Source organism: Aegilops tauschii, chromosome 2 (genome assembly GCF_002575655.3).
Source record: "Aegilops tauschii subsp. strangulata cultivar AL8/78 chromosome 2, Aet v6.0, whole genome shotgun sequence".
Lineage (NCBI taxonomy): Eukaryota > Viridiplantae > Streptophyta > Magnoliopsida > Poales > Poaceae > Aegilops > Aegilops tauschii.
The window spans coordinates 362,050,922-362,123,010 of record NC_053036.3 but is presented as its reverse complement, the minus strand read 5'-3'; the positions used below and the strand labels follow the sequence as shown (position 1 = coordinate 362,123,010).

The following is a 72,089-nucleotide window of genomic DNA, read 5'->3' as shown; positions in this document are numbered from 1 at the left end:
ACCCTAATGACATCGGCCCCATTGAGTTGACATGTCGATCCCACCGAAATGCCTAACAGTCACATTATGAACTAAATCGGTCTGACCGAGTTTCGCGATTCGGTCCCACCGAGTTTGGTAAATTGTGTGTAATGGTTAGATTTTGTGTGGAGGCTATATATACCCCTCCACCCATTCTTCATTCGTGGAGAGAGCCATGAGAACATGCCTACAGTTCCAACATATATTTTCTGAGAGAGAACCACCTACACTTGTGTTAAGGTCAAGATATTCCATTCCAACCACATAAATCTTGATCTCTAGCCTTCCCCAAGTTGCTTTCCACTCAAATCATCTTTCCACCAAATCCAATCCTATGAGAGAGAGTTGAGTGTTGGGGAGACTATCATCTGAAGCACAAGAGCAAGGAGTTCATCATCAACACACCATTTGTTACCTCTTGGAGAGTGGTGTCTCCTAGATTGGTTAGGTGTCACTTGGGAGCCTCCGTCAAGATTGTGTAGTTGAACCAAGGAGTTTGTAAGGGCAAGGAGATCGCCTACTTCGTGAAGATCTACCCTAGTGAGGCAAGTCCTTCGTGGGCGACGGCCATGGTGGGATAGACAAGGTTGCTTCTTCATGGACCCTTCGTGGGTGGAGCCCTCCGTGGACTCGCGCAACCGTTACCCTTCATGGGTTGAAGTCTCCATCAACGTGGATGTATGATAGCACCACCTATCGGAACCACGGATAAAAAATCTCTGTGTCAACTTTCCGTTTTCTCCCTCAAACTCCTCCCTGTACCTTCATATGCAATTGTTTTACATTTCGCTGCTATACTCTTAGAATTGCATGTGTAGGTTGATTGCTTGACTTGTGCTAAGTTACTAAAATCCGCCAAGAACTAAAATTGGGAAAAGGCTAGATTTTTATTTGGTAAAGTAGTCTAATCACCCCCCTCTAGACATACTTTCGATCCTACAAGTGGTATCAGAGCTTTGGTCTCCATTTGCTTTGATTTCCATAGCTTTTGGTGGTCATGGCCTTGGTTTCACAACTAGGAGTGTATGGTGTCTAGCAAGGGAAATTACCACCGTAGAGGTCCTTACTTTGATGGTACAAATTTTGCTAGTTGGAAGCATAAGATGAAAATGCATATTCTTGGACATAACCCGGCCGTTTGGGCTATTGTGTCTATTGGCTTGCAAGGTGAATTCTTTGATGGGAGAGAACCAAACCGTGAAGCTACCGCGGAAGAGTTGAAGATGCTGCAATACAATGCTCAAGCTTGTGATATTCTCTTCAACGGATTGTGCCCCGAAGAATTCAACAAAATCAGCCGTCTTGAGAATGCAAAGGAAATTTGGGATACTTTGATTGATATGCACGAAGGTACCGATTTTGTCAAGGAATCCAAATTGGTTGTGCTTCAAAGTCAACTTGACAAGTTCAAAATGAAGGATGGTGAAGGCGTCGCTGAAATGTACTCTAGGCTTGCTCTCATCACAAATGAGATTGACAACTTAGGAAGTGAAGAGATGACTGATAAATTCATCATCAAGAAGATCCTAAGAGCCTTGGATAGAAAATATGATACCGTGTGCACATTGATCCAAGTGATGCCCAATTACAAAGATCTCAAGCCAACGGAAGTCATTGGAAGAATTGTTGCTCATGAGATGTCACTCAAGGATAAGGAAGAGCTCCACAACAAGTCAAGCGGTGCTTACAAAGCCTCATGTGAAGCTCCAACATCATCAAGTGAGAAACAAACCTTCAATGAAGAATTGAGCCTAATGGCGAAGAACTTCAACAAGTTCTACAAAAGTAGAAGCAAGGAAAGAAGTTCCAAGTCAAGGTCCTACAATGACAAAAGATCTTCTAGTCGTGAGCGTAATTGCTACAATTGTGGAAGACCTGGACACTATTCCAATGAGTGTACGGCTCCCTACAAAAGAAGAGAAGATTATCCCAAAAGAAGGAGTAGAAGAGAAGAATCACCACCAAGAGAAAGAAGGAGTAGAGATGATCATTATGAACGAAGACCCTCTCGGAGAAGTAAGGATTCGGAAAGGAAGGATAAGTCGTCAAGGAGCTACACAAAAAGAAGACATCAAGCTCATGTTGGTGAATGGGTATCCGGCTTCAACTCCGACAATCACTCCAAAAGAAGTTATCACTCCGACTCCGAATATACTCAAGATGAAGGTATTGCTGGACTAGCACTTGTGACAACCAACTCCTACGATATATTTGACTCACCAAATGAAGGAATTGGGAGATGCTTCATGGCTAAAGGTCCAATGGTAACACACCCCGAGTATGTTGATTTCAATAGTGATGAAGATGATTTGCTAGGAGATGATGATTTACTTGTTGACAACTCTAGTTATGAAAACTATGATGAATTTGCTATTAATCATGCTAATCAAGATAAAACGAATGATGATGATAAGAAGAAGATTGAGCGTCTAACTAAAGAACTAAACACTCTTAAGTTAGCTCATGAAACTACCTTGGAAGATCATCGAGAACTTTTAAAGATTCATGAGAAGCTACGCTTTGAAAAGCTCAATCTTGAACAAGAGCATGAGTTTTTAAAGGCAATCAATGATGATCTTCGCAAGAAAAGTTCTTCTTACATTGCCAAGCTTTTACTCTTGTATACTTACATGCCACAAGTTAAATCTAACAACAAGAACAAGAAAGATTCTTCATCTAGTAGTAACAACAATCATGCTAAATCCAATGTTGTTGCTTCTAGTAGTTCTCTTGATTCCACTAATGACTCTCTTAGCCAAGTTACACTTGAGCAAGAAAATAGCTTATTGAAGGGAATTATAGAGAAAGGTGTTTACAAGAGCCTTGCCGGAAGTAAGCAATTTGAGGAAATTGTACGCAAGCAAGGAAGGCACCGGAAGAATCAAGGTGTTGGTTTTGAACGAAAGTTCAATGCCAATGGAGTTGAGTGGGAAGAAGATCAATACCCCAGGACGAAGTTTGTTCCTCAACAAGAGAAGTATGATCCTACTTCTTTCCAAGGAACACAAACTCAAGATGATCTTCCACCACAAGACCACAAGCAAAAAGGCAAGGACAAGCTTCAAGAGGAGATTGATGCATTTGAAGAAGCACCTAAGGCCTTGGTCAAGTGGGTTCCCAAGACTACATCAAGTTCTACTTCATCAAGTACAACTACAACTCCAAGGATTCCCATCAAGATGGTGTGGATCCTGAAGAAGAAGAACTAGAGAGTTCTTGAGGGTGACTCCGCCAACATACTTCACTCTTATCATTTTGGCGAGGACGAGTGCAAACAACTTCCAAATCCCGCACTAGTCCAAGGAGTCACAAACCCTCTTGTTGGTAAGACAAGGGACAAGGTAACTTAATGCTTTCATGGACAACATCTTGTGTATACATCACTCTATGTCTATGGATATCCTTGCTTGTTCCTTGTGGGACTAACCCGTGTAGGTATTGAAAGTGCAACTCACTCCAATGGATTGCTCTGAATGATCTACATCAACATTGAGGATCCACATCTTCAACACCTACATGAAGTCAACATCGACAAAACCCAAGGTTAGTTCATCCCTCTTATGGGGGATATCACATCTAGGGGGAGCTTTACTCTAAGAATTGAGCTAAAGCAACTCTAATGGTGTGAGCACAACAATGCTTTATGTAAAAGTGGTAACCCCACTTGTGCTTAAACGATGAGTATGACCTATGATCAAATGTTCTCATTTGACTCCTAAGTCAATATACTCATACATAGATGACCTAGTCATCTCCAATTGCTTGATAGATGCTAGAGTGTTTGTGCATGCTTTGTCACATATTTCATTTGCCATTTTAATTGTGTGAGCATGTTGAATGCATATTTTTCTCATTCGAGGACATCCATTTGTTGATTTGATTGTTTGGCTTTTTCTCTTTTGCCAAATGGATGGACAAGAATGCCTAATAACTCCCTCTAGCTATCTATGCTTTCCTCGTCTCAAACTCTATTCATGCTACATCACAAAGTTTGATAAAGTCAGATTCGCACCACTCTGTGTGAGGAGCACTCGGAGTCCCCGATTCGTCATAGACTTAAACTTCCAAAACCTCTTTGTGCATTTCGGTATGACCGATTCATCCTTTTCGGTCCTACCGATATCACTTAGTTGATCTAGGTTTTTCAATCTCGGTGCAACCGATTAGAACCTTTCGGTCACACCGAGTTGCAGTAACTGCCTGCAGTTTTGCATCTCGGTGCCACCGAGTTGTTCCACTCGGTCACACCGACAGGGTCAGGTTATATATACTGACGGGTCAAATTTTGGAAAAAAATTCGAAACCCTTCACCCGTGCGTAACCTCCTCTGCCTTTTCGGGTCTCCGGATCGTCTTCTTGCCGCCAGCGACCTCTTGCCGCTGGTCTCCGCCGCCGTCAATGGCAATCTGCTCCGCCGTTGCCGCTGTAGCGAACACTCGCCGCTCTAGGGTAAGTGTTCGACCCCTTGTGCTGTCTCTTTCACTCTGATTCCTAGCACAAGGACAATGCAATGTTTCTTGCCACGATTGAGATTGATCCATCCAGCTAAAGCTTCCTTAGGTCTAGATTGATTCGAAAATTTTAGGGTTAGCCCTCCGCAGAACTCATCTCGGACCGACCGAACTGTAGAAATCGATCTCACCGATTCGGCTTTGGCCATTGCACATGCGCTTTTCGGTCTGACCGAAACATGCAAATCGGTGTGACCGAGTTCAAGATTCTGTGAAACCCTAGCAATCTCGGTGCCACCGAACGGTGACTCGGCCCTACCGAGTTCACTAGTTTAGGTTCCAAGTGTTGCTTTGGTATCACCGAGTTTGTCAATTCGGTAGCTCCGAGACCACTTCTGTAGAGAACTAAAACTAAGCTTTTTGACTCAATTATTTTGCAAAACCTCTGTACTTTGTGATTCTCACCTACTCTACCTCATCTACAACCTATTCACAGGGTCTGCTGACAGTTTGCCTGAAAATGTCTGATCAAAGTGACAGTCAGAACAAGTCAGAGGAATAGGTTCAGTTGAGTGAGGGCACTAGTCCCTCCAGCAGCTATGATGAGGGCAGCAGGAGCACACCCAGTAACTTGCCAAAGGCAGCTACCAGGACAAGGAAGAAGAAAACCTCAGATTCTGAAGATGAAGATTATGTGGTTGTTGAGGATGAGGCCACTTCAAGAAAGAAGGTACTGAAGGAGTACAACACTGCTGCTGCAACAAAGCCTGGAATGAAAACAAAGGCTCCAGCAAGAAGAGCTCCAATGTCAAAAGCCAGAGCCTCATCTGCTGAAGCTTCCAAGCCTGAGAGTCGTTTAGCACTATGCATTTTTGAACTTTTTGGTAACTTGTTGCCAAAGGGGGAGAAAAATGTATAGATCATAGGCTTCGAGAGAGAGTGTTGCTTTTTATCTCTCTTGTTTTTGGTTGAACTTCTTGATTGTGTGCTTGTGTGAGATACTTTATGTGCTTGTGAGAGACTTGTTTGATCATGTGTTTGATCATATGCTACTCTTAATGCTTGTTGGATGACATTATCTCTTATATCCTTATATGATCATTCACTTGCTTGGTGATGAGTGCATGCTTTTAACTTCTATCATTTTGAGCGCTCCACCAAGATGTATGTGGCATGGAAGAGTAACCCATGATCCTAATCGATTGTGCATTTGCATTCAAAAGCAAATTTTAAATAATGCACAAATTTAGGGGCATCTCTTGCTTATCACATACTTCTCAAAGCGACGATGTTTTTCAATCTTATTATCATTTGTCGAAGCTTTGATCTATATGTTGTCATCAATTACCAAAAAGGGGGAGATTGAAAGTGCAACTATCCCTGGGTGGTTTTGGTAATTCCTAACAACATATAGCTCATTGAGCTAATGCTATTTCAAGATAAACATTTTAGGAAAGCTCAATGATTGGCATGGCATGGATGAGAAAAGTGGACCCCTCAAAATGCTAAGGACAAAGGATTGGCTCAAGCTCAAAGCTCAGGACTCTATATTTTTCATTTTAAGTGATCAAAGATCACATTGAGTCCATAGGAAAAGCCAATACTATCAAGAGGGGGTGAGGTGTTGCTTAATGATTTTTTTGCTCAAAGTGCTTAGTGATATGCTCCAAAAACCCTCAACTACTTTCTCACATCCACATATGTCCCAAACCAAAAGTCAAACTCGGCCCCACCAAATCTTTCTATCCGGCGCCACCGAGTTCTGTTGACATAGCCACTGCCAGAAACCCTAGTCTTTTCGGTCTCACTGATAGGGATCTCGGTCTCACCGAGATGGGATTGTAATCTCTCTATTTCCCTTCGTAACGTTTCGGTCAAACCGAGATGAGCGATCGATCCCACTGAGATTGCAATGCAAACTCTCTGTTTCCCTTTCGTAACATTTCGATCCAACCGAGATGAGCGAATCGGTCCCACCGAGTTTGCCTGACAAACTCTCTGTTTGTCTATTACCAAAATCGATCTCACCGAGTTTGTGTAATCGTTCTCACGGAGATTACGTTATGCCCTAACCCTAATGACATCGGTCCCATCGAGTTGACATGTCGGTCCCACCAAAATGCCTAACGGTCACATTATGAACTAAATCGGTCTGATCGAGTTTCGCGATTCGGTCCCACCGAGTTTGGTAAATTGTGTGTAACGGTTAGATTTTGTGTGGAGTCTATATATACCCCTCCACCCACTCTTCATTCGTGGAGAGAGCCATCAGAACATGCCTACACTTCCAACATATATTTTCTGAGAGAGAACCACCTACACTTGTGTTGAGGTCAAGATATTCCATTCCAACCACATAAATCTTGATCTCTAGCCTTCCCCAAGTTGCTTTCCACTCAAATCATCTTTCCACCAAATCCAATCCTATGAGAGAGAGTTGAGTGTTGGGGAGACTATCATTTGAAGCACAAGAGCAAGGAGTTCATCATCAACACACCATTTGTTACCTCTTGGAGAGTGGTGTCTCCTAGATTGGTTAGGTGTCACTTGGGAGCCTCCGTCAAGATTGTGGAGTTGAACCAAGGAGTTTGTAAGGGCAAGGAGATTGCCTACTTCGTGAAGATCTACCCTAGTGAGGCAAGTCCTTCGTGGGTGACGGCCATGGTGGGATAGACAAGGTTGCTTCTTCGTGGACCCTTCGTGGGTGGAGCCCTCCGTGGACTCGCGCAACCATTACCCTTAATGGGTTGAAGTCTCCATCAACGTGGATGTACGATAGCACCACCTATCGGAACCACGGATAAAAAATCTCTGTGTCAACTTTGCGTTTTCTCCCTCAAACACCTCCCTTTACCTTCATATGCAATTGTTTTACATTCTGCTGCTATACTCTTAGAATTGCATGTGTAGGTTGATTGCTTGACTTGTGCTAAGTTGCTAAAATCTGCCAAGAACTAAAATTGGGAAAAGGCTAGATTTTTATTTGGTCAAGTAGTCTAATCACTTCCCCCCCCCCCCTCTAGACATACTTTCGATCCTACACTTGCCAAAGGCAGCCACCAGATCTAGGAAGAAGAAAACCTCAGATTCTGAGGATGAGGACTATGTGGCTATTGAGGAGGAAGTGAGCTCCAAGAAGAAAGTGCTGAAGAAGGAATATGGAGTTGCTGCTGCAACAAAACATTGGTTGAACAAGAAAGCACTTGCAAGAAGGATTCCAATGTCCAAGCCTAGGAAAGTTCCTACAAAGGAAACTATGACGTTCACCATTGAACAACATAGTGATGATGAGGCAGCTAGAGAAGGGCAGAAGAAGAGGAAGAAAGCAAGGACAACAACTGCAAAGGTGTTTGGGTATCCCTCTATGAGAAAATCTGATGATGAAGAAGATGAAGAGGAAGAGGATGCACCAGCACCCAAGTCCCAGAAGCTCATGGGAGATGCAATCAAGTCAGGGGCTGCTCCATCAAAGCCCAAAACGGTTCCCAAAGAAACTACTCAAGCGCAGAAGCCTTCTAAGCCCAAGAGAAGCACTAGGAACATACCAGCTGAAGAGAAGAACAAGGCCCAAGTGCCTGAAGTTGAAGAAGAAGATGATGAAGCCCAAGTGCTGAGAAATCTGAAACCAAAGATTCCAGACCATAATGACACTCATCCAGTGGCTGAGGACATGCACATCAGGAAGGATGCAGGACTGAGATTGTGGAGACAGTCTGATCCCTATGCTGTGAGGAGGAGGACTACTGTGGACTACAAGTTCTGTTGGGTAACGTAGCAGAAATTCAAAATTTTCTACGCATCACCAAGATCAATCTATGGAATAACTAGCAACGAGAGAGAGGGGAGTGCATCTTCATACCCTTGAAGATCGCGATGCGGAAGCGTTGCAAGAACGCAGTCGGTGGAGTCGTACACGAAGCGATTCAGATCGCGGCCGAATCCGATCTAAGCACCGAACAACGGTGCCTCCGCGTTCAACACACATGCAGCCCGGTGACGTCTTCCGTGCCTTGATCCAGCAAGGGAGAGGGAGAGGTTGGGGAAGACTCCGTCCAGCAGCAGCACGACAGCGTGGTGGTGGTGGAGGAGCGTGGCACTCCAGCAGGGCTTCGCCCAGCACTGCGAGAGACGAGGAGGGAGAGGGGTAGGGCTGCGCCAAGAGAGAGGGAGACTCATGTCTTATGCAGCCCCAAAACCCCCACTATTTATAGGAGGAGGGGAGGAGGGTGCGCCCCCTCTAGGGTTCCCACCCCTAGGGGGCGGCAGCCCTAGATTGGATGGAGGGGGCGGCCAAGAGGGGAAGAGAGGGGGCGCGCCCTAGGGTGGGCCTTAGGCCCATCTGCGCCTAGGGTTTTCCCCTTTCCCCCTTCCCTGCGCCTTGGGCCTCTTGTGGGAGGCGCACCAGCCCACCTAGGGGTTGGTCCCTTCCCACACTTCGCCCACGCAGGCCTCCGGGGTTGGTGGCCCCTCCCGATGGACCCCCGGAACCCTCCGGTGGTCCCGGTACATTACCGGTGACGCCCGAAACTCTTCCGGTGGCCAAAACCTCACTTCCTATATATTATTCTTTACCTCCGGACCATTCCGGAACTCCTCGTGACGTCCGGGATCTCATCCGGGACTCCGAACAACATTCGGTAACCACGTATATCTATTCCCTATAACCCTAGCATCATCGAACCTTAAGTGTGTAGACCCTACGGGTTCGGGAACCATGCAGACATGACCGAGACGTTCTCCGGCCAATAACCAACAGCGGGATCTGGATACCCATGTTGGCTCCCACATGTTCCACGATGATCTCATCGGATGAACCACGATGTCGGGGATTCAATCAATCCCGTATACAATTCCCTTTGTCAATCGGTATGTTACTTGCCCGAGATTCGATCGTCGGTATCCCAATACCTCGTTCAATCTCGTTACCGGCAAGTCACTTTACTCGTTCCGTAATGCATGATCCCGTGGCTAACTCCTTAGTCACATTGAGCTCATTATGATGATGCATTACCGAGTGGGCCCAGAGATACCTCTCCGTCATACGGAGTGACAAATCCCAGTCTCGATTCGTGCCAACCCAACAGACACTTTCGGAGATACCTGTAGTGCACCTTTATAGCCAGCCAGTTACGTTGTGACGTTTGGTACACCCAAAGCATTCCTACAGTATCCGGGAGTTGTACAATCTCATGGTCTAAGGAAATGATACTTGACATTAGAAAAGCTCTTACCAAACGAACTACACGATCTTGTGCTATGCTTAGGATTGGGTCTTGTCCATCACATCATTCTCCTAATGATGTGATCCCGTTATCAATGACATCCAATGTCCATGGTCAGGAAACCATAACCATCTATTGATCAACGAGCTAGTCAACTAGAGGCTTACTAGGGACATGTTGTGGTCTATGTATTCACACGTGTATTACGGTTTTCAGTTAATACAATTATAGCATGAACAATACACAATTATCATGAACAAGGAAATACAATAATAACCATTTTATTATTGCCTCTAGGGCATATTTCCAACAGTCTCCCACTTGCACTAGAGTCAATAATCTAGTTCCCATCACTATGTGATTGCAATGAATCCAACACCCATGGTGTTTTATCATATCTCGCTTGTGAGAGAGGTTATTAGTCAACGGGTCTGAACCTTTCAGATCCGTGTGTGTTTTACAAATCTCTATGTCATCTCCTAGATGCAGCTACCACGCTCTATTTGGAACTATTCCAAATAACTGCTCTACTATACGAATCCGGTCTACTACTCAGAATCATCCAGATTAGTGTCAAAGTTTGCATCGGCGTAACCCTTTACGACGAACTCTTTTACCACCTCCATAATCAAGAAAATTTCCTTAGTCCACTAGTTACTAAGGATAAGTTCGACCGCTGTCATGTGATCCATTCCTGGATCACTATTGTACCCCTTGACTAACTCATGGCAAGGCACACTTCAGGTGCGGTACACAGCATAGCATACTGTAGAGCCTACGTCTAAAGCATAGGGGACGACCTTCGTCCTTTCTCTCTCTTCTGCCGTGGTCAGGTCTTGAGTCTTACTCAATACTCACACCTTGTAACATAGCCAAGAACTCCTTCTTTGCTGATCTATTTTGAACTCCTTCAAAATCTTGTCACGGTATGTATTCATTTGAAAGTACTATTAAGCGTTTTTTATCTATCCTTATAGATCTTGATACTCAATGTTCAAGTAGCTTAATACAGGTTTTCCATTGAAAAACACTTTTCAAACAACCCTATATGCTTTCCAGAAATTCTACATCATTTCCGATCAACAATATGTCAACAACATATACTCATCAGAAATTCTATATTGCTCCCACTCACTTCTTTGGAAATACAAGTTTCTCATAAACTTTGTATAAACCAAAAATCTTTGATCATCTCATCAAAGCGCATATTCCAACTCCGAGATGCTTACTCCAGTCCTTAGAGGGATCGCTGGAGCTTTGCATACTTGTTAGCATCTTTCAGGATTGACAAAACCTTCTGGTTGTATCACATACAACCTTTCCTCATGAAAATCGTCGAGGAAACAATGTTCTGACATCCTATCTGCAAGATTTCATAAATAATGCAGTAACTGCTAATATAATTCCAACAGACTCTTAGCATCGCTACGAGTGAGAAAGTCTCATCGTAGTCAACTCCTTGAAGTTGTCGGAAAACATCTTAACGACAAGTCGAGCTTTCTTAATGGTGACACTTACCATCATTGTCCGTCTTCCTTTTAAAATCCATCTGTACCCAATAGCCTTACGACCATCAAGTAGTTCTTCCAAAGTCTATACTTTGTTTCATACATGGATCCTCTCGGATTTTATGGCCTCGAGCCATTCGTCGGAATCCGGGCCCACCATCGCTTCTCCATAGTTCGTAGGTTCATTGTTGTCTAGCAACATGACTTCCAAGACATGATTACCGTACCACTATGACGTAGTACGCATCCTTGTCAACCTACGAGGTTTGGTAGTGACTTGATCTGAAGTTTCATGATCACTATCATCAACTTCCACTTCAATTGGTGTAGGCTCCACATGAACAACTTCCTGTGCCCTGCTGCACACTAGTTGAAGTGGCGGTTCAATAACCCCATCAAGTCTCCACCATCCTCCCACTCAATTCTTTCGAGAGAAACCTTTCCTCGAGAAAGGACCCGATTCTAGAAACAATCCCTTTTGCTTCCAGATCTGAGACAAGAGGCATACCCAACTATTTTTGGGTGTCCTATGAAGATGCATTTATCCGCTTTGGGTTCGAGCTTATCAGCCTGAAACTTTTTCACATAAGCATCGCAGCCCCAAACTCTTAAGAAACGACAGCTTAGGTTTCTCTAAACCATTACGGTGTCGTCTCAACGGAATTGCGTGGTGCCCTATTTAAAGTGAATGTGGTTGTCTCTAATCCATAACCCATAAACGATAGTGGTAATTCGATAAGAGACATCATGGTACGCACTATATCCAATAGGGTGCAGTTATGATGTTCGGACACACCATCACACTATGGTGTTCCAGGCGGTATTAGTCGTGAAACAATTTCCACAATGTCTTAATTGTGTGCCAAACTCGTAACTCAGATATTCATCTCTATGATCATATCATAGACATTTTATCCTCTTGTCACGACGATCTTCAACTTCACTCTGAAATTACTTGAACCTTTCAATAATTCAGACTTGTGTTTCATCAAGTAAATATACTTAGGATCTACTCAAATCATCTGAGAAGTAAGAACACAATGATATTCACTGCGTGCCTCAGCACTCATTGGATTGCACACATCAAATGTATTACTTCCAACAAGTTGCTCTTTGTTCCATCTCACTGAAAACGAGGCCTTTCAGTCATCTTGCCCATGTGGTATGATTTGCATGTCTCAAGTGATTCAAAATCAAGTGAGTCCAAGCGATCCATCTGCATGGAGTTTCTTCATGCATATATACCAATAGACATGGTTCGCATGTCTCAATCTTTTCAAAAACGAGTGAGTCCAAAGATCCATCTACATGGAGCTTCTTCGTGCGTTTTATACCAATATGACTCAAATGGCAGTGCACAAGTATGTGGTACTATCATTACTATCTTATATCTTTTGGCATGATCATGTGTATCACTACGATCGAGATTCAATAAACCATTCATTTTAGGTGCAAGACCATTGAAGGTATTATTCAAATAAGCAGAGTAACTATTATTCTCCTTAAATGAATAACAATATTGCGATAAACATAATCCAATCATGTCTATGCTCAATGCAAACACCAAATAACAATTATTTAGGTTTAACACCAATCTCGATGGTAGAGGGAGCATGCGATGCTTGATCACATCAACCTTGGAAACACTTCCAACACATATCGTCATCTCACCTTTAGTTAGTCTCCATTTATTTCGTAGCTTTTTATTTTGAGTTACCAACACTTAGCAACCGAACCGGTATCTAATACCCTGGTGCTACTAGGAGTACTAGTAAAGTACACATTAATATAATGTATATCCAATATACTTCTGTCGACCTTACCAGCCTTCTCATCTACCAAGTATCTAGGGTAGTTCTGCTTCAGTGACCGTTCCCCTCATTACAGAAGCACTTAGTCTCGGGTTTGGGTTCTACCTTGGGTTTCTTCACTAGAGCAGCAACTGATTTGCCGTTTCATGAAGTATCCCTTCTTGCCCTTGCCCTTCTTGAAACTAGTGGTTTTACTAACCATCAACAATTGATGCTCCTACTTGATTTCTACTTTCGCGGTGTCAAACATCGCGAATAGCTCAAGGATCATCATATCTATCCATGATATGTTATAGTTCATCACGAAGCTCTAGTAGCTTGGTGGCAGTGACTTTGGAGAACCATCACTATCTCATCTGGAAGACAACTCTCACTCGATTCAAGCGATTGTAGTACTCAGACAATCCAAGCACATGCTCAACGATTGAGCTTTTCTCCGTAAGTTTGCAGGCTAAAGAAACTTGTCGGAGGTCTCACACCTCTTGACGTGGGCACGAGCCTAAAATCCCAATTTCAGCTCTTGGAACATCTCATATGTTCCGCAACGTTTCAAAATGTCTTCGGTGCCTCAATTCTAAACCGTTTAACATTACGCACTGAACTATCACGTAGTCGTCAAAACGTATGTCAGATGTTCGCAACATCCACAAACGACGCTCGAGGTTCAGCACACTGAGCGGTGCATTAAGGACATAAGCCTTATGTGCAGCAATGAGGACAATCCTTAGTTTACGGACCCAGTCCTCATAATTGCTACTATCAACTTTCAACTAAATTTTCTCTAGGAACATATCTTAGTAGAACTAAAGCGTAAGCTACGACATAATTTGCAAAGACCTTTTGACTATGTTCATCATAATTAAGTTCATCTAATCAAATTATTTAATGAACTACCACTCAGATAGACATCCCTCTAGTCATCTAAGTGATACATGATCCGAGTCAACTAGGCCATGTCCGATCATCACGTGAGACGGACTAGTCATCATCGGTGAACATCTCCATGTTGATCGTATCTACTATACGACTCATGTTCGACCTTTCGGTCTCTTGTGTTCCGAGGCCATGTCTGTACATGCTAGGCTCGTCAAGTCAACCTAAGTGTTTCGCATGTGTAAATCTGGCTTACACCCGTTGTATGCGAACGTTAGAATCTATCACACCCAATCATCACGTGGTGCTTCGAAACAACGAACCTTCACAACGGTGCACAGTTAGGGGGAACACATCTCTTGAAATTTTAGTGAGGGATCATCTTATTTATGCTACCGTCGTTCTAAGCAAATAAGATGTAAACATGACAAACATCACATGCAAATCATAAAGTGACATGATATGACCAATATCATCTTGCGCCTTTTGATCTCCATCTTCGAGGCGCGGCATGATCACCTTCGTCACCGGCATGACACCATGATCTCCATCATCATGATCTCCATCATCGTGTCTTCATGAAGTTGTCTCGCCAACTATTACTTCTACTACTATGGCTAATGATTAGCAATAAAGTAAAGTAATTACATGGCATTTTTCATTGACACGCAGGTCATACAATAAATTAAGACAACTCCTATGGCTCCTGCCGGTTGTCATACTCATCGACATGCAAGTCGTGATTCCTATTACAAGAACATGATCAATCTCATACATCACATATATCATTCATCACATCCTTTTGGCCATATCACATCACATAGCATACCCTGCAAAAACAAGTTAGACGTCCTCTAATTATTGTTGCATGTTTTACGTGGCTGCTACGGGTTTCTAGCAAGAACGTTTCTTACCTATGCAAAAGCCACAACGGTTATATGCCAATTGCTATTTACCCTTCATAAGGACCCTTTTCATCGAATCCAATCCAACTAAAGTGGGAGAACAGACACCCGCTAGCCACCTTATGCATCAAGTGCATGTCAGTCGGTGGAACCTGTCTCACGTAAGAGTACGTGTAAGGTCGGTCCGAGCCGCTTCATCCCACAATGCCGCCGAATCAAAATAAGACTAGTAACAGTAACCAAATTGAACAAAATCAACGCCCACAACAACTTGTGTTCTACTCGTGCATAGAAACTACGCATAGACCTAGCTCATGATGCCACTGTTGGGTAACGTAGCAGAAATTCAAAATTTTCTACGCATCACCAAGATCAATCTATGGAATAACTAGCAACGAGAGAGAGGGGAGTGCATCTTCATACCCTTGAAGATCGCGATGCGGAAGCGTTGCAAGAACGCGGTCGGTGGAGTCGTACACGAAGCGATTCAGATCGCGGCCGAATCCGATCTAAGCACCGAACAACGGTGCCTCCGCATTCAACACACATGCAGCCTGGTGACGTCTCCCGTGCCTTGATCCAGCAAGGGAGAGGGAGAGGTTGGGGAAGACTCCGTCCAGCAGCAGCACAACGACGTGGTGGTGGTGGAGGAGCGTGGCACTCCAGCAGGGCTTCGCCAAGCACTGCGAGAGACGAGGAGGGAGAGGGGTAGGGCTGCGCCAAGAGAGAGGGAGACTCATGTCTTCTGCAGCCCCAAAAGCCCCACTATTTATAGGAGGAGGGGAGGAGGGTGCGCCCACTCTAGGGTTCCCGCCCCTAGGGGGCGGCAGCCCTAGATTGGATGGAGGGGGGCGGCCAAGAGGGGGAGAGAGCGGCTCGCCCTAGGGTGAGCCTTAGGCCCATCTGCGCCTAGGGTTTTCCCCTTTCCCCCTTCCCTGCGCCTTGGGCCTCTTGTGGGAGGCGCACCAGCCCACCTAGGGGTTGGTCCCTTCCCACACTTCGCCCACGCAGGCCTCCGGGGTTGGTGGCCCCTCCCGATGGACCCCCGGAATCCTCCGGTGGTCCCGGTACATTACCGGTGACGCCCGAAACTCTTCCGGTGGCCAAAACCTCACTTCCTATATATTATTCTTTACCTCCGGACCATTCCGGAACTCCTCGTGACGTCCGGGATCTCATCCGGGACTCCGAACAACATTCGGTAACCACGTATATCTATTCCCTATAACCCTAGCGTCATCGAACCTTAAGTGTGTAGACCCTACGGGTTCGGGAACCATGCAGACATGACCGAGACGTTCTCCGGCCAATAACCAACAGCGGGATCTGGATACCCATGTTGGCTCCCACATGTTCCACGATGATCTCATCGGATGAACCACGATGTCGGGGATTCAATCAATCCCGTATACAATTCCCTTTGTCAATCGGTATGTTACTTGCCCGAGATTCGATCGTCGGTATCCCAATACCTTGTTCAATCTCGTTACCGGCAAGTCACTTTACTCGTTCCGTAACGCATGATCCCGTGGCTAACTCCTTAGTCACATTGAGCTCATTATGATGATGCATTACCGAGTGGGCCCAGAGATACCTCTCCGTCATACGGAGTGACAAATCCCAGTCTCGATTCGTGCCAACCCAATAGACACTTTCGGAGATACCTGTAGTGCACCTTTACAGCCACCCTGTTACGTTGTGACGTTTGGTACACCCAAAGCATTCCTACGGTATCCGGGAGTTGCACAATCTCATGGTCTAAGGAAACGATACTTGACATTAGAAAAGCTCTTAGAAAACGAACTACACGATCTTGTGCTATGCTTAGGATTGGGTCTTGTCCATCACATCATTCTCCAAATGATGTGATCCCGTTATCAATGACATCCAATGTCCATGGTCAGGAAACCATAACCATCTATTGATCAACGAGCTAGGCAACTAGAGGCTTACTAGGGACATGTTGTGGTCTATGTATTCACACATGTATTACGGTTTCCAGTTAATACAATTATGGCATGAACAATAGACAATTATCATGAACAAGGAAATACAATAATAACCATTTTATTATTGCCTCTAGGGCATATTTCCAACAGGTTCCACACCAAAGAACAACAAGATTTCTATGAGACTATTCTGCTTGACAAGAAGCCAATTGTTTATGATATTAATTGGATTGATTGGGCATTCATTGATGAGAATGAAGATTATTTCCCAGGAGTGCATGAAAGCTTCAAGGCTTGTGGAGTTGACAAGTTTGTTGGACAGAAGCTTACCAAATGGAATGATGAGCTCATTATGAAGTTTTATTCTACAACTCATTTCTATCCAGTTGGGACAATAGTGTGGATGTCTGAAGGTACAGGGTACCAATCTACTGTTGATGAGTGGGCCAAGTTGATCAATGCCCAGAAGAGTATGAGGATGGTTTGGATGTGTATGCCAAGAAGAAGAAAGACCACAACTCTATGGCAAATATGTACAAGGAGATCCCAGACAAAGCTTTGGACACACACAAGTTTGGGTCTGTGCATTATTTGTTGTCTGGTCTACCTACTATCAACACCATCTTAAGGCATACACTATTACCCAAATCTGGAGATCACAAGATGATCATAGGACATTCCATCAACTTGTTGCAGATCTTTGATGTTCCTAAAAAATTCAAAGTCATGAATCTGATTGTAGATACAATCAAAAGGACAGCTGCTGATCAAAAGAGATCATGTGGGTATGCTCCACACATCCAGGTGCTCATCAACTCCAAGATGGGCACAGGCACTTACTTGTTGGACAAGAAGCATTTACCTTTGCACCCAGAATTTGAAGATACCACAGTTGTGACGAATGAGGATGAACCATCATCAGTGCAAGCACAAGAGAAGAGAGCAAAGGCAAAGGCAGAAAAAGCTGCAAAGATGCCTAGTGTTGAGGAGGCATCTCAGGTGTTCTTAAAGAGCAAACAAGATCAGTTATCCTATCTGATTCAAGCGACTTTGAGGATTGAGAAGGGCTTGGCCACCCTGACTCAGAATCAGGAGAGCTTGGAGAGGATTATAGAAACAAAGTTTTATGATCTTGATCTGAAAGTCACTGAGATACAGACTGCAGTTGAGCAGCTCCAGGAGGAAGCAGAGGAGAAGAGAGGACAGGGTACTACAGATGTTTTTCAGCGAGTGCCAAGAGGTCAGAGGTCAGCTGCAGTGCCAGAGACAAGAGCTACTTCATCTGCACCAGCAGCAACAGCTTTAGTTCCACCTCCAGCAGCCACTCCACCAGCTCCAGCTTCATCAACTGATGCCTTCGTCCTTGGAGTTCTCTCTACATCACCTCCCGAAGACCAAGCCTGAGAGACGCATAGCACTATGCATTTTCAAACTTTTTGGTAACTTGTTGCCAAAGGGGGAGAAATGTATAGATCATAGGCTTCGAGAGAGAGTGTTTTGCTTCTTTGTCTCTCTTGCTACTTGCTATTTGGTTGAAACTTTTGTGTGTGCTTGTTTGATACTCTATGTCTGCATGTGAGATATTTATATGATCATGTGTTTGATCATATCATACTTTAATGCTTGCTTGATATTATTATCTCTTATATCCCTATATGATCATTCACTTTGCTTGGTGATGAGTGCATGCTTTAATTCCTATCATTTTGAGCGCTCCATCAAGATGTATGTGACATGGAAGAGTAACCCATGATCCTAATAGATTGTGCATTTGCATTCAAAAGCAAATATTAAATAATGCACAAATTTAGGGGGAGCTCTTGCTTATCACATACTTCTCAAAGCGACGATGTATTTTAAATCTTATTATCATCTGTCGAAGCTTTGATCTATATGTTGTCATAAATTACCAAAAAGGGGGAGATTGAAAGTACAACTATCCCTGGGTGGTTTTGGTAACTACTAACAACATATAGCTCATTGGACTAATGCTATTCAAAGATGATCATTTCAGAAAGTTCAATGATTGGCATGGCATGGATTAGGAATGTGGACCCCTCAAAATGCAAAGGACACATATTGGCTCAAGCTAAAGACTCTACATTTTCATTTTAGTGATCCAACATCACATTGAGTCCATAAGAAAAGCCAATACTATTAAAAGGGGATTAGGTGTTGCTTAATGGCTTGCTCGCTCAAAATGCTTAGTGATATACTCCAAAAACCCTCTACCACTTTGTCATATCCACATATGTCCCAAACCATAAGTCAAACTCGGCCCTACCGATTTGATCTATCCGGCGTCACCGAGTTCATTTGACATAGCCACTGCCAGAAACCCTAGTCACTTCGGTATCACCGATAGGGATCTCGGTCTCACCGAGATGGGATTGCAAACTCTCTGTTTCCCTTCGAAACATTTCGGTCTAACTGAGATGAGCGATTGGTCCCACCGAGTTCGCAATGCAAACTCTCTGTTTCCCCTTCGTAACATTTCAGTCTCACCGAAATGAGCGAATCGGTCCCACCGAGTTTGCCTGACCAACTCTCTGGTTAGCTTATTACCAAAGTCGGTCCCACCAAGTTTGAGTAATCGGTCTCATCGAGATTACGTTATGCCCTAACCCTAATGAAATCGGTCCCACCGAGTTGACATGTCGGTCCCACCGTAAAGCCTAACGTTCACATTTTGAACTGAATCGGTCTGACCGAGTTTTCTGATTCGGTCCCACCGAGTTTGGTGAATTGTGTGTAACGGTTAGATTTTGTGTGGAGGCTATATATACCCTTCCACCCTTCCTTCATCTGTGAGGAAAGCCATCAGAACATACCTACACTTCCAGCATACATTTTTGAGAGAGAACCACCTACTCATGTGTTGAGACCAAGATATTCCATTCCAACCACAAGAATCTTGATCTCTAGCCTTCCCCAAGTTGCTTTCCACTCAAATCATCTTTCCACCAAATCCAAATCTGTGAGAGAGAGTTGAGTGTTGGGAGACTATCATTTGAAGCACAAGAGCAAGGAGTTCATCATCAATTCGCCACCTATTACCTTTTGGAGAGTGGTGTCTCCTAGATTGGTTAGGTGCTACTTGGGAGCCTCCGTCAAGATTGTGGAGCTGAACCAAGGATTTTGTACGGGCAAGGAGATCGCCTACTCCGTGAAGATCTACCCTAGTGAGGCAAGTCCTTCATGGGCGATGGCCATGGTGGGATAGACAAGGTTGCTTCTTCGTGGACCCTTCGTGGGTGGAGCCCTCCGTGGACTCGTGCAACCGTTACCCTTCGTGGGTTGAAGTCTCCATCAACGTGGATGTACGATAGTGCTACCTCTTGAGCATGCGTTGGTTTTCCCTTGAAGAGGAAAGGGTGATGCAGCAAAGTAGCGTAAGTATTTCCCTCAGTTTTTGAGAACCAAGGTATCAATCCAGTAGGAGACTACACACAAGTCCCTCGTACCTGCACAAACAAATAAGAACCTTGCAACCAACGCGATAAAGGGGTTGTCAATCCCTTCACGGCCACTTGCAAAAGTGAGATCTGATAAAGATAATAAAATAATATTTTTGGTATTTTTGTTGTATAAATTGAAAAGTAAAGATTGCAAAATAAAAGGCGACAGAAATAACTAGTTGACTAGAGAATAATATGATGGAAAATAGACCCGGGGGCCATAGTTTCACTAGTGGCTTCTCTCAAGATAGCATGTATTACGGTGGGTGAACAAATTACTGTCGAGCAATTGATAGAAAAGTGCATAGCTATGAGAATATCTAGGCATGATCATGTATATAGGCATCACGTCCACGACAAGTAGACCGAAACGATTTTGCATCTACTACTATTACTCCACACATCGACCGCTATCCAGCATGCATCTAGAGTATTAAGTTCATAAGAACAGAGTAACGCATTAGGCAAGATGACATGATGTAGAGGGATAAACTCAAGCAATATGATATAAACCCCATCTTTTTATCCTCGATGGCAACAATACAATACGTGCCTTGCTGCCCCTGCTGTCACTGGGAAAGGACACCGCAAGATTGAACCCAAAGCTAAGCACTTCTCCCATTGCAAGAAAGATCAATATAGTAGGCCAAACCAAACTGATAATTCAAAGAGACTTGCAAAGATATTTAAATCATGCATAAAAGAATTTAGAGAAGAATCAAATATTGTTCATAGATAATCTTGATCATAAACCCACAATTCATCGGATCTCGACAAACACACCGCAAAAAGAATTACATCGAATAGATCTCGAAGAGAATCAAGGAGAACTTTGTATTGAGATCCAAAGAGAGAGAAGAAGTCATCTAGCTAATAACTATGGACCCGAAGGTGTGTGGTAAACTACTCACGCATCATCGGAGAGGCCATGGTGTTGATGTAGAAGCCCTCCGTGATCGATTCCCCCTCCGGCGGAGCGCCGGAAAAGGCCCCAAGATGAGATCTCACGGGTACAGAAGGTTGCGGCGGTGGAAATAGGGTTTCGTGGTGCTCCTGGATGTTTTCAGGGTATATGAGTATATATAGGCGAAGGAAGTAGGTCGGTGGAGCTACGAGGGGCCCACGAGGGTGGGGGCACGCCCTCCTGCCTCATGACTTCCTCGTTGCTTCTTTGACGTCCACTCCAAGTCTCCTGGATTGCGTTTGTTCCAAAAACGATCCTCGCGAAGGTTTCATTCCGTTTGGATTCCATTTGATATTCCTTTTCTGCGAAACACTTGTAACGCCCACGATGCGGCTATATCTCCCACGTGTCGAGGCACGACTTAGAGGCATAACCGCATTGTGGTTTTGTCGCAAGAAGGGTCATCTTCACACAATCCCATGTAATGAACAAGAATGGGATAATGAGTTGGCTTACAATCGCCACTTCACACAAAACATAAATAAATCTTACATCAATCAGAGTACACACATAGGTCCGACTACGGAACCAAAAGAAAAGAAGACAACCCAACTACTAGATCCATGATCGTCCCAACTGGGCTCCACTACTGATCAACAAGAAAAGAAACAACACAACGGACAAGATCTTCATCGAGCTCCCACTTGAGCTCGGTTGCATCACCTGCACTGGTATCATCGGCACCTGCAACTGTTTGGAAGTATCTGTGAGTCACGAGGACTCAGCAATCTCACACCCGTGAGATCAAGACTATATAAGCTTATAGGAAAGGATGGTGTAGTGAGGTAGAGCTGCAGCAAGCACTAAGCATATATGGTGGCTAAACATACGCAAATAAGAGCGAGAAGAGAAGCAACGGATCGGTCGTGAAGCTAGCAATGATCAAGAAGTGATCCTGAACTCCTACTTACGTCAAACATAACACAAGAACCGTGTTCACTTCCCGGACTCCGCCGAGAAAAGACCATCACGGCTACACACGCGGTTGATGCATTTTAATTAAGGTCAAGTGTCAGGTTCTCTACAACCGGATATTAACAAATTCCCATCTGCCACATAACCGCGGGCACGGCTTCCGAAAGATAATACCCTGCAGGGGTGTCCCAACTTAGCCCATTATAAGCTCTCACGGTCAACGAAGGATAAACCTTCTCCCGGAAAGACCCGATCAGTCTCGGAATCCCGGTTTACAAGACATTTCGACAATGGTAAAACAAGACCAGCAAAGCCGCCCGCTGTGCCGACAAATCCCGATAGGAGATGCACATATCTCGTTCTCAGGGCACATCGGATGAGCCAGACGTCGGGTTGGCATAGACCCTGGTTGCCCAGGGGGCGCCGGACATCGCTCGGTTTGGACCAGCACTTGAAGGAGAACTGGCCCGGGGGGGTTAAAATAAAGATGACCCTTGAGTCTGCAGAACCCAAGGGAAAAAGGCTTAGGTAGGCAAATGGTAAAACCAAGGTTGGGCCTTGCTGGAGGAGTTTTATTCAAAGCGAACTGTCGAGGGGGTCCCATAAATCACCCGACCGCGTAAGGAACGCAAAATCAAGGAACATAACACCGGTATGACGGAAACTAGGGCGGCAAGAGTGGAACAAAACACCAGGCATAAGGCCGAGCCTTCCACCCTTTACCAAGTATATAGATGCATTAATTAAAATAAGAGATATTGTGATATCCCAACATAAACATAATCCAACATGGAGCAATCTTCATCTTCACCTGCTACTAGCAATGATATAAGAGGGGGCTGAGCAAAAGCGGGAACATAGCCAAACAATGGTTTGCTGGGAAGGGTGACAAAGGTTAGAGGTTCATGGCAATTTGGGAGGCTTGATAAGCAAGTGGAAGGTAGCGCGGCATAGCAATAGAGCGAACAACTAGCAAGCAAAGATAGAACTGATTTCGAGGGTATGGTCATCTTGCCTGAGATCCCGCAAGGAAGAAGAACGAGTCCATGAAGAAGACAAACGGACGTAGACGAAGGAATCCTCACAACTCCGGAAAGAAACCAAAGCTAACGAGAGAAGCAACCCGGAAAGAAACAAACAACATAGTAAACAACCACCACATACACATGGCATGATGCACAAACAAGTATGATGCATGTCCAATTTGGACATGGTGCAAACACTGACATCTCATACAACACAACACAACACAAGCGCTTGTCCGCGGGTCATCGTCTCGGGGTTATACCCTCGAAGTATGCATTTACGGAGTGGGTCGGGTTCGACGGTAGTGGAAGTAGTTGTTCACGGGTCGCCGAGGGAAGTAGTGGTACACGAAGGTTGTCGAACTTGACGGCGGTAGTGGTACACGTTTTCGTAGATATTCGAGTCAACGGTAGCGGTACTTGGTGAATCCCGAAACAGTCTTGGCGTCTTCGCGCGTAGGGGTACTTGGCGTTTCCGTGTAGTCGGTCTTGCCGGTCCCGGTCTCGGCAACCTAGTTGTACAAGAGCATCATCGGACTTGTCGAATCCGAACTCTTCGTGGGCTGTCGTGGTACTTGGCGCTTGCGGTCTTGTCAGCTCGAAGGGGGTGCTTGGCGTCCTCTGTCTTGCGGGTCGTGGTACTTGGCATGGAGGTAACCATCGGGCTGCCGTTTGTTGGAAACGAGCTGCACCAGGGAAGATCAAAGAAGTGGCAGCAGCAACAGAGTTGGCCGAAGGGGACGGCTCAGGCAGGAGCTCCATAGCACAGCGATGAGGCCGACGGAGATGCAACAGGAGATGGGCGCGGAAGAGGCAAGAAGGCGCGGAGGCGGCGGTCTTGGGGTGCAGGGGCGCGACGACCATGGAGGTGGGGCGCAGCACGGCGGCAGGACGGCGGCGGCTGCAGGGCAGCGGTGCTGGCGATGGGGAGGTCTCGCGGCGCGGGTGAGGGCGCCATGGGAGGCGGCTGGAGCTGCGAACGGAGAAGAGGAAGGGAGGTCGGGCGATGTAGCGGATCGAGGCGGCGAGTGGGGGATGCGGGGGTGCTGGCAAGGGAGGCACGCCATGGGGATCGAGCGCGGGCGCTTCTCCTGGCGTTGGCTCTGTGTGGCGGCGCACAGGGAGAGATGGGGATCGATCAGGAGAGGAGGCCAGCGAGCAGGGGGATAAGGGGGAGATCGGGCAGGCCTCTTGGGCCGGCTAGGTCAGGCCGCAGGTGGGCCTTAAGCGGGCTTCGTCTATGCACTGCTCCCCTCTCTCTCCTTCCTTCAAAACTCTTCCATGAACAAAAATGCAAAGAAAGAAGAGGAGAGGTAAGAAATGGGTGGACAAAGAATTTGGGCAAGGGGATAATTTTCCTGGAATGAGCTTGATCCCAGAAAAATGGAGTGGGCAAGATTGCAAGGATTAAATTCAAAGTCGTTTGAATTTAATTCAAATGGTTTGAATAGGAAGTGGGCGATAGGGAGGTCCAAAAATGTTGAGGATTTAGGAGGAGCCTTGATAAGTGGGAAAAGAATTATGGGCAAGGTTAGAGAGCCAAAACTTGAAGAAGGAAAGGCCAAGGGATTTAGCATGCACGTGTGTTGTGGTAAATTCCAAATTAATGGAATATAATTTTTATAGCTCCCTAAATATTAGGAGGATATGTTATAAAGAGAAATCACCATGTGAATTCCCTCGATTTAAATGGATCAAAGATCCATGCAATTTATTTAGTTGAGTTTTGATGCAAAGATTAATGACATGATGGCATGATGACATGATGCAATGCAAAAATAAAAGAGCAAGCACCAAAAGAAACACGCGGTGATCACGAAAATAGGAAGTCTTCTGAAGCGTCGGTCTCGGGGTGTTACAACACTCCACCACTACGAGAGGATCTCGTCCCGAGATCTTGGATGGCACCGGAGAAAAACGGAAGGGAAGAGGTAAGACAAATTGCTTCTTTGACAAACGAGTGAAACCAAAGAACCTTGAGAGGTTGCAAAGCTTAAAGAAATGACACGACGGAGGTGAACAAAATTTAAAACACTCCGTTCAGACAGAGGAACGAGGACCATTACAAGAACCTTATAGGTTGAAGGACATGAAACAAGTGCTTAACGGATCAAAAGGAATATGAAAGCACACCGGTAGAAAAGAGAAACAAGGAACACCATGTGAACCTTGAGGTTAAATGACACGATAGATATTTAAACCACTCCGGTTAAAACAAGATAGGAAGAAATAAGAATGATATAATTTGGGCATCACTCCGACTGTAAATGGAAGGAATTGAACATGGTCTTGACAAGATGAGAGGGTACTCGATGAAATTAACAACACATTGCCTCCGGTACTAATGAAAGAATGGCACAAGGGAAAAGAAAGATTTCAGACCGCACTCCGGTTGAGGAAGAAGACGAAACTTGATAAGATGAGAAAACTCGAATGAAAACACGACACTGCGGCTAAACGGTTAAGAAAGGAAAAATTACATGATCTTGACAAAACAAGATGATTGGTCGAAGAGAGCAACATCACAATGCCTTTGGGACGAACGAATAGAAGATAGATCGTCGGAATAAGATAACGGAGAATAAAATGATAACTTCCACCACAATTGAATTTGGGAAGCATCCTTCCAAGAAGGCTAGAATGGAGTTGTTGGAAAACCAACAACGAAAAGAACAAGCTTGTAGTGGGCTTATGGAAAACTTCTCAAAATTATGAGGTGACAACCCGCCACTAACGGAAACAAATGATTGGATTGATATCAACAAGGAGATGAAAACTTCTACACCGAGACGAGAAGGAGAAAATTTGGATCATTGATAACCACCACAAATAGCTACATTCCTTAGGGAAGGCTTTAGGTGAATTATAACCCAATATAACTCCAACAAAAAGATTGATTGGTTGAAAAGATCTCTTGAACGAAACAGAACATGATGGAATTTAAATATGTCACCCTTGAAAACTTGTGAATCATGAAACGCGAAGGGAAATTATCAAGAATGACATAACACCACCTCAAAAGATAAGGTAGAAAGAATTGCACTTCAGAATGCAAGATGAAGAATGCTTGAACTCCTCAAAACAAAACATGTGTTGAACACCATGTTTATTTTAGAGTATAGCTTGACGGATCATAACTCCGAGAGAAATCTTGACGAACAATTGAAGAATGAAAAGAATCCTTGATGAGCCACCATGTTGATCCTCCATGAAGAACTCCGATAATAAAAGAATGATCAAACGAAAGGGAAAATTGAAAAGAACTCCGGGAGAAGCCTTGCAATGATTAGATGAAGCTTTGAAATGATATAATTGAAATAACGTGAAGCTCCGGAAAGAAAAGATGAACAACTTGGAACCGAGAATTTGATATCATGAACGAACTCCAAAAGAAAGGATTAAACACTTGGATGAAACAAGAGTAAGAATTGCATTACGCGTATCCTTCACCAATTTAGATTGATGACAACAACGGATTTGACATACTACTTATTCTCGTAGAAAGGATTAAGATAGATATAGCGCAAACTTGTGAAGGTCTTCATCGAACCACCGGTAGGATTGAAACAACGAATAAATTAATATGAGGACATAGGAAAAAGGAATCTTGAACGAACCACCGTAAGAATTGGAAAAGAAAGTAGCAAAGGCACAATTCAACGGAAAGAATTAGAAAATGAATGAAGATACTTGACAGAATTTAGATACACGAGAACGAAGAGATCGTGAACTGATTAGAGGATATTTGAACGATGCACCGGAAGAATATGGAGATGAACGAAGAGACATCAATTTAGAATAATTGGAGAACGAGGCTGAAAACTTAGGACGAAGAAATCTTCTGAAATGATGGCCTTTGGATGAACAAGAAACGAAACAACTCATGAAATGCTCCGGATGGGTATGAGAAGAATTCTCACGATCGAAAACAATTATGAGAGGATGGCATAAGCTAGAACCATGAATCTTCAAGAGAACGGATAAGATTTAGGAGAAATTCTTCTTCGGTCTTCAAATGTGGAGAATGATGATGAGAAACACCACCATGAATTATTGAGATACTCCGGGATGAAAAATTAGAAAGGTTGAACCAACGATGAAAAGAATTTGAAAGCGATCTTGGAGAAGAAATATGACTGATGATAACTCATTCTTACGTCAAACTTCGAAAAGAATTTGGGAATAACTCTAGAAAAATTAGAAGAGTCAGGTAAGATCCTGGAAAAAAGACCTGTGGGTTAGGGCCCACTCAAAAGAAACACCGTTGGAAAGATTGCGTGAAAGATAGAATACACCGGTTGAATTAAATGGCTTGAATGAGATAGAATCCTCAAAAGAACTTGAACGGATTGGGAATGGAAATGTGAATCTTCTGAGGTATCTTGTACACTCCGGAACCAATGAATGGCGAGAAGTGGATGATTAAAAGGTACACCAGCATGAGAAAGCATTTGAAAGGAGGAAAGGGCTATAATCAACACTATAAGGTTGAATTGGATCCACCGGAGAAGAAACAACAACGAAGGATGATGAACTTGAAACTGTTGAGCATCTTCATGGGAACTCACCGGATAAGAACATTGACGGAAAAGAATGGAGAAAATTCACCTCCATAAGATGGATACATGATTAAGAAATCTGAGTCATTGAAGAAAAAGGGTGGGAGGGCGGGAAAACAAAGGCAACTTGGGCAGATGGAATAAACACCGTTGAGAAAAAGCTTAGAATTGATCTTGCGAATGTTGGGATGATCGGATCCACTTGAAGAGAAGCACGCCGGTTGGAAGAGAATTAACATGACGACCTCGATAATCCAGAAGGATTATCATCCACATAGAAATATGAGAACACCACTTAGAATAAGGTATGGAATCAACACTTGTCATTGAAGCAACTCGAATACCACAAATAAAACAAAACAAGGGATTTGGCTTGCAGGATAAGCCGGAACAAACATATGATAGATATTTCGTCCGAAGTTTTCGTGGTGGGGCCCACACGGGCTCGATCGTACATCACCATCATGTACAAGGCAGTGCACATGACATACGAAGCGTCCCCGAGTCGGCATAGCCAAGGACTCTTTAAGACACTACGAGACCACTGTAAAATCAACCGTGTACAGGCGGACCACTAGACGTCGAACCCCAATCTCATATCATGCGTCTGTCGGAAAGATATCCTAAGGCTACTTGAATTCCCACTTATAAACTCCCGAAACTTTCTGGTTATGCAATCAGGTGTTGGGGATACAGCGGACACAAAATATATCACCCAAACTAACAATACCTAGATCCAGCTGTATCCATCCTTCAACACATAACCAAGAAACCTTCGGAAATCATTTACCTCAACCTTCGAAAAACATCTGTTATACAAGTTATGGCAATACTCCCGAACTCCCGCCCCAGTACTGGGTGGCGTCGAGGTGATCTCACCAACAACTCCATAAAAGAGATTTCGATGTCGGCGAAACTCAGGTATTCCAGAACTGCAACGATAAAATTGTGACGACAACACCTCGGAGCTCAACTCCCCGGGACACTGCCACAACCCCTAAATGTCAGGAGGCACCAAGAACAATGTTCTCGTCACAAAACCATTGGAACGATTCCAAGATACCCGCGTGATCCTAAAAAAATTTAGTGAAATTTGAGGAGAGAATAGTCAAAACTTCTACGTCAGGAGACCTCACCAGAGCGACGAAGGGACTGAGAAGTAAAAAGAATCCTACTCTCCGATATATATAATCCTAAGACTCAAAACATTTTTGTTCTAGACTCAACAACGCCAGCGATTCGATAAAGCAGGGGGCTCCTAAGTCGGGGATGGCTCTGATTACCAACTTGTAACGCCCACGATGCGGCTATATCTCCCATGTGTCGAGGCACGACTTAGAGGCATAACCGCATTGTGGTTTTGTCGCAAGAAGGGTCATCTTCACACAATCCCATGTAATGAACAAGAATGGGATAAAGAGTTGGCTTACAATCGCCACTTCACACAAAACATAAATAAATCTTACATCAATCAGAGTACACACATAGGTCCGACTACGGAACCAAAAGAAAAGAAGACAACCCAACTACTAGATCCATGATCGTCCCAACTGGGCTCCACTACTGATCAACAAGAAAAGAAACAACACAACGGACAAGATCTTCATCGAGCTCCCACTTGAGCTCGGTTGCATCACCTGCACTTGTATCATCGGCACCTGCAACTGTTTGGAAGTATCTGTGAGTCACGAGGACTCAGCAATCTCACACCCGTGAGATCAAGAATATATAAGCTTATAGGAAAGGATGGTGTAGTGAGGTAGAGCTGCAGCAAGCACTAAGCATATATGGTGGCTAAACATACGCAAATAAGAGCGAGAAGAGAAGCAACGGATCGTCGTGAAGCTAGCAATGATCAAGAAGTGATCCTGAACTCCTACTTACGTCAAACATAACACAAGAACCGTGTTCACTTCCAGGACTCCGCCGAGAAGAGACCATCACGGCTACATACGCGGTTGATGCGTTTTAATTAAGGTCAAGTGTCAAGTTCTCTACAACCGGATATTAACAAATTCCCATCTGCCACATAACCGCGGGCACGGCTTCCGAAAGATAATACCCTGCAGGGGTGTCCCAACTTAGCCCATTATAAGCTCTCACGGTCAACGAAGGATAAACCTTCTCCCGGAAAGACCCGATCAGTCTCGGAATCCCGGTTTACAAGACATTTCGACAATGGTAAAACAAGACCAGCAAAGCCGCCCGCTGTGCCGACAAATCCCGATAGGAGATGCACATATCTCGTTCTTAGGGCACACCGGATGAGCCAGACGTCGGGTTGGCATAGACCCTGGTTGCCCAGGGGGCGCCGGACATCGCTCGGTTTGGACCAGCACTCGAAGGAGAACTGGCCCGGGGGGGTTAAAATAAAATGACCCTTGAGTCTGCAGAACCCAAGGGAAAAAGGCTTAGGTAGGCAAATGGTAAAACCAAGGTTGGGCCTTGCTGGAGGAGTTTTATTCAAAGCGAACTGTCGAGGGGGTCCGATAAATCACCCGACCGCGTAAGGAACGCAAAATCAAGGAACATAACACCGGTATGACGGAAACTAGGGCGGCAAGAGTGGAACAAAACACCAGGCATAAGGCCGAGCCTTCCACCCTTTACCAAGTATATAGATGCATTAATTAAAATAAGAGATATTGTGATATCCCAACATAAACATAATCCAACATGGAGCAATCTTCATCTTCACCTGCTACTAGCAATGCTATAAGAGGGGGCTGAGCAAAAGCGGGAACATAGCCAAACAATGGTTTCCTGGGAAGGGTGACAAAGGTTAGAGGTTCATGGCAATTTGGGAGGCTTGATAAGCAAGTGGAAGGTAGCGCGGCATAGCAATAGAGCGAACAACTAGCAAGCAAAGATAGAAGTGATTTCGAGGGTATGGTCATCTTGCCTGAGATCCCGCAAGGAAGAAGAACGAGTCCATGAAGAAGACAAACGGACGTAGACGAAGGAATCCTCACAACTCCGGAAAGAAACCAAAGCTAACGAGAGAAGCAACCCGGAAAGAAACAAACAACATAGTAAACAACCACCACATACACATGGCATGATGCACAAACAAGTATGATGCATGTCCGGTTTAAATATGCATGGCAAAGTGCAACAAACAATACTACAAATTAAGTGGAGTTCAATATGCAATGAGTTGCATATTGACGAAACACCACATCAATTATTTAGTTCTCCCTCGGTCATGTACCCAACAATATTAAATGTTGATTAACATGGCAAGAGGTAAAGCATGAGGAAACTACCTATTTAAGCAATTTTAAATGAGGCCGGAACAACAAACAACAATTTCCGGAAAATCCTCATGACATTTAGCCATTTTAATGCAAACATCAATTGTAGACATTTTAAATGTTGTTATCATGATGCGGATGACAATGCAAGTTTTAATCAATTTTATAAAACGTGGACAAGAGCATGTTATGAAGCATTTGGTCACCATGGCGGAAGGAAGGGGTGCCACGGCAACGAATCCGAAAATGGTGCCACGGCAACATATCGGTTCCGGTAGCTCACGGAGATACCGGCACAAGGAGAATTGTGCGGATGTGTGAAACACGCAAGAGAATGGTGGGGTGCTCCCGGTTACCGGGTTCCCACGGAACGGCGGCATGGCAAACGAGGAACGTGCAAGGACCAATTTGGACATGGTGCAAACACTGACATCTCATACAACACAACACAACACAAGCGCTTGTCCGCGGGTCATCGTCTCGGGGTTATACCCTCGAAGTATGCATTTACGGAGTGGGTCGGGTTCGACGGTAGTGGAAGTAGTTGTTCACGGGTCGCCGAGGGAAGTAGTGGTACATGAAGGTAGTCGAAATTGACGGCGGTAGTGGTACACGGTTTCGTAGATATTCTAGTCAACGGTAGCGGTACTTGGTGAATCCCGAAACGGTCTTGGCGTCTTCGCGCGTAGGGGTACTTGGCGTTTCCGTGTAGTCGGTCTTGCCGGTCCCGGTCTCGGCAACCTAGTTGTACAAGAGCATCATCGGACTTGTCGAATCCGAACTCTTCGTGGGCTGTCGTGGTACTTGGCGCTTGCGGTCTTGTCAGCTCGAAGGGGGTGCTTGGCGTCCTCTGTCTTGCGGGTCGTGGTACTTGGCATGGAGGTAACCATCGGGCTGCCGTTTGTTGGAAACGAGCTGCACCAGGGAAGATCAAAGAAGTGGCAGCAGCAACAGAGTTGGCCGAAGGGGACGGCTCAGGCAGGAGCTCCATAGCACAGCGATGAGGCCGACGGAGATGCAACAGGAGATGGGCGCGGAAGAGGCAAGAAGGCGCGGAGGCGGCGGTCTTGGGGTGCAGGGGCGCGACGACCATGGAGGTGGGGCGCAGCACGGCGGCAGGACGGCGGCGGCTGCAGGGCAGCGGTGCTGGCGATGGGGAGGTCTCGCGGCGCGGGTGAGGGCGCCATGGGAGGCGGCTGGAGCTGCGAACGGAGAAGAGGAAGGGAGGTCGGGCGATGTAGCGGATCGAGGCGGCGAGTGGGGGATGCGGGGGTGCTGGCAAGGGAGGCACGCCATGGGGATCGAGCGCGGGCGCTTCTCCTGGCGTTGGCTCTGTGTGGCGGCGCACAGGGAGAGATGGGGATCGATCAGGAGAGGAGGCCAGCGAGCAGGGGGATAAGGGGGAGATCGGGCAGGCCTCTTGGGCCGGCTAGGTCAGGCCGCAGGTGGGCCTTAAGCGGGCTTCGTCTATGCACTGCTCCCCTCTCTCTCCTTCCTTCAAAACTCTTCCATGAACAAAAATGCAAAGAAAGAAGAGGAGAGGTAAGAAATGGGTGGACAAAGAATTTGGGCAAGGGGATAATTTTCCTGGAATGAGCTTGATCCCAGAAAAATGGAGTGGGCAAGATTGCAAGGATTAAATTCAAAGTCGTTTGAATTTAATTCAAATGGTTTGAATAGGAAGTGGGCGATAGGGAGGTCCAAAAATGTTGAGGATTTAGGAGGAGCCTTGATAAGTGGGAAAAGAATTATGGGCAAGGTTAGAGAGCCAAAACTTGAAGAAGGAAAGGCCAAGGGATTTAGCATGCACGTGTGTTGTGGTAAATTCCAAATTAATGGAATATAATTTTTATAGCTCCCTAAATATTAGGAGGATATGTTATAAAGAGAAATCACCATGTGAATTCCCTCGATTTAAATGGATCAAAGATCCATGCAATTTATTTAGTTGAGTTTTGATGCAAAGATTAATGACATGATGGCATGATGACATGATGCAATGCAAAAATAAAAGAGCAAGCACCAAAAGAAACACGCGGTGATCACGAAAATAGGAAGTCTTCTGAAGCGTCGGTCTCGGGGTGTTACAACACTCCACCACTACGAGAGGATCTCGTCCCGAGATCTTGGATGGCACCGGAGAAAAACGGAAGGGAAGAGGTAAGACAAATTGCTTCTTTGACAAACGAGTGAAACCAAAGAACCTTGAGAGGTTGCAAAGCTTAAAGAAATGACACGACGGAGGTGAACAAAATTTAAAACACTCCGTTCAGACAGAGGAACGAGGACCATTACAAGAACCTTATAGGTTGAAGGACATGAAACAAGTGCTTAACGGATCAAAAGGAATATGAAAGCACACCGGTAGAAAAGAGAAACAAGGAACACCATGTGAACCTTGAGGTTAAATGACACGATAGATATTTAAACCACTCCGGTTAAAACAAGATAGGAAGAAATAAGAATGATATAATTTGGGCATCACTCCGACTGTAAATGGAAGGAATTGAACATGGTCTTGACAAGATGAGAGGGTACTCGATGAAATTAACAACACATTGCCTCCGGTACTAATGAAAGAATGGCACAAGGGAAAAGAAAGATTTCAGACCGCACTCCGGTTGAGGAAGAAGACGAAACTTGATAAGATGAGAAAACTCGAATGAAAACACGACACTGCGGCTAAACGGTTAAGAAAGGAAAAATTACATGATCTTGACAAAACAAGATGATTGGTCGAAGAGAGCAACATCACAATGCCTTTGGGACGAACGAATAGAAGATAGATCGTCGGAATAAGATAACGGAGAATAAAATGATAACTTCCACCACAATTGAATTTGGGAAGCATCCTTCCAAGAAGGCTAGAATGGAGTTGTTGGAAAACCAACAACGAAAAGAACAAGCTTGTAGTGGGCTTATGGAAAACTTCTCAAAATTATGAGGTGACAACCCGCCACTAACGGAAACAAATGATTGGATTGATATCAACAAGGAGATGAAAACTTCTACACCGAGACGAGAAGGAGAAAATTTGGATCATTGATAACCACCACAAATAGCTACATTCCTTAGGGAAGGCTTTAGGTGAATTATAACCCAATATAACTCCAACAAAAAGATTGATTGGTTGAAAAGATCTCTTGAACGAAACAGAACATGATGGAATTTAAATATGTCACCCTTGAAAACTTGTGAATCATGAAACGCGAAGGGAAATTATCAAGAATGACATAACACCACCTCAAAAGATAAGGTAGAAAGAATTGCACTTCAGAATGCAAGATGAAGAATGCTTGAACTCCTCAAAACAAAACATGTGTTGAACACCATGTTTATTTTAGAGTATAGCTTGACGGATCATAACTCCGAGAGAAATCTTGACGAACAATTGAAGAATGAAAAGAATCCTTGATGAGCCACCATGTTGATCCTCCATGAAGAACTCCGATAATAAAAGAATGATCAAACGAAAGGGAAAATTGAAAAGAACTCCGGGAGAAGCCTTGCAATGATTAGATGAAGCTTTGAAATGATATAATTGAAATAACGTGAAGCTCCGGAAAGAAAAGATGAACAACTTGGAACCGAGAATTTGATATCATGAACGAACTCCAAAAGAAAGGATTAAACACTTGGATGAAACAAGAGTAAGAATTGCATTACGCGTATCCTTCACCAATTTAGATTGATGACAACAACGGATTTGACATACTACTTATTCTCGTAGAAAGGATTAAGATAGATATAGCGCAAACTTGTGAAGGTCTTCATCGAACCACCGGTAGGATTGAAACAACGAATAAATTAATATGAGGACATAGGAAAAAGGAATCTTGAACGAACCACCGTAAGAATTGGAAAAGAAAGTAGCAAAGGCACAATTCAACGGAAAGAATTAGAAAATGAATGAAGATACTTGACAGAATTTAGATACACGAGAACGAAGAGATCGTGAACTGATTAGAGGATATTTGAACGATGCACCGGAAGAATATGGAGATGAACGAAGAGACATCAATTTAGAATAATTGGAGAACGAGGCTGAAAACTTAGGACGAAGAAATCTTCTGAAATGATGGCCTTTGGATGAACAAGAAACGAAACAACTCATGAAATGCTCCGGATGGGTATGAGAAGAATTCTCACGATCGAAAACAATTATGAGAGGATGGCATAAGCTAGAACCATGAATCTTCAAGAGAACGGATAAGATTTAGGAGAAATTCTTCTTCGGTCTTCAAATGTGGAGAATGATGATGAGAAACACCACCATGAATTATTGAGATACTTCGGGATGAAAAATTAGAAAGGTTGAACCAACGATGAAAAGAATTTGAAAGCGATCTTGGAGAAGAAATATGACTGATGATAACTCATTCTTACGTCAAACTTCGAAAAGAATTTGGGAATAACTCTAGAAAAATTAGAAGAGTCAGGTAAGATCCTGGAAAAAAGACCTGTGGGTTAGGGCCCACTCAAAAGAAACACCGTTGGAAAGATTGCGTGAAAGATAGAATACACCGGTTGAATTAAATGGCTTGAATGAGATAGAATCCTCAAAAGAACTTGAACGGATTGGGAATGGAAATGTGAATCTTCTGAGGTATCTTGTACACTCCGGAACCAATGAATGGCGAGAAGTGGATGATTAAAAGGTACACCAGCATGAGAAAGCATTTGAAAGGAGGAAAGGGCTATAATCAACACTATAAGGTTGAATTGGATCCACCGGAGAAGAAACAACAACGAAGGATGATGAACTTGAAACTGTTGAGCATCTTCATGGGAACTCACCGGATAAGAACATTGACGGAAAAGAATGGAGAAAATTCACCTCCATAAGATGGATACATGATTAAGAAATCTGAGTCATTGAAGAAAAAGGGTGGGAGGGCGGGAAAACAAAGGCAACTTGGGCAGATGGAATAAACACCGTTGAGAAAAAGCTTAGAATTGATCTTGCGAATGTTGAGATGATCGGATCCACTTGAAGAGAAGCATGCCGGTTGGAAGAGAAAGTAGCAAAGGCACAATTCAACGGAAAGAATTAGAAACTGAATGAAGATACTTGACAGAATTTAGATACACGAGAACGAAGAGATTGTGAACTGATTAGAGGACACCGTTTGGGTCGCTGCGAACATAAACGATGGCCCAATGCGCCGACCCATTCCCATAACCCGTCCGCTTTGCGTCCATGCTGACCCATTTCTGGCCCAAATTTGGGCCTAAAATGCGTCGGCGCGGACGCGCCGCGCGTCCCCTTGGTGTCCTCCACGGCCCCACATGTTGGCCGACCAACGACCCTAAACGGTCATAATTAACGCACCCACCTATCGAGGGCCCATCTAGCAGTGTGTGGAATGGCCGCGTGCCCGTCCTTTTTAATGGACGTGTGCGGCGGGGCCGGCCTCATCCAGTCTCCGTCCACATCTGGCCACCTTTGATCCCTCGCCGGGACCAGAAAACCATAGCCAGCCAGCCAGCTCGAAACCCTAGCAAAGCCATGGGCATCTTCAGCGGGAAGGGAGGGAGGAAGCGGAGGTTCAGCGCCGGAGCGAGCTCTTCCCGCGGGATCCGTCCTCCACTGTCGCCGGCTAGACGCGGCACGCCACCGCGGGAGCGAGAGCGGCTGTACATCCCGGTCCACCAGGCGCGGTGGCATTGGGAGTACCGCTAGCCCCTCCGTATCCGGAAGTGAATTTGTCGCACGGCTGGCATTTGGACCCGCAACGCATCCCCATCCCGACAGCGCCGTGGTCCGCGTGGGTGCACGCGGAGGAGGTTTCCCGGTGGCGCGAGCTCCTTACGCCGGAGCAGCACACCATGCGTGCCTACGCGCCAGACTCTCCCAACTGGGAGCGCTGGTCTGCACTAGAGCATGAGGAGTGCCGCCTCGGCATCCACATCGACCACGATGTTCCACCGCCACCTCTGCGGGTAAAGCCGTAGGAGGAGCAGGCGGAGGCGGAGTACCAAGCCGCCCTCAAGGAGGCTCTGCAGCACGCGCTGGAGGCGAGCCGGCTCGAGGAGGGTGCCCATTGCGATAAGCTGGAGCAAGCTCTTGCTTTGTCCGCGGCGGGGGACTCTGTCCACGCGCCCCTGTTCGTGCTGCCACCGCTGTCGACGCCGCCCGTCGTCGAGCCCAAGGCCGAGCCGGAGCCAGAGCGTGAGCCAACACCCACGCGGAAGCGGTCATCGCTGCCTCCCACTTGGCCCGAGGAGTCCTATTCGTTGACCGGCCAACTCTGAGGGTGGGTGAGCGCGTCTCCCTGCTACTTCGCCTCCACGCTGGAAGAGGAGGCGGCCCACCTTGAGCGCTATAAGGCGCATTGGATCGCAAAGGAGGGGGCCAACGCCGAGCGGCACATGCGCCGGGAGCAGCAGCGCGAGGAGGAGGAGCACGCCTCGCCGGCGACCCCCTGTATTCATCGACCTCACCGGCGGCGGCGACGACGACAAGGGCAACTGCAAAGCGGTCTACTGGGGCAGCGTGCAGGTGTTTATTAGAGTTTTTTTAATGTTTAGTTATATGTTTAAGTGGACTTTGGCTGGCGTTTGACCGGTCATTTATGTATAATTATGCTTAATTAAGTCAGTTCCGGTCACGTTGACAAAAATGGGTATGCCTTCCGTTCGGCGCGTCTGCCGATCCAAATCAAAGCGAACAAAGCGCGCGTCCGTTTTGGTCGGCGCTTGGAGTTGCTCTAACAAATGCAAATGAACACCTTGCAAATTCTAAACACAGGACACACGATGCATGCACGTATTTACAAGTTTCCTGTTTCCTTATTGATATATTTCTCCACAAGAATATATGTACAAGATGAGTATTTACAGAGATTCTAGTGGTGCAACACTATTCCAGTATATACCCAAGCTAAACTAGTTGCTATGATGCTATCCTTTCTGAGCTGACCTAACATTTCTTTCCAGAGCTAGTTTGTGCTACCCTGTCTACACAACCTATCTACACCAGACTAGCTTGATCATCACCATCATCTTCTCACCGGAAGGACTGGACCAATATGTACACTGAGATCTGTATCTGTGAACCCTACATATGATTTCTGTATGTATTACTAGTTCTATACTAGTAGAGCTTGATGAGGCCGAAGTTCTGGAACGGACGGTAGAACTTGAAGAGGTTCCCGAAGAGGAACGCCGTCGAGCCGGCGGCGACGTCGGAGCTGGAACCGCCGTCGTCGGCCAACGGGTTGTTCTTTACTCGCAGCGTGGCCTCGCCGATCTGCGCGCGGATGGCCTCGATCGTCTTGGCTTCCACTGGGTGGCCCTGCGGGTCCGACAGGTAGAAGGTGTCCACGGCCTCCCCGTCCTCGGACGATATCTCGGCGCGCCGTATCGTCAGCCCGTTCTCCCGGAAGATGCGGGTGACGTCGGAGAGCAGGCCGGCGCGGTCATCTGTGCGGACCTCCAGCTCCAGCCCGTCGGCGGTGCGGCGCTCCACGGCGGCCTCGAGGCACTGGACGACGCGCCGGCGCTCGGCCTCGGAGCTCACCGGGTGGCCGTCCACGTGCCTGATGTAGTACTCCTGGTAGGCGCCGCCGCCCGCCTCGGAGCTCACGGTGCCGTGGTGGACCACGTACTGCATGTCGGTGATGGTGCACACGGTGTCGAACAGCAGCTTGGGCCGGTCCCTGCACCGGACCACCACCACGGTGTACCCGCGCTCGGCGCAGTGCGTCACGGAGACCTCCGTCCGCGGGTCCGGCCGTCCGGCGGCGCCGTAGTCCCGGTCCTCGAACATCATCTGGTGCAGGCGGCGCTCCTTGTGCGTCAGGCTCGCCGCGGCCGCCGCTCGCACGACGTTCTGCCCGCGCAGCAGGTTGTCGAGGCGCCGGCTGATGTCAGCGATGCGGGCCTCGTCCTCGATGGCGCCGCCCGCGGCTTTGGCCGCGTCCGTGACCTGCACGACGGCCGCGACGCGCGTGTTGTGCGTCCAGAGCTCGGCGCTCCGGACCGCGCACTGCATGCCGGCGAGCACCGCGCACACCTCGGACAGCAGGCCCGGGCGGTCGGTGCCCGTGAGCTCGATCGACGTGTACTCCTCCGACGGCACGATGCCCACCGTGTTGCGCGCCTCCGGGTAGTAGCAGTCCTCGGCTTCCAACGTCTGCATACACACAACAAACTCAATCCTCAAAAACTCCTTCTCGCCACATAAAAAACTCCATCGTCCGGGCACCAAAAAATTTCAGTGAATTACCGTCTGGATGTAGGAGATGGTTGGCGTGTCAAGAACCTTGTTCCCGTCACGGTCAGTGACATTGAACACTGCGGACAACAAGGGGAAAACGAAGAACAGAAATTTGTTAGATTCCGCGGAAATTGGGCGGAGGGCTAGAAGAACTAGAAGTCTTGATGGCCGTCTGGCGCACTCACCGTCCATGAACCAGCTGCCGTCGGAGGAGAAGTAGGCCTTGCGGATGACGAGGTTGAGGTCGGCGATGACCTGGACGACGGCGAGGAGGGTGCCGTGGCTGTTGACGCTGTCCACCCGGATGACGGTTGCGTCGTCGGAGGCTTCGTTGTCGATCACAACCCTGCAACAGCACGTCCAATCCCCAAATCATGAGAACAGAGCAGAGCGAGGATGGGACGAGGAGCAGAGGATTCCCAATTTCGATACAACCAAGGACCGTCCTTTCGGAACAGAGATTTGAGGATCAAGGAAGGAAGAACACACCAACAAAAGGAAACCAGAACCAAAATTTGTGCAGGTCAAGAACTGCAAAAATAGAAATGGAGCCCAAGAAATCCCTAAAACGAAGCTAACTTTAGAAAAAGTAAAGGGCGGCTAATCGAGTTGCTCACCTCGGCGGGTTCATCCCCCGGACGAGCTTGGCGTACTCGTCGTGGTCGTCTGCGAGAGCCATGGCGGGCACACCCTCACTCGCATCAACAGCTTAGCTTCACTTTGCACGAAGCAGAGAGGCGGCAGGCAAGAGGAGACGTCGAAGCAGAGAGAGAGAGAGAGAGAGAGAGAGAGAGAGAGAGAGAGCGCGCGCGCTTATGAATTGTGTTGGGCTTGCCCGGACAGACAACCGAAAAGCTTCGTGTCCGGTGGCTTTTATGCGAGGCGGCGAGCACGGATGAACAGGTTGATGCCGATGAATTTTGTAGAGCCTATAATTGGTAGGGGATATATATGTCGGACGTGAAACGGAATTACGCAATCATAGGTAGGTAATTAACTGGTAGCTAGAAGATTCCAAATTGTTGATTCTTTTCTATACCCCTTGTTATTGGAACGTGTGTTTCTTGCCCATACTTGTCAATTTTTTACTTTTCTCTTTAGTAGCCGTCGCTTAGCATGACCTGGTGTGCATGATAAACATGTAAAACTTGGGAATGAAGATGAAAAGTTTAGGAAAAGAATTTTTGGCAACATAAACTGACATTCAAATTCGAAAGATATGTCTTATTTCAAATGAAAACGTCATGAGGAACGAAGGGAACTTAAGACTCCATCATCAGCTTCTAGTAAAACAAAAATGATTGTCCCTCGTTCCCTCAAAAGAAGATTTGTTTGTCCCTTGACAATATTTTTTATTTATATTCGGCCTCAGACATACAAGCAAGGATCTCATATTTCTTTCATTTTTCAGTGACATGTTACTTTTTAGCTTTTAGCAAACTAGAGACATAACTCTTATCGACAAGACACCAACCGTCTCAACTTATTAAGTAGTTCCACGCATCAACAAGTTTTATTGATTACCTTGCGTTAGCCCGTTCACTTCAAAAGACAAGGGTAATAATAATTGTTGGCAACTTCTTTTGAAAGATAAAGCTTTATTAATTAGAAATAATGGTTATATCGTGTAAAACCGGTTGTGTGGAAGTAAGTTGCCAACAACACGGTTGGCAACTTACTTCCACACCCATCTTCCTATCTAGACTTCGCCAAGCCATGAAAATGGAAAATAAAGGAAGTGCATTTGATGCACTCTGGAGACAACCAAACATCTTATGATTTTTGGTCGCGTCCCATCTAGTTGTGAGTGGCAACTGAGATGAGGTTGTTGGCCCTCATCCTTTCACGGGGAATCCAAGAATATTCGTCGTCGATGGGTTAGAGGCCTATCATTTTGCGGGGCGGGGGGGGGGGGGGGGGGGGGGGGGTTGTTCCATTAGTATGTTGGCTCTTTTCGTTGCTCGGGCACAAACTCTATTGCCGCATCTTATAGGCTCAAAAGAGCTTGGTTACTAATGTTTTTGAAGATATCCACGGCGAGTTGCCAACCGCCAACACCTCATTATAACAGAGTAGGATTTAGCGCACTCACGTAGCGGCCTTTCCCCCTTGTTCAATCTTGTGGGTTTTTTATGTCCCCTTGCCGAGTTTGTACATTGTATGGAATTGAGAACATGGAACATAATTTGTATTTACGTTGGTAAGTGTGGGCATCCAATTTCATGCATTCAACATGATGTAGGGTGGAACCCTAGATGGCCGATCTTTCATGAAAGGAGCGGATCCCTACGAAGAACGTGATGAACACGAGGGGAAACACGAGGGGAACACGAGGGGAACACGAGAGAAATCACTCAACCAACAAGAATAGATCACACATGCGCTAGATCGATGAACACAAAGGTAAGATACAAGATCCAAATCCAACAAAGGACGATACAAAGGTAACCGGTTCTTCTCCGTAAGGAGGTCTTGATGGGGGTCTTCTCCGTGCGGAGGTCTTGAATCCAAGGTGGATCTTCTCCGTAGAGGGGCCGCGGTCTCTCTCGTGGAGTAGATCCGTAATGGATGAGCAAAGCTCTATCTCACATATGAGCTAATCCTTTGCTAACCCTAGAAAGATGGAGGAGAAAGAGTATATATAGTCTAGGGGGTCGAAGGGTACACGGGCCTCGGCCCTTACTGTGCGCAGACAGGGGTGGCCGGATGTCCGGGCGACGGGCCGGATGTCCGGGGCTTCAGGAGGGGCCGGATGTCCGGGCTGGGGGCCGGATGTCCGGGCTGGGGGTAAAACTTCTGGATGTCTTCTGTCGTCGATGCCGGATTTCCGGGGGAAGGGCAGGATGTCCGGGCTTTGGCGAGGCGCCGGATGTCCGGGGCTGGCGCCGGATGTCCGGCCGCTGATGCTGTTGGCCGTCTGTTGGTGCAGCTCCTTGGCGGCTGCACAGGCGCCGGATGTCCGGCCTTTGGCCCGGATGTCCGGCCGCTGTAGCTTCAGCAGCTCCGTCTTCTTCCGTCGTCGCTTCCAGGCCTCCCTCGCGGATGGTGTAGTTGTACCTTGGCGCTTGCACTCCTCCTCGTCGTCCGTAGTGTTCCGACAATACCTATGCATGCACACGAGTGGAGTGTCAAGTAGTATACCATCCTCGAAGGGGTCAAGTGAGCACGTGTAAAGGAGATGATTCACCTTTGCGTATGTGAAGTAGATGTCGCACGTGTCACTCGCCGAATAGACTCTTGATATGGTGATGTCCATAGGATGCTCCGCATCATCTCCCCTCCCTTGGGAAAGATCCGACCTCGGATCGAAAACCAAATCACCATGGAATAGAGATGGCTTCGCCGTGTAGAAGTGGACGTTCACCAAGTACGTGTCATCTTGAAGCTCGAAATGGGCACTCTCCAATGTCGCACCGTTTTGTGATTCCTTCAAAAGGAGTAAGGACAACAAACACTTGGAAAAACAAATGTGGTTAGCGTTAGTGCAAAACCAAGCATTCAAGAGGTGATTCACCAAACGAGTGTCGTCATCATGCAAAGCATATGGTGTGACAAAGGATTGAGACATGGCATGTAAGTATATCAATCGAGCACAAGCAAAGATATCATGGGGGCAAGCATGTAAATTGAAGGTAGAGATGCAAATATGTGTGTCAAGAGAATAAGCATCTACCTCAGGTTCATAGCAAGCATGGGCAAAGCGCTCAATGAAAGGTCTATGGTAGGCATAGGAATCATTCACGACACCTAAGAAGATGAGATGTCTAAACACATGGGTTAAGTGCAAGACAATCCAAGCATAATGTGCATTGGGTGTAGTGAACATAGTGTGGCACTCAACACAATAGAAAGAGCAATTGTTCTTCATGTGTGAGGCAATCAAGTCAATCATGTGACAAGCAATGGGACATGGCATATGTGAAGGGATGACATTGTTGCAACCAAACATATGAGAGGAGCAAGTAATCCAAGAATTGGATGCAACACACAAGGCATATATATCATGATGCATGGGACGGTGAAAATGACAAGTCGAAGCAAGATCTCTATCAAGTGTGCAATCAAGTGGTCCAAGATGAACAATAAGTCTCATGGTGCAAGCAACACAAGTAGTATGATCCGCAATATCCATGCTCAAGAAAGATATCACCGTGATGGTGTGTCCTTGTGCATTCTTCACAATGCCGAAGTGGTAGGAAAGGTGACGTAGAAACGAGTCGTGGTCGAATGTATGAGGCTCGCTCTCAAGAGCTCGAATGGTCAACTCACGTGAAGCAGAAGTCGACACAAAGTCCAAGTATCCTACACATGCATACAACAAAACAAAGAACGTATGCGCATGGTAGATAAACACATCATCCATCATGATGGTTTTCTTCTCTTGCACATAGCCATTAGAAACACAAGTGCATGAATAATATGATGCAATAATGGCTATATTCATGGCACGAGGAATATGGTGCAAAGAGGTAAGGCAAGCATGCTTCACAAGAAATATGTCAAAATCTCCAAATATATGTGAGAATGCTATGGGGGCAAACTCATTATCAAGACTAAGGGCATTGTTGCACTCAATACATGTCAAATCATCTATCATGATAGAGGCAATATATGGAGAGATATGACAAGAAGCAATAACAATCATGTGCAAAGCATGTAGGTGGTTGTCATCAACCGAATGAAATGAGCAAGTATCAATCATTGGTGATGCAACAAGGCAAGCAATAGTAATCAAGTCGTGCAAACTAGTGGAGCGAAGATGCAACACACTAGAGGGAATCATGGCAATCATGCCATGTGAGTAAAGAATAGGCATAGGCAATGTACATGACATATCGCAAGCACGAATACAAATCAAGATCATAGTATCATCATAGGCATGGGGCACAAAGCAATCATGGCAATAACAAACAATATCTCCACCACGCTTGCAAATACACATACAAGTACTAGAATCAATCATCATGTGTAATGCAAAGCATGGGTCACAAATGCATGGCAAAGGCATAGTAATGGGCATATCATGCAAAGTGAACATGGCAAGATGGGCAAAGGATATATAATGGACAACAACACATAACCATGTGAGGGCCATATAAAAGAAATGCGTGAAGTGTTTGCGCGAAGTGAGCGGTGGGAAAGGCAATCCATGGGATCCCAAGTCATCATTGCTCTCTAGAGCTCGTTTTGTCAACTCGTGGGATTGCGAGGTTGACAAGTATTCATGGGTACCTACACAAAAGAGACACAAACCAAAGAAATTGTGCGCGTGGTAAATGTACACATCATCCATCATGATGTGTATGTGCAAGTGAGTGTTAGCACAAGATAAGCATCGCTCAAAGAAATTTGATGCATGGTATAAGAACATGTCATCCATCATGAAAGAATAGTTGTTATGTATGACACGATGGGGATGCTAATTGAGCATACTAGTATATGGCACAACAATATCATTATGATTCATGGGGAGCATATTGTGCACATAATTATTGGGATCATGCAATGGATAGGATGGATCAAAATCTCCTAAAATGTATGAGGAAACTATGGGGGTCTCCTCATGAGCAATATTGTAATCATATGGAGAAAATGGACAACATCCACAACAATGCATATCCGAAGCTAGGTGGTCATGGCATGGCATATGAGATAAATGATGCAAAGGGGGCATGTCAATATCATCACAAGAAAAACAAATGCCAATAACCATGGGCTTGTCATCTATGCCATATGTGCAAATTGGGTTAATTTTAATGGCATATGCATAGTCACTACGAAGAGATTGCAAATATGACATATGATTGATCTCATGCATAGCATATGACAAGTCAAGCGGACTGTCAAACATGATGTGACCTAAAGAATTGTCACAAGAAATCCTATGTAACATGGCATCACAACTAATAGACTCCACATGGCAATCATCATACTCATCATAAATGGGTAAATCATCCCATGGGGAAATCTCACTAGCATGAAGCAAGGTAATAGGTGGATCAACATCATGCAAGCAATCAATGTCAAGAATGTCCACTAGTGGGACTAGAGCATCACCGTCACCTATGTTACCTTTGTCATTCCAATCAAGTGGTGTAGGTGAGGTGGGAAAGACCAAATGGTGGTCATCTTCATCTTGATGGGACCATGTGGGGGGTGCATCATATTCCACCATGGCCATCGTCATGTCCATAGGAAGGACGAAGTCGTCGTGAATCGGCGCGTCATCATAAATGAGACCTAGCACCAAATGAGAAGACACAATAGAGGTAGAGGTTAAGTCGTTAGAAATCGAAGTGGCCTCACTCTCTCTATGTGGTGGTTCACTCACTCCCTCAAAGTAGGTGCACTCAATCGCACGTATGGTGGAGTCACTCATCTCACTCAAGTGGTGGGGGTTGTGGCTCTCCTCACATGGGAATTGGGGCAACACATTGGATATGGGGCTAGTGGTGAAGTCACTCTCACTCTCAATATGGTGGCACAAGTCACTCAAGTCATCATACGTCGCCGTGGTCGAAGTGAAATACTCAACCATCTCATCGCCGTCGTCGTGGATGAAAGCCGAAGATGGCACATCATCACTCTCGCCTCCTAAGATGGAAGCATCATCCTTGCTCGTCACCATGTCGCTTGCCTCAAAAGCTTGGTCCTTGAAGGTCTCCGTAGTCGTACTCGTCGCCGCACCATCTTGAAAAAGAGTCGTGGAGGACTCGGCATCATCAATGCCACAAAGAGGGAAGGCGGTGAAGTCGAACTTGGGAGCATCGTCTTGGAGCTCGTCGGGCTTGGACATCTTGGTGGTACTAGCCTCATGCTCGTCGTCTTTGAGCTTGGTCTTCGAGAAGTGTGCTTGGGGTGGAGAAGCCTTGGTCTTCATGAGTTCTTGTTCCGCCTTGAGAGCACCAATGTAGTTGTCGTCGAGGGACTTGTAGTTCTCGAGGAAGATAGTCTTGGAGATGGCATTGTTCAATCCCATCATGAAGTGGAACTTCATTGACATGGGGTCGTCCACGCCGGCTCGTCGCAAGGATTTTTTCATCTCCTTGAAGTACTCGTCGATGGACTTGGATCCTTGGTTGGTGTTCTCCAATTGGCGTAGAAGTTGTTCCGTGTAGGTTGGAGGCACAAATTCTCGCCTCAAAGCTTTCTTCGTCTTGGGCCAACTCATGTCGTAGGTTTCCGAAGGTGTGTGGAGCCACCATGTCGAGGCGTAGTCGTGGAAGTTTCTTGTGGCGCACTTCACTTGATCTTCGGGAGGAACTAGATGTAGCTTGAGGTAGTCGTCCATTAGGTGCTCCCACTCGAGATACTCCTCGGGTTCTTGAGTCCCATAGAAAGGAATCTTATGGTCGGTGTCGAGGTCGTAGTAGCTCGTGGAGGTCGCGGACTTGAGCTTGGGGAGCTTCTCTTGAGCGTAGTCTTGAGGTGCTTGTTGGCGAAGATGCCGTATATCCGAAGGCGAAGATGCCTTGAAGTCACTTGGCGAAGATGCCAAGGGAGATGGTGAAGTCGTTGAGCGGTTGGTTGTGTTGAGCTCTTGACCTTCACGTTCGTGGTGGTGATGGTGTCGATGCCGATGTGACCTTGCCGGAGATGGTAGCTCGGAGGCATGTGCTCTTGAGAGTCTTCTCGAAGATGAGGAAGATCGCTTGTAGGATTTGATGGGATTGGATCTCCTCCATTTGAGCTTGCATCTTGGCGTCGAAGTTGTTGTTCGTGGCATCGAACTTGTCGTTGTTGTTGTAGACTGAAGGTGAAATACCTTGCCTATCCATCACAAGACTCGAGCAAATATTAGTGGGAGAAAGAGAAGAACGATACCAAATGTACCTTGACCGATGTTGAAGATGGATCAATGATCACTCAATGTGTAACAAGGAAATAGCACAATTGGTACCAATTCTTGTCGGTTTCTCACACCTACACAAGTAAGGCTTATAGTGGAGCTCGGTGAGGATAGTGACACAAAAAATTTGATGCAAAATGTTAGCAAGAGTCAATAATGTTGAAAAAGATTCACAAATTCGCAAGTGAAACAAGTAGACCAATGGCAAAGAATGGCACACGGAAACACACACACGGATAGATAAATGGGGTCGTGCAACCAAGGAATGAGCACGTTGCACAACTCAAGAGAGACGCTAGCACGATTGCTCAATAGGCGGATACGACACTTGTGCACAACCTATGATATGCAAAATGGATAAACTTCTATCCCAAGTATGCTATGTATGTATGGTTCCCGGTGTTTCTCTCAAGATGATCCAAGATGATCGGATATGACAATCTTATATGCAATGTGGTATGATGCTATGGCACTTGCTTACAAGCTTCTTTGCTCTTCTCTTTTGCTTAAAAGCTTATTCTTTTTTTGTATGTATGGCCACTTTGCAAAATGCACAAACCAAGATAGCAATAGTGTGTATGCGGGAACAAACTTGTGACACAAGAGATGATATGATACCAATATGGTATGGTATGTATGCTATGGGAAGTATGATCACTAATGTGCACAAGTAACGTTGCCGGCAATACTCAAATGGCTAGTCTCGATAGGCAAGTGACGCAAAATGGGCTAGGGGTTATCAATGCAATTGCAAGGGGAATATACAATGGTGTCGTCGAGGTTACCGTCCTTGGCGATGATGAGTGGCGGTGTTCTTTATGTAGATACCAAGATGATGGAGACTCGTCCCTAAGTAGCCGAAACACCTTAGGAAACGGAAAAACCACAACTCAAAATCTCAAGGACAAAAGTCAAAACGGTGGTAGCGGGAACTCAAAGGGATTGCGGAAATGCAATGATGGGGTTTTTGCGAGTAGGCAATGCGGAAGTGGAGGGTAAGGTGGTGAACTATACGCGGTGTCGGGGTTGGAAGCACGGTCCCTAAGTAGCCGAAACACCTTAGGAGACACAACTCACAACACAAACAAAATTGGGTTAAGTTGGGGTTGGCGGAAGTGTATTGTGGGTAAGCCTATGCGGAAGTTATGGTGGTGGTTGATGAAGAAGCAACCGTCCCTAAGTAGCCGAAACACCTTAGGAGACTCGAATCACAACTCAAACAACCACAAATGCTATGGGGAACAAAATTGGTTAGGTTGCGGAAGTCGGTGGTGGTTATGCGGAAGTTATGGTGGAAGCCCTAGGCAAAGATGCCAAAGTTGTCAAAATTTGATGGAGTCAAATGGGGATGGGACCTATCTAGGTGGATAGAGGATGTCAATAGCTACTCAACGAGCTAAAGAACGCGAAAATCGGACTCCGGATGTGGAAGTTATGCACAAAACGGTGAAACGGAAAAGCTGAAATGTACAGGGGTCGGACATCCGGGGATTTGGCCGGATTTCCGGGACCTGATGTCCAGAACCTTGCGCGAAAATGCGCTCCAGGAGCCGGATGTCCGGGGCACGGGCCGGATGTCCGGGGGGGGCATATGTCCGGGGCTACGGGTCGGATGTCCGGGCTCCAAATCCGAGGATGAACTCGAGGAACTCAATTTTGGGGGCGGAAATTGATGATTTCGGGGGCAAAATTGGAGAGATTTCGTGGATGGAAAGTGGGGAAAATTGGGGGAAAGCTAGATCCACAAGTAAAAAAGCAAATCCACGGATCAAATTCAACAAAACATCATCAAACCAACAAATCACAAAAAAAATTAGGGGCTATTTTTTGGTGGGGATTTTTGAATTTTGGGACAAAATCAACAAAACTAGGCTAGAAAACACAACGGGGAGGCTCCGAAATCGTGATCAACGTGGCTTATGATACCAACATGATGTAGGGTGGAACCCTAGATGGCCGATCTTTCACGAAAGGAGCGGATCCCTACAAAGAACGTGATGAACACGAGGGGAAACACGAGGGAAACACGAGGGGAACACGAGAGAAATCACTCAACCAACAAGAATAGATCACACATGCGCTTGATCGATGAACACAAAGGTAAGATACAAGATCCAAATCCAACAAAGGACGATACAAAGGTAACCGGTTCTTCTCCGTAAGGAGGTCTTGATGGGGGTCTTCTCCGTGAGGAGGTCTTGAATCCAAGGTGGATCTTCTCCGTAGAGGGGCCGCGGTCTCTCTCGTGGAGTAGATCCGTAATGGATGAGCAAAGCTCTATCTCACATATGAGCTAATCCTTTGCTAACCCTAGAAAGATGGAGGAGAAAGAGTATATATAGTCTAGGGGGTCGAAGGGGTACACGGGCCTCGGCCCTTACTGTGCGCAGACAGGGGTGGCCGGATGTCCGGGCGATGGGCCGGATGTCCGGGGCTTCAGGAGGGGCAGGATGTCCGGGCTGGAGGGTAAAACTTCTGGATGTCTTCTGTCGTCGATGCCGAATTTCCGGGGGAAGGGCCGGATGTCCGGGCTTTGGCGAGGCGCCGGATGTCCGGGGCTGGCGCCGGATGTCCGGCCGCTGATGTTGTTGTCCGTCTGTTGGTGCAGCTCCTTGGCGGCTGCACAGGCGCCGGATGTCCGGCCTTTGGCCCGGATGTCCGGCCGCTATAGCTTCAGCAGCTCCGTCTTCTTCCGTCGTCGCTTCCAGGCCTCCCTCGTGGATGGTGTAGTTGTACCTTGGCGCTTGCACTCCTCCTCGTCGTCCGTAGTGTTCCGGCAATACCTATGCATGCACACGAGTGGAGTGTCAAGTAGTATACCATCCTCGAAGGGGTCAAGTGAGCACGTGTAAAGGAGATGATTCACCTTTGTGTATGTGAAGTAGATGTCGCACGTGTCACTCGCCGAATGGACTCTTGATATGATGATGTCCATAGGATGCTCCGCATCACAACACGTCATTGTTTTGTTGTAGAATACCCGTAGCAACATGCTTAATGTCTTCTTAATTTTGTTATAAGTGAGTGTCATGTTTGAACTCAGGACCAACCATGTACCGTAGAGTAGATTTAGGATATAAGCAAACCAGATGGACAAATTTGACGACTCCCATGTCGCGTTGTAATTACTACTAACATAATATTCTCTTACCTAACTTTGTAAGCATATAATGTGTATTTGGGAGATATTTTTTGCAACTTTAAGCATTACCAGGTATCAATCAATATGCAAGGCTAGACATAGTAAGCTACAAATATGAACATTAGTGTCATTATGTGATCCAAATATAGTAGCTAGTCATTGTCATTATGTCATCCAAACATGGTAGCTAATTATTACATTACATTATTACACTAAAACATTTCCTCGTATTTATTTAGACACTTTCTTATAAAGTTGATATTCAGTTCGAAAGTTATACAAAATGTAGTTGTTTTTAAAATGTAAAAGCATTACTAATCTCTCTCGGCCTTAACCATCGGTCGCCAGCCTCCGTGGATCTCTCTACGTCGTCATCACCCCCCCTCTATCCTGGCACCGATCCATTGCTCGGAGAAAGTCTGAGGTCGCGGCCAGCACTGTGTGACGTCTGTCTCCCCCAGGCGGTCACTACCACCTGACGCCTTCACTACCCTTGCTCGGAGAGAGTCTAAGGCTGCGACAAGGCATGGGATCTGTACTATTGTTGCAGTCTAGACGATGGTCAAACGTTGGGTCTCCTACACATATGCTCGATAGTAGACACAACATGTGCTACCTAATTGTTGGTCAAGGAGGCGGCCACGATGGTGAGTTATGTTCCTTTCCGTTAGTGTTGTAATTTCAAGTTTGATATGCATCTTATGCATGATTCATTATGATTGTGGAATACATTTGTATTTTATTTTACTATGGATGTTAGGATTTTACTTGTGCGCATTAAAACTAGATTTTGAATCTTAAGATCTAACTATGTAGGTTTTATTCATATCACCGATGATTCGAGAACTAAAAGTATGTATGTCTTAGTTATTTTTTCTACATGGGTTTTTAGATGATAACTTAGACAAGCTGTTCAACTCATACTTTGTAAACACACTTTAATACTACATTTTGGAAACTTGACCGATGATGAAACTTGTGACCATAGCAACTAAGTATGTGCCTAGCTTTCAATGCAAGTGTTCGCTAGTCACTTTGCATTACTATGTGTATGACTATCAAGTATAGCAAATGAACATGTTCTCTGCAGGGTTACGGAAAAAAATTGTTGTTGTTGTGTCCTTTTAATGTACTGCATAAAACAACCTTTTGCTTGTGCGGCGCAACTAAAATGTCACAATGGGGATGTTACTCCATTTTGGTTGCACAACACAAAAAGTGGAACCAAATCGCACAACAAGTGCGGCCTGAGTTAGGCTTTCTTAGGGATTTTTAAAGCAATTTAAGTTTGCCACTTTTATTTTCGGATTTATCAAGTTGCTATTTTATTATGCAGCACATCCTCTTGTAAGATATATATGTGTGTTATAACTTTGGAAAAGTTGCCACTTTCCCCTCCCCGTTGATTTGTTGACATAACTATCTTCTCTATCAACCTAAAATGGGTGGAGTGAAGGCCAGTTATTGGATTCCTTAGAGTAAGTTTTCCTCACTCGCGTAGGAATCTCATCGGCGGCAACTCCAAGACTTCATCGGCATCAACCCATTTTGTTAGAAGCCAAGATAATTTTACGTTGCACTGGTTAGGCCAATGTTAACTCTAAACATTTGGACAAAATATGAATGTAATGTAATGTTTTTTATGAGATGAATATGAATGTGCTTGTGTATTGCGCATCTCTATATAAGTGCTTTGTGCTACTGTCAATAGTGCAGCCCTAAGCTGCAAAAGCAATTACAAGTCATCCTTGACCATCCTACTTGGCGCCATTAATATGCACATCAATGACCAACCATCGGTCAGTGGTATGAAGTCATTACTAACCCCGGAGGCACTGACGGGGTACACATTATAGACAACATTAGATTCATTTCCAAAAACACTGTATATAACTATGGATTTTTTGACTAAATATTATACATGAGATTTACAGTCAATACTCAGTATGAGCAGTCAAACTGCATCATATATGCTCAAAACAAATACATTTAGAAGAAATAAAACAAAAGGCCCCAATGAAATGATACATCAAACCCTTCGTTCGCATAATAAATCTGATTCACTTTCTTTCGGCGAGTACCACATGGGTGTCATGTCATTATTACTAATATATATCAAGATGAACCAGTTCTATGATTTTCTCTATGTCTTTTCTTGCGAAAAGGATCCATATTTATTATAAAGGTTGATCAGAAATTCAAAACACCTCAAATCTAGTAAAAATTATATCAAGATTCCCAAATCTTCCGAATGACTATTGCGGCCGTCAAAAAGAGCCATCGACGCATCGTTGTCACCACTCTCCTACTGAACTCAGCTAACCTTTTTCAATGATAGACGAGAAACCTCGTCCATTTGCATCAAGGACCAGCACTATGGAGTCATAGGCGTCCCCGCTGAACCCTTGAATCGATCTATAGAACCTGGCACTAAATCTCGTTGCTGCATGCGCATGACAAGAAACCCTGACCTCGCTGCCCCGAGGAGCCGACAAGAATCTACGTTGGAGCTCCATCCAATCTCCCTAGCAGATAAACTCGACGAGGACTGAAGGCCGGAAGACCACTCGAAGGTGAAGTGCCACCATTCATCAGAATGCCCCTGTGAGGACTTAACTCTAACCTACTACTAGCCGAAGCGAGGCGGATTGCCCTCCCCATCACCGGTTTCAAAGCGGCATGGAAAAGGGAGGCGAATCGACGAACTCACCGACGAAGATCGAAAGAGGAAATCTTTAGCCTAACCGCCTTGCGGGAGATGAAAGAAAGAGTCTTTTTACAAAGCTATATTTGACCAAGTATTAAACCAAACATGAAAGTATTAAACCAAACTTTTCATGTGCCCGTGGGATATGACCTAACGAGGCGGTAATATTACTTTTTCTTTGCTGGGAAAAAGAGGCAATATTACTTGGTGCGAAACAAAGGCGTTTCTCGTCCATTTTCTTTTTGTCTTTTCATAAAGACCAAAAGCCGGCCAATCTCGCATCTGCGATTCCATCCCTCTTTCTTCTTTGTTGAGGGGTGATTCGTTGGACGGGGAGAGCCCCCCCCCCCCTCGCGTCGCCCTGCTAGGGCGACTCGGGGGCCCCAAACCCTAGCTCCGTCGCCTCCCCTTTCTTCTCCCCTCCTCCTCGCCGCCGCCTGAGGCCGCCGCCGGGCAAGCCCGGGGTATCGCCGAGGAAGGTGGCGGCGGGGCCCTGGCGCCCCTGCCTCTGCTGCGGGGGGCCGTGTTCCCTAGGGCGGCGGCCCTGGTCGGAGAGGCATCACCGGCCCGGCGGCAGGCGGTGGCGCGGGCGTGGGCCGGCGTTCCTGGCCGTGTGGATGGCGGGTGCCCCGGTGGACGGGAGCCCTGGCAGCGGCTGCTGTGGCTCGCGGTGGGGCCAGATCTGGCCGCCCCAGCCCCCCTGTTTCGAGAGCTCCGCCCCGGCCAGATCTGTCCGTCTTCTTTGCGGGCCGCCGGATCTTGCGTCGTTGGGGTCGTGGCGCCGTTCCCCTCCCTGGAGGCGCCGTTCAGGTCAGATCCGACGCCCCCCATCCCTCTAGTCTCCCGGGTGAAAACCTCAACTCTGTTGGGCGGCGGCGGCGCCCTCGGCGTCGCGTCCTTCCTGAAGGCGCCGTTTTTGGGAGCTAGGTGGGCAGTGGGCTTCTCGGCGATATGGTGGGTGTGCAGCGGCGGCAGTAGCTGGTCTTCTTTGTCGGCGGCGAGTTCTTCAGTGGCTCAACGCCTACAGGGACACTATGCTACTGCTCCTCCGTCCGTTCCGTTCCGGCAGCTCTTTCTCATCCGTGTCCAGTCCGTGGGTGTTGGGTGGTGCTCTGCTCCTTGAGATCATTCCGTGGCTAGTCGGGTGAGCTAGGTTCCTTTCCAGACGCAGCCTGCCGGTGTCTTTCCTCCCAGGTTCTAGGGTGAACTGCTACACTGTCAACGGTTCGGCGCCTTCGAGCCAGGCGAGGAGACAGGGGTCTTCTTTGACAGTGGAGCTGGGAGGACATGGCAATCCGGGGCCGCTGGTGATTTGGCGACGGCGTGCCCTTCCTCGTCGTCCGAAATGCTGCTCCTGTTCTGATATTCTCCTTCTCCCTGGTGATTGTATGCGAATGAGGACCTACACATCCCCGAGCTGCGTGTCTCCTTGTTCGATCATTTAGCTGGGTGTGTGTGGGGCTTGTGTGTTGCTGTCCAACGCCTCTGTATCTTGTCGTTTTTTCGCTTTCTTATGTTGATTTCGAGTTTGTAATCCTGGCCGGTTGATGGCTTTGTTAATTCAAAGCCGGGCTCTTCTGAAGCCTTCGTTCTAAAAAAAATTCGTTGGACGGCCATGTTCCGCTGGCGTTGGTGGAGGCGTGTAGCCTTCAGTTTGACTGGTATGGATGAATTATGAATGTAATCGGGTGGGCTAATAGTCCGCTTTCTTTTTCTTTTTCCCTCACCGTTGTGAAGTTGACAGCGAAATTGGTCCTGGTCGTCGTCCACTAAAATGCGCGAGTAGCCGTGGTATGCTATTTATTTTTTGAGAGGCGACGGTATGCTAGTGGGAGGGCTAATACGTCACTCGGAGCAATCAAACTTAGTTCCTAATCATTTTCGTCTTTAGCGTGTGATGGCTGATTTTATGCGAAATTTTTACGAGAACTACGCCGGCTAAACTATTTGCTTGCCCTAATATCCAGTATGCAACCGTTTTATTGTTGAAATATCCGCAATGTTACTTAGAGCATCTCGGGTGCCAACCCTCAAGCCGCCCATATACGTTCCGACCGCACGGTCCGGACATGTTGTGTCATTCAACACGGGGTCTGTATCGGTCCGCTCAATGGTTCATACGCACTTTCTTCCCCAAACCAGAGACAAATTAGGGGTTTTGCGGGTGTCCGGACAGCTGCCACGCGTGCGTATGATCGCCCCGGCCCACCAAACCCCCTCCCTCGCCCGCGCGCTTCCCTCCTTCCCGCCGCTGCCCATATTCATGCCGTTGTAGAGTGGCCGCTCCACATTGACGTCGGCCCAGAGCGGACGCGACCTCTCACTATGCAGACTTTGAAGCGGCGCGCCGGCCGAGAAGCACCGCCCGCTTCACGCCCGGCTAACATGTCTCCTCGCAGCATTCATACGACCATAAAGAGCCCGCCTTCCTCCATTAAATTATTGAATTGGACCTTACATTACATGGGATACACTATGTAACAATTAGGAATAATGCAGTTAATAGCTAATGGTATGCACAGTACAAGAATTCAGCAAATAGTTAGAATTGGATGATGAACACTGTTACCACAGATTTTTCGAATCCCTCCCTCAAGAAGAGCCTGAATTCTACTGCATGGGATAAACTATCCCTACGAGGATTTTTGCAGACATTGCAGACCTTAAGCACCATGATCCCCTCCATCGAGAAGTTAAACATTGTTATCATTGGTGTTATGTCATGAAAGTAAAATATTGAGAAGCGGCATAAAAATCGGCAGGAAAAAATGTCATCACGATGAGGTATGATCATAGATTACCAACTGTGACGCCCCCGATTTGACCGTACACTAATCATGCACGCAAATGTGTACGATCAAGATCAGGGACTCACGGGAAGATATCACAACACAACTCTAAAACATAAATAAGTCATACAAGCATCATAATACAAGCCAGGGGCCTCGAGGGCTCGAATACAAGTGCTCGATCACAGACGAGTCAGCGGAAGCAACAATATCTGAGTACAGACATAAGTTAAACAAGTTTGCCTTAAGAAGGCTAGCACAAAAATGGCAACGATCGAAAAGGCAAGGCCTCCTGCCTGGGACCTCCTAACTACTCCTCGAAGCCGAACTCCATGTAGAATCATCCTCGGGATCTCTAGCTCCTGGACTCCAGCATCTGGTTGCGACAATCCGGTATAGAAAGGGGGAAAGAGGGAGAAAAGCAACCGTGAGTACTTACCCAAAGTACTCGCAAGCAAGGAGCTACACTACATATGCATGGGTATATGTGTAAAGGGGCATATCAGTGGACTGAACTGCAGAATGCCAGAATAAAAGGGGGATAGCTAGTCCTGTCGAAGACTACGCTTCTGGCCATCTCCATCTTGCAGCAGGTAGAAGAGGGTAGATGGTAAGTTCACCAAGTAGCATCGCATAGCATAATCCTACCCGGCGATCCCCTCCTCGTCGCCCTGTTAGAGAGCGATCACCGGGTTGTATCTGGCACTTGGAAGGGTGTGTTTTATTAAGTATCCAGTTCTAGTTGTCATAAGGTCAAGGTACAACTCCGGGTCGTCCTTTTACCGAGGGACACGGCTATTCGAATAGATAAACTTCCCTGCAGGGGTGCACCACATAACCCAACACGCTCGATCCCATTTGGCCGGACACACTTTTCTGGGTCATGCCCGGCCTCGTAAGATCAACACGTCGCAGCCCCACCTAGGCTCAACAGAGAGGTCAGCACGCCGGTCTAACCCTATGCGCGCAGGGGTCTGGGCCCATCGCCCTATGCACACCTGCACGTTGCGTACGCGGCCGGAAGCAGACCTAGCCCCCTTAATACAAGCGCGAGCTTACGGTCCAATGCGGCGCGCGCCACTCAGTCGCTGACGTCAAGAAGAGCTTCGGCTGATACCACGACGCCGGGATACCCATAACTACTCCCGCGTAGATGGTTAGTGCGTATAGACCAAATGGCCAGACTCAGATCAAATACCAAGAACTCGTTAAGCGTGTTATTTATCCGCGAACGCCGACCAGGGCCAAGCCCACCTCTCTCCTAGCTGGTCTCAACCTGCCCTGTCGCTCCGCCACAAAGTAACAGTCGGGGGCCGTCAGGAACCCAGGCCCACCTCTACCGGGGTGGAGCCAGCTGTCCTTTCAGCCCCCTCATCAGAATCACTTGCGGGTACTCAACGAGCCGACCCGACTTTAGTCACCACATGTGTCATGTATATAATGTATATAGTATATACCCATGATCACCTCCCGAAGTGATCACGACCCAGTAGTATAACATGGCGGACGGACAAGAGTGTAGGGCCACTGATGGAACACTAGCATCCTATACTAAGAAGTAGGATAGCAGGTAAGGGTAACAACTGTAGCAACAATGACAGGCTATGCATCAGGATAGGATTAACGAAAGCAGTAACATGCTACACTACTCTAATGCAAGCAGTATAGAGAAGAATAGGCGATATCTGGTGATCAGGGGGGGGGGGCTTGCCTGGTTGCTCAGACAAGGAGGGGTCGTCAGTGACGTAGTCGACCACAAGGGCATCAGCATCGTCACGGGGTCTACCGAAGAGAAGAGGGGGGAGAAACAGTAAATACATAGCAAGCAAGTGCATAACAAGACAACAGGCAGAGCTAGACGTGTTCTAACGCAGTATGAGGTGATACCGGTGAAGGGGGGAAACATCCGGGAAAATATCCCCGGTGTTTCACGTTTTCGGACAGATGAACCGGAGGTGAAATGTTGCAGGTTCACTATGCTAGGGACGCGTGGCGGACGAACGGACTGCGTATTCGGATTCGTCTCGTCGTTCTGAGCAACTTTCATGTTGAAAATAATTTAATCCGAGTTACGGATTAAAAGATATGATTTTCTAAAGATTTTATTAATTTCTGAAATTTAATTAATTATTTAATTTAATTCAAAATTGGAATTATGAAATCAGCATGATGTCATGCTGACGTCAGCAGCCGACAGGGGTTGATTGGGTCAAACTGACGCGTGGGTCCAGTGGGACCCACGTGTCATACTCTGTTAGGTTAATTAGGGTTTAGTTAAACTATTTACTGTTTAATTAAACTAACAGGTTAATTAGGATTAATTAACTTAATTAATTTAGTTAATTAATTAATTAAATTTATTTAATTTTATTATTTGTTTTATTTATATTTTTTCTAATTATTTTATTATTATTATTATTAATTTTTTTGCGTTCCAAGGGCGTGGGCCCCATTTGTCATTGACACAGGGGGGAGGACCCACTGGTCAGTGGTACAGGGGCCCGGCGGAGCGGGCGTAACGGGTGGCGGGGCGGGACGAACCCGCCAGGGCTCGCGAGCACACGCCCGAGGCGTGGCCGCGGCCAAGGCGCGCCGCCGGCGAGCAAGGTGCGGCGGGGCGGGGCCTGCGGCGGCCGAAGGCGGGAGGCGCCGCGGTGGCGCATGCGGGCGGTGATGGGGTGAGGCAGAGCAGCGGCAGGGCGCGGTGAGCGCGCTGGGGAGGGAGGCGATGCGCGGGTGCGCGCGTCGGGCGTGGCCGATGCGGCACGGGCGCGGCCAGGGCGTGGCCACGGCGGGGCGGCAAGCCACGACGCGCTGGGCTGCGGGCGCGCACGGCTGTGAGGCGGTTGCGGGCACGACATGGTGAGCGCGGTCGAGCGTCGGTGCCCACGGTCAAGATAGAGAGGGGGGAGGGCATGGCCCTCACCGGCGTTGCAGGGGTACGGGGAGCGGCGAGGCTCGGTGGAGCCGGTGATGGAGAGGCGGGGACGGTGCAGTCCGACACGAGGGCGAGGAGGCGACGGCGTTGACGGAGTCGGGCGGCGCTGGGGATGGACGCAGGTGGCGGGGGCGCGAGGCTCGATGGAGCCAGCGAGGGAGAGGTGAGGAGGCGAGGCGGTCCGGTGGCGGCGGCGTCGGGGTCCGGCCACGGCGGTTGGCGTTGAGGTCGAGGCAGCGGCGGTCAGCCCCGACCTGACCCAAGCAGGGGGGCGGCGCCGCGGGGAACGACGTCGGGGTGGCGGGGCGCGGTTCGATCTGGACGGCGGAGTGCGATGGCGGACCGGGGCGGCGGCGAGGAGGCCAGGAGGGGCGGCGAGGCGGGCGACGGGTGGCGTCGGGGGCGCCCGCTCCCGATCCAGAACGGGGGAGGGAGAGGGGGATCGAGGGGGAGCGAGAGAGAGAGGGGATCGGGGAGAGTGCGTGGGGTTCGGTTTGGGTTAGGGTTTGGCTGGGGGGTGAGTGGATAAGGGGAGTGGGGTTGGGCCGCAGCTGGGCCGGCCTGTGGCTAGCTGGGCCATTCGGCCCACGGAGAGGGGGTTCTTTTGTTTTCTTTTTCTGTTTTCTTTTCTTTATCTAATTTCTTTTCTATTTTATTTTTTTAACTTTTGTTTTATAAAATATAAATGCAACTCCTAGATAAATGTTATAACTTATTCTACTGCCCCAAAAAGTTTGACACCTAATTAAAATAGTTTGCATTATTATAATTTTTAAAAGGCATTTAATTAATTGACATAGCTGCTGTTTTAATTACTTTAGAGCCTTTAAACATTTTATAAAAGTGTGGTTTCCCCACTAGTATTATCCATGGTTTATTTGACACATTTTGGACATTTTAGTTTTAATGTTTGTAAACTTTTACCGCTTGATTCGATTTTGAATTTGAATTTGAATCGGTTTCGAACTAACGCGAGATTTAGCAACAGTATCCTGGTAGCTTAACTATCCAGGCGTCACACCAACACTACTACAACTAGGTAGTACGACTATATATATAAGCAGGTTTATCACAAAGTCATGGAAATATATAGTACGCCATAACATGTTTCATAAATACTACAATAAAGGTTCAAACGTCTGAAGCACGGAGTTATACGACTAGTCACGATGGAGAAATCAACTCCTAATCTAAGTCAACATCAGAGCCGAAGTCGTCATCGTCATCCTCGTCGGACTCCTCAGCGAGATCATCCCAGTCTGTCGGGCATCTTCGACATCCTTCTGGTTGCGTGCGGTCATCAGCAAAGCCTCGTTAATGGCATATAGATGCTGATCCTCTCGAAGATATCGTTCCACCAAGCGATCAGTGCTCAGACGTTCACGGGCCCTCATGAGTGCCTCAACCTTCAATTGCTCTTGCTCCCCGGCCTTGGAGACTATCCTCATGCTAGGATGCGCTATCTGACTCGCGCGCAAAGCATCCTGAGGAAAGTTGAGTTGGGCCCTTCGCCCCTGGTACTCGAGCGCCATGGCATTGTAAGTGTGTGCCGCTTCCTCGGCGAAGTCGAACGTGCCGAGCCATTGTTTCTTTCCAGTCACAGGGTTTTGGATTTGGGCACCCCACTTCCCAAGGGCCTCTGGAAAACACCATGGTACTTGCCGTTGTCCTCCATTTTCAGGCAAATGACCTAGGGTTTGGAAGGAGAGAGAGGTGAGGCTGGAGGAAGAGGAGATGGGCGGCGCGAGTGCGGGAGGAGCGGGGCTAGGTGGTCGCGGTCTCTGGTGGCACGGTCATCAGCCACGGGGAGCGGGACGGGCGGAGCGGCGGGGTGAGGACTGGGAAGGGGGCGCGGCAATCGGCCACGACGAGCGGGACGGGCGGAACGGGCGGAACGGCGAGGTGAGGACTAGGAAGGGGGCGCAGCAATCGGCCACGGCGAGCGGGACGGTGGAGCGGCGAGGTGAGGACTGGGAGGGGTGCGGCAATCGGCCACAGCGAGCGGGACGGGCGGGGTGAGGACTGGGAAGGGGGCGCGACCATCGGCCACGGCGAGCGGGAGGGCGGGGCGAGGGCTCGGAAGGGGGGGCGAATGGGAGCACGAAGAGGCAAGCCAATGCCCTCCCTCACCTCATCGATGGACGGACCAACCAGAGGCCACCACGCACGGGGGTAAAAGGTGAAAAGACATAAATGCCCCCGGCGGAGCACGATAATTTTAGGCGGTGGCACGAGATATTTGTGCTGGGGAACGTAGTAATTTCAAAAAATTCCTACGCACACGCAGGATCATGGTGATGCATAGCAACAAGAGGGGAGAGTGTTGTCCACGTACCCTCGTAGACCGAAAGCGGAAGCGTTAGCACAACGCGGTTGATGTAGTCGTACGTCTTCACGATCCGACCGATCAAGTACCGAACGCACGACACCTCCGAGTTCAGCACACTTTCAGCCCGATGACGTCCCTCGAACTCCGATCCAGCCGAGTGTTGAGGGAGAGTTTCGTCAGCACGACGGCGTGGTGACGATGATGATGTTCTACCAACGCAGGGCTTCGCCTAAGCACCGCTACAGTATTATCGAGGTGGACTATGGTGGAGGGGGGGCACCGCACACGGCTAAGAGATCAAGAGATCAATTGTTGTGTCTCCAAGGGGTGCCCCCCTCCCCGTATATAAAGGAGTGGAGAAGGGGGAGGGCCGGCCCTCTCTATGGCGCGCCCTAGGAGGAGTCCTACTACCACCGGGAGTAGGATTCCCCCCTTCCAAGTAGTAGGAGTAGGAGTCAAGGAAAGGGGAGAGAGAAGAGAAGGAAGGAGGGGGCGCAGCCCCTCCCCCTAGTCCAATTCGGACTAGGCCTTGGGGGGCGCGCAGCCTCTCCTCTCTCTTTCCCCTAAAGCCCAATAAGGCCCATATACTCCCCGGCGAATTCCCGTAACTCTCCGGTACTCCGAAAAATACCCGAATCACTCGGAACCTTTCCGATGTCCGAATATAGTCGCCCAATATATCGATCTTTACGTCTCGACCATTTCGAGACTCCACGTCATGTCCCCAATCTCATCCGGGACTCCGAACTACCTTCGGTACATCAAAACACATAAACTCATAATATAACCGTCATCGAACTTTAAGCGTGCGGACCCTACGGGTTCGAGAACAATGTAGACATGACCGAGACACGTCTCCGGTCAATAACCAATAGCGGAACCTGGATGGTCATATTGGCTCCCACATATTCTACGAAGATCTTTATCGGTCAGACCGCATAACAACATACGTTGTCCCCTTTGTCATCGGTATGTTACTTGCCCGAGATTCGATCGTCGGTATCTCAATACCTAGTTCAATCTCGTTATCGGCAAGTCTCTTTACTTGTTCCGTAATACATCATCCCGCTACTAACTCATTAGTTGCAATCCTATTAAGGCTTATAGTGATGTGCATTACCGAGTGGGCCCAGAGATACCTCTCCGACAATCGGAGTGACAAATCCTAATCTCGAAATACGCCAACCCAACAAGTACCTTCGGAGACACCTGTAGAGCACCTTTATAATCATCCAGTTACGTTGTGATGTTTGGTAGCACACAAAGTGTTCCTCTGGTAAACGGGAGTTGCATAATCTCATAGTCATAGGAACATGTATAAGTCATGAAGAAAGCAATAGCAGAATACTAAACGATCGTGTGCTAAGCTAACGGAATGGGTCAAGTCAATCACATCATTCTCCTAATGATGTGATCCCGTTAATCAAATGACAACTCATGTCTATGGCTAGGAAACATAACCATCTTTGATCAATGAGCTAGTCAAGTAGAGGCATACTAGTGACACTATGTTTGTCTATGTATTCACACATGTATTATGTTTCCGGTTAATACAATTCTAGCATGAATAATAAACATTTATCATGATATAAGGAAATAAATAATAACTTTATTATTGCATCTAGGGCATATTTCCTTCAGTCTCCCACTTGCACTAGAGTCAATAATCTAGATCATATCGCCATGTGATTTAACATCAATAGTTCACATCACCATGTGATTAACACCCATAGTTCACATCGTCATGTGACCAATACCCAAAGGGTTTACTAGAGTCAATAATCTAGTTCACATCGCTATGTGATTAACACCCAAAGAGTACTAAGGTGTGATCATGTTTTTCTTGTGAGATAATTTTAGTCAACGGGTCTGTCACATTCAGATCCGTAAGTATTTTGCAAATTTATATGTCTACAATGCTCTGCACGGAGCTACTCTAGCTAATTGCTCCCACTTTCAATATGTATCCAGATTGAGACTTAGAGTCATCTAGATCAGTGTCAAAATTTGCATCGACGTAACCCTTTACGACGAACCCTTTTTGTCACCTCCATAATCGAGAAACATATCCTTATTCCACTAAGGATAATTTTGACCGCTGTCCAGTGATCTACTCATAGATCACTATTGTACTCCCTTGCCAAAATCAGTGTAGGGTATACAATAGACCCGGTACACAGCATGGCATACTTTATAGAACTTATGGCCAAGGCATAGGGAATGACTTTCATTCTCTTTCTATCTTCTGCCGTGGTCTGGCGTTGAGTCTTACTCAATTTCACACCTTGTAACACAGGCAAGAACTCTTTCTTTGACTGTTCCATTTTGAACTACTTCAAAATCTTTGCAAGGTATGTACTCATTGAAAAAATTATCAAGCGTCTTGATCTATCTCTATAGATCTTGATGCTCAATATGTAAGCAGCTTCACCGAGGTCTTTCTTTGAAAAACTCCTTCCAAACACTCCTTTATGCTTTGCAGAATAGTTCTACATTATTTTTGATCAACAATATGTCATTCACATATACTTATCAGAAATGATGTAGTGCTCCCACTCACTTTCTTGTAAATATAGGCTTCACCGCAAGTCTGTATAAAACTATATGCTTTGATCAACTTATCAAAGCGTATATTCCAACTCCGACATGCTTACACCAATCCATAGATGGATCGCTGGAGCTTGCATATTTGTTAGCACCTTTAGGATTGACAAAACCTTCTGGTTGCATCATATACAACTCTTCTTTAATAAATTCATTTAAGGATTGCAGTTTTTGTTATCCATTTGCCAGATTTCATAAAATGCGGCAATTGCTAACATGATTCGGACAGACTTAAGCATAGATACGAGTGAGAAACTCTCATCGTAGTCAACATCTTGAACTTGTCGAAAATCTTTTGCGACAATTCTAGCTTTGTAGATAGTAACACTACTATCAGCGTCCGTCTTCCTCTTGAAGATCCATTTATTTTCTATGGCTTGCCGATCATCGGGCAAGTCAACCAAAGTCCATACTTTGTTCTCATATATGGATCCCATCTCAGATTTCATGGCCTCAAACCATTTCGCGGAATCTGGGCTCATCATCGCTTCCTCATAGTTCGTAGGTTCGTCATGGTCAAGTAACATGACCTCCAGAACAGGATTACCGTACCACTCTGGTGCGGATCTCACTCTGGTTTACTTACGAGGTTCGGTAGTAACTTGATCTGAAGTTACATGATCATCATCATTAGCTTCCTCACTAATTGGTGTAGTAGTCACACGAACAGATTTCTGTGATGAACTACTTTCCAATAAGGGAGTAGGTACAGTTACCTCATCAAGTTCTACTTTCCTCCCACTCACTTCTTTCGAGAGAAACTCCTTCTCCAGAAAGTTTCCGAATTTAGCAACAAAAGTCTTGCCTTCGGATCTATGATAGAAGGTGTACCCAACTATCTCCTTTGGGTATCCTATGAAGACACATTTCTCCGATTTGGGTTTGAGCTTATCAGGATGAAATTTTTTCACATAAGCATCACAACCCCAAATTTTAAGAAACGACAACTTTTGGTTTCTTGTCAAACCAAAGTTCATAAGGTGTCGTCTCAACGGATTTAGATGGTGCCCTATTTAACGTGAATGTAGTTGTCTCTAATGCATAACCCCAAAACGATAGTGGTAAATCGGTAAGAGACATCATAGATTGCACCATATCTAATGAAGTACGGTTACGATGTTCGGACACACCATTACGCTGTGGTGTTCCAGGTGGCGTGAGTTGCGAAACTATTTCGCATTGTTTCAAATGAAGACCAAACTCGTAACTCAAATATTCTCCTCCACGATCAGATCGTAGAAACTTTATTTTCTTGTTACGATGATTTTTCACTTCACTCTGAAATTATATGAACTTTTCAAATGTTTCAGACTTATATTTCATCAAGTAGATATACCCATATCTGCTCAAATCATCTGTGAAGGTCAGAAAATAATGATACCCTCCGCAAGCCTCAACAATCATCAGATCGCATACATCAGTATGTATTATTTCCAATAAGTCAGTTGCTCGCTCCATTGTTCCGGAGAACGGAGTCTTTAGTCATCTTGCCCATAAGGCATGGTTCGCAAGCATCAAGTGATTCATAATCAAGTGATTCCAAAATCCCATCAGCATGGAGTTTCTTCATGCGCTTTACACCAATATGACCTAAACGGCAGTGCCACAAATGAGTTGCACTATCATTATTAACTTTGCATCTTTTGGCTTCAATATTATGAATATGTGTATTACTACGATCGAGATCCAACAAACCATTTTCATTGGGTGTATGACCATAGAAGGTTTTATTCATGTAAATAGAACAACAATTATTCTCTAACTTAAATGAATAACCGTATTGCAATAAACATGATCAAATCATATTCATGCTCAACGCAAACACCAAATAACACTTATTTAGGTTCAACACTAATCCCAAAAGTGTAGGGAGCGTGCGATGATGATCATATCAATCTTGGAACCACTTCCAACACACAACGTCACTTCACCCTTAACTAGTCTCTGTTCATTCTGCAACTCCCGTTTTGAGTTACTATTCTTTAGCAACTGAACCAGTATCAAATACCGAGGGGTTGCTACGAACACTAGTAAAATACACATCAATAATCTGTATATCAAATATACATTTGTTCACTTTGCCATCCTTCTTATCCGCCAAATACTTGGGGCAGTTCCGCTTCCAGTGACCAGTCCCTTTGCAGTAGAAGCACTTAGTCTCAGGCTTAGGTTCAGACTTGGGCTTCTTCACTTGAGCAACGACTTTGCTTGCCATTCTTCTTGAAGTTCTCCTTCTTCCCTTTGCCCTTTTCCTTGAAACTAGTGGTCTTGTCAACCATCAACACTTGATGCTCTTTCTTGATTTCTACCTTCGTCGATTTCAGCATCGCGAAGAGCTCGGGAATTACTTTCGTCATCCCTTGCATACTATAGTTCATCACGAAGTTCTACTAACTTGGTGATGGTGACTAGAGAATTCTGTCAATCACTATTTTATCTGGAAGATCAACTCCCACTTGATTCAAGCGATTGTAGTACGCAGACAATCTGAGCACATGCTCACTGCTTGAGCTATTCTCCTCCATCTTTTAGCTATAGAACTTGTTGGAGACTTCATATCTCTCAACTCAGGTATTTGCTTGAAATATTAACTTCAACTCCTGGAACATCTCATATGGTCCATGACGTTCAAAACGTCTTTGAAGTCCCGATTCTAAGCCGTTAAGCATGGTGCACTAAACTATCAAGTAGTCATCATATTGAGCTTAGCCAAACGTTCATAGCGTCTGCATCTGCTCCTGCAATAGGTCCGTCATCTAGCGGTGCATCGAGGACATAATACTTCTGTGCAGCAATGAGGATAATCCTCAGATCACGGACCAAGTCCGCATCATTGCTACTAACATATTTCAACATAGTTTTCTATAGGAACATATCAAAAATAAAACAGGGGAGCTAAACACGAGCTATTGATCTACAACATAGATATGCTAATACTATCAGGACTAAGTTCATGATAAATTAAAGTTCAATTAATCATATTACTTAAAGAACTCCCACTTAGATAGGCATCCCTCTAATCCTCTAAGTAATCACGTGATCCATTTCAACTAAACCATGTCCGATCATCACGTGAGATGGAGTAGTTTAAATGGTGAACATCACTATGTTGATCATATCTACTATATGATTCACGCTCGACCTTTCGGTCTCAGTGTTCCGAGGCCATATCTGTTATATGCTAGGCTCGTCAAGTTTAACCTGAGTATTCCGCGTGTGCAACTGTTTTGCACCCGTTGTATTTGAACGTAGAGCCTATCACGCCCGATCATCACGTGGTATCTCAGCACGAAGAACTTTCGCAACGGTGCATACTCAGGGAGAACACTTATACCTTGAAATTTAGTGAGAGATCATCTTATAAAGCTACCGCCGAACTAAGCAAAATAAGATGTATAAAAGATAAACATCACATGCAATCATAATATGTGACATGATATGGCCATCATCATCTTGTGCCTTTGATCTCCATCTCCAAAGCATCGTCACGATCTCCATCGTCACCGGCATGACACCATTGCTGGGGATCGTAGCAGAATTTTAAAATTTTCCTACGCTTACCAAGATCCATCTATGGAGTATACTAGCAACGAGGGGAAAGGAGTTCATCTACATACCCTTGTAGATCGTGAGCGGAAGCGTTCCAATGAACGTGGATGACGGAGTCGTACTCGCCGTGATTCAAATCACCGATGACCGAGTGCCGAACGGACGGCACCTCCACGTTCAACACACGTACGGTGCAGCGACATCTCCTCCTTCTTGATCCAGCAAGGGGAAGGAGAGGTTGATGGAGATCCAGTAGCACGACGGCGTGGTGGTGGATGTAGCGGGTCACGGCAGGGCTTCGCCGAGCTTCTGCGAGAGGGAGAGGTGTAGCAGGGGAGGAGGGAGGCGCCCAAGGCTGTAATACTACTGCCCTCCCCCCTTTATATAGGCCCCCTGGGAGGGGGGGCGCCGGCCAAGATCCCATCAAGGGAGGGGGCGGCGGCCAAGGGGGGAGACTTGCCCCCCAAGGCAAGTGGGGCGCCCCCCCACCCTAGGGTTTCCAACCCTAGGCGCAGGGGGAGGCCCATGGGGGGCGCCCCAGCCCACTAAGGGCTGGTTGCCCTCCCACTTCAGCCCATGGGGCCCTCCGGGATAGGTGGCCCCACCCGGTGGACCCCCGGGACCCTTCCGGTGGTCCCGGTACAATACCGATAACCCCCGAAACTTTCCCGGTGGCCGAAACTTGACTTCCTATATATAATTCTTCACCTCCGGACCATTCCGGAACTCCTCGTGACATCCGGGATCTCATCCGGGACTCCGAACAACTTTCGGGTTTCCGCATACTCATATCTCTACAACCCTAGCGTCACCGAACCTTAAGTGTGTAGACCCTACGGGTTCGGGAGACATGCAGACATGACCGAGACGCCTCTCCGGTCAATAACCAACAGCGGGATCTGGATACCCATGTTGGCTCCCACATGTTCCACGATGATCTCATCGGATGAACCACGATGTCGAGGATTCAATCAATCCCGTATACAATTCCCTTTGTCAAACGGTATCTTACTTGCCCGAGATTCGATCGTGGGTATCCCAATACCTTGTTCAATCTCGTTACCGGCAAGTCTCTTTACTCGTACCGTAATGCATGATCCCGTGACTAACGCCTTAGTCACATTGAGCTCATTATGATGATGCATTACCGAGTGGGCCCAGAGATACCTCTCCGTCACACGGAGTGACAAATCCCAGTCTCGATCCGTGCCAACCCAACAGACACTTTCGGAGATACCCGTAGTGCACCTTTATAGTCACCCAATTACGTTGTGACGTTTGGCACACCCAAAGCACTCCTACGGTATCCGGGAGTTGCACAATCTCTTGGTCTAAGGAAAAGATACTTGACATTGGAAAAGCTCTAGCAAACGAAACTACACGATCTTTCATGCTATGCTTAGGATTGGGTCTTTGTCCATCACATCATTCTCCTAATGATGCGATCCCGTTATCAACGACATCCAATGTCCATAGTCAGGAAACCATGACTATCTGTTGATCAACGAGCTAGTCAACTAGAGGCTTACTAGGGACACGTTGTGGTCTATGTATTCACACATGTATTACGATTTCCGGATAACACAATTATAGCATGAACAATAGACAATTACCATGAACAAAGAAATATAATAATAACCATTTATTATTGCCTCTAGGGCATATTTCCAACAGTCTCCCACTTGCACTAGAGTCAAAAATCTAGTTACATTGTGATGAATCGAACACCCATTGCGTCCTGGTGTTGATCATGTTTTGCCCTAGGGAGAGGTTTAGTCAACAGATCTGCTACATTCAGGTCCGTATGTACTTTACAAATATCTATGTCTCCATTTTGAACACTTTCACGAATGGAGTTGAAGCGACGCTTGATATGCCTGGTCTTCCTGTGAAACCTGGGCTCCTTCGCAAGGGCAATAGCTCCAGTGTTGTCACAGAAGAGAGTCATCGGGCCCGACGCATTGGGAATCACCCCTAGGTCGGTAATGAACTCCTTCATCCAGACTGCTTCCTGTGCTGCCTCCGAGGCTGCCATGTACTCCGCTTCACATGTAGATCCCGCCACGACGCTTTGCTTGCAACTGCACCAGCTTACTGCTCCTCCATTCAAAATATACACATATCCGGTTTGTGACTTCGAGTCATCTAGATCTATGTCGAAGCTAGCGTCGACGTAACCCTTTACGACGAGCTCTTCGTCAGCTCCATAAACGAGAAACATATCCTTAGTCCTCTTCAGGTACTTCAGGATATTCTTGACCGCTGTCCAGTGTTCCATGCCGGGATTACTTTGGTACCTTCCTACCAAACTTACGGCAAGGTTTACATCAGGTCTGGTACACAGCATGGCATACATAATAGACCCTATGGCCGAGGCATAGGGGATGACACTCATCTTTTCTCTATCTTCTGCCGTGGTCGGGCATTGAGCCGTGCTCAATTGCACACCTTGCAATACAGGCAAGAACCCCTTCTTGGACTGATCCATATTGAACTTCTTCAATATCTTGTCAAGGTATGTACTCTGTGAAAGACCAATGAGGCGTCTTGATCTATCTCTATAGATCTTGATGCCTAATATATAAGCAGCTTCTCCAAGGTCCTTCATTGAAAAACAGTTATTCAAATAGGCCTTTATACTTTCCAAGAATTCTATATCATTTCCCATCAATAGTATGTCATCCACATATAATATGAGAAATGCTACAGAGCTCCCACTCACTTTCTTGAAAACACGGGCTTCTCCATAAGTCTGTGTAAACCCAAACGCTTTGATCATCTCATCAAAGCGAATGTTCCAACTCCGAGATGCTTGCACCAGCCCATAGATTGAGCGCTGGAGCTTGCATACTTTGTTAGCATTCTTAGGATCGACAAAACCTTCCGGCTGCATCATATACAACTCTTCCTTAAGGAAGCCGTTAAGGAATGCCGTTTTGACGTCCATCTGCCATATCTCATAATCATAGTATGCGGCAATTGCTAACATGATTCGGACGGACTTCAGCTTCGCTACGGGTGAGAAAGTCTCATCGTAGTCAACCCCTTGAACTTGTCGATAACCCTTAGCGACGAGTCGAGCCTTATAGATGGTCACATTACCCTCCGCGTCCGTCTTCTTCTTAAAGATCCATTTGTTTTCTATGGCTCGCCGATCATCGGGCAAGTCAGTCAAAGTCCATACTTCATTTTCATACATGGATCCTATCTCGGATTTCATGGCTTCTAGCCATTTGTCGGAATCCGGGCCCGCCATCGCTTCTTCATAGTTCGAAGGTTCACCGTTGTCTAACAACATGATTTCCAAGACAGGGTTGCCGTACCACTCTGGTGCGGAACGTGTCCTTGTGGACCTACGAAGTTCAGTAACTTGATCCGAAGCTTCATGATCATCATCATTAACTTCCTCCCCAGTCGGTGTAGGCACCACAGGAACATTTTCCCGCGCTGCGCTACTTTCCGGTTCGGAAGGGGTGACTATCACCTCATCAAGTTCCACTTTCCTCCCACTCAATTCTTTCGAGAGAAACTCTTTCTCCAGAAAGGACCCGTTCTTAGCAATGAAGATCTTGCCTTCGGATCTGAGGTAGAAGGTATACCCAATAGTTTCCTTAGGGTATCCTATGAAGACGCATTTCTCCGACTTGGGTTCGAGCTTTTCAGGTTGAAGTTTCTTGACATAAGCATCGCATCCCCAAACTTTTAGAAACGACAGCTTAGGTTTCTTCCCAAACCATAATTCATACGGTGTCGTCTCAACGGATTTCGACGGAGCCCTATTTAAAGTGAATGCGGCAGTCTCTAAAGCATAGCCCCAAAATGAGAGCGGTAAATCAGTAAGAGACATCATAGATCGCACCATATCCAATAGAGTGCGATTACAACGTTCGGACACACCGTTTCTCTGAGGTGTTCCAGGCGGCGTGAGTTGTGAAACTATTCCACATTTCCTTAAGTGTGTACCGAACTCGTGACTTAAATATTCTCCACCACGATCTGATCGTAAGAATTTTATTTTCCTGTCACGTTGATTCTCAACCTCACTCTGAAATTCCTTGAACTTTTCAAAGGTTTCAGACTTGTGTTTCATTAGGTAGACATACCCATATCTACTTAAGTCATCACTGAGAGTGAGAACATAACGATATCCTCCGCGAGCCTCAACACTCATTGGACCGCACACATCGGTATGTATGATTTCCAATAAGTTGGTTGCTCGCTCCATTGTTCCGGAGAACGGAGTCTTGGTCATCTTACCCATGAGGCATGGTTCGCACGTGTCAAATGATTCGTAATCAAGAGACTCCAAAAGTCCATCTGCATGGAGCTTCTTCATGCGCTTGACACCAATGTGACCAAGGCGGCAGTGCCACAAGTATGTGAGACTATCGTTATCAACTTTACATCTTTTGGTATTCACACTATGAATATGTGTAACATCACGTTCGAGATTCATCAAGAATAAACCATTAACCAGCGGGGCATGACCATAAAACATATCTCTCATATAAATAGAACAACCATTATTCTCGGATTTAAATGAGTAGCCATCTCGAATTAAACGAGATCCAGATACAATGTTCATGCTCAAAGCTGGCACTAAATAACAATTATTGAGGTTTAAAACTAATCCCGTAGGTAGATGCAGAGGCAGCGTGCCGACGGCGATCACCGACCTTGGAACCATTCCCGACGCGCATCGTCACCTCGTCCTTCGCCAGTTTCCGTTTATTCCGTAGTTCCTGTTTTGAGTTACAAATATGAGCAACCGCACCGGTATCAAATACCCAGGAGCTACTACGAGTACTGGTAAGGTACACATCAATTACATGTATATCACATATACCTTTGGTGTTGCTGGCCTTCTTGTCCGCTAAGTATTTGGGGCAGTTCCGCTTCCAGTGACCACTTCCCTTGCAATAAAAGCACTCAGTTTCAGGCTTGGGTCCATTCTTTGACTTCTTCCCAGTAACTGGCTTACCGGGCGCGGCAACTCCTGCCGTCCTTCTTGAAGTTCTTCTTACCCTTGCCCTTCTTGAACTTAGT

General features: G+C 46.4%; 1 protein-coding gene across 1 annotated transcript; it reads right to left on the bottom strand.

Moving 5' to 3' along the window:
- Nucleotides 1-37,687: 37,687 nt before the first annotated feature.
- On the bottom strand, nucleotides 37,688-40,098 carry LOC109752613 (ACT domain-containing protein ACR6). The gene is made up of 4 exons (XM_020311510.3): nucleotides 39,754-40,098; nucleotides 39,322-39,482; nucleotides 39,146-39,213; nucleotides 37,688-39,052 (listed from the first exon to the last, which is right to left on the bottom strand). Exons 1-4 carry the CDS (start codon nucleotides 39,813-39,815, stop codon nucleotides 38,012-38,014), a joined length of 1,332 nt encoding a protein of 443 aa, XP_020167099.1. The 5' UTR covers nucleotides 39,816-40,098; the 3' UTR covers nucleotides 37,688-38,011.
- Between the last annotated feature and the right edge of the window lie 31,991 nt (nucleotides 40,099-72,089).

What these genes read in the sequence shown, in the direction of transcription:
- LOC109752613 (XM_020311510.3), bottom strand. Translation starts at nt 39,815, where the DNA reads ATGGCTCTCGCAGACGACCACGACGAGTACGCCAAGCTCGTCCGGGGG. An exon ending in CGGCAGCTGGTTCATGGACG is followed by an intron (nt 39,214 to 39,321) that starts GTGAGTGCGCCA and finishes TGTTGTCCGCAG; the next exon opens with TGTTCAATGTCACTGACCGT. An exon ending in CCATCTCCTACATCCAGACG is followed by an intron (nt 39,053 to 39,145) that starts GTAATTCACTGA and finishes GTGTGTATGCAG; the next exon opens with ACGTTGGAAGCCGAGGACTG.